This window comes from Sinohyriopsis cumingii, chromosome 19 (assembly GCF_028554795.1).
Source record: "Sinohyriopsis cumingii isolate HCF-2022 chromosome 19, ASM2855479v2, whole genome shotgun sequence".
Taxonomy (NCBI): domain Eukaryota; kingdom Metazoa; phylum Mollusca; class Bivalvia; order Unionida; family Unionidae; genus Sinohyriopsis; species Sinohyriopsis cumingii.
Window position 1 is genome coordinate 57,666,633 of NC_142979.1, and position 72,089 is coordinate 57,738,721.

Consider the following 72,089-nt stretch of genomic DNA (forward strand, 5'->3'; position numbering starts at 1 on the left):
TACAATAAAAATATTCGAAATGTCTTCAATTTTTATTTCATTCATAAAAAAGCACCTGAGAACAACAGACTACTTAAGGGTACACTTAAGTCTTTAGTTTGCAAATATATCTGTGCGAGAGAGAGAGAGAGAGAGAGAGAGACAGAGAGAGACAGAGAGTGAATTCTGAAATGGCATTTTGCCTGTAGCATTCTTTCAATAAATTAAAGTCTCCAGAGGAAAAATTTGTTTATTCATAAAAAGTAAGAATCAGTAAAAATGACGACACCTAAAAATTTTTAAAAATTGTTGAATGTAGACTGGAATGATCTATATCTGCTTGCATGACAATCATATATTGGCATATTTTTGGCATGTCTCTCTCTTTCATAATTAAGTAAAAATGCACTACAGTTTGTGCATATGTACCTTTAATAACTCTGAGAACCTCATTACACTGACAGAGTCAAAACTGTTAAAAGTGGATCTGACAGTATTTCAAAAAAGTGTATTTAACAGTATTTCAAAAAGGTGAATTGGACAGTAATTCAAAAAGTGGATTTTACAGTATGAATGGAGTTGTGTATTTAAAAAAACTTCTTCTATTATACCAAGATGAAAAAAATATGATGTACAGTGGATCTAGCAATACTGTCAAAATTGGAATAATTCATTAAAACAGCAAAACTTTAAATCACTGATTTCTTGACATTGTTTGTGAAAATAATGAATTAACATCCATTCCCATGTATGTACTGTGTTTTTTTTGCTGTGAATCATGAATTAAATTAGAATACCTTCCTCGTGCTACCCCCCCCCCCCCCATGCCTTCCCACAAAATTGGGAACTGTTGAAATTATCACTTCTGTTAACACATTAACCCCTAGCGACGACTTAACGGGGCAGGCGGTAGTAGCCTACTGCTGAGCTCTGTAGTGTCATGGTCGCTAGGGTGGTATTATAGAAAGGTAGACAGATGTAGCTCTACAATGATACAAAATAATCTGGAATATTTAGCTGCACTGCAAAATACTGATCAAAAAATCTCATTTTTTGAACCCAACCTTTTTGTTCCCAAAATTCGCACGTGGTCAGAATCCAATTTTGTGTCTGGATTTTAAATTTTTTGGTCTCAGATCTAAGGCAAACCGGTATGAACTGCAAACAGACAGATGAGCCTTTGCAAAAAGTAGGATAAGATGGGCATTTGGAATAAAATGTGATCTCGATACAAAAAAAAAGGCTCCGTTTAGCACCAAAAGAAAGAAATTTAAAAAATTCAACTTTTACCCTTCTGCTCATGCACTTGTCAAATAGCCAATGAAAAACGATTTCTAACACAACAAGGCAGTATGTTATTGAAAGATCACCGGAGATTTTGTGTTTTCGGATCTATTCAGAAATAGCTTTCAAAATGTGTTTCCTACTTGATTTTCAGGTGAAAATGACAAAATCCTCCAGGGGTTAATGTGTTAAAACCATAACTATGAAATAAAATAAAATAAAAGAATTTACAAGTTGTTTTCAAGCAATATAAAACTTGATTGGATCACCTTTAGTATTCAATTACTGGTTTTCAAAAGTTACTTGCTTATCCTCTAAGTCCAAACATCTTAAGATATATATTGTCGTACTGTCTACTATTTGACAGGTATGACAAGATCTACAGTATTTACCAACATCACTTTTGATTTTTGGTCAGTAGAAGTGAGTCAAGATCTTGTTTTATTAATCCCTAAATGACCAGCCAAAGGTGTGTCATGGGCCAGAATAAGTATTTCCTGTCTGTAAGGTTTTGGCTTTCTAGTGGTGGGCCTGAAATCCTAACTGACTGTGTATTGACACCAATCCAACTACTGTCATATACCACCAAGCAATGTGAAATTATATCAAGATTTTTTTTTCATAACAAACATGCCCAATCCTAGAGTTTCTGCATTATCAAGTCATAAGATGACTCAGAAATTCCCTGAATATCATGGAAAATGTAATACCAATAGGTATGACATTAATGCATGTTATTTCAATGGATAACATAACACTGATAGGTATGATATTGATGCATGTTATTTCATGGAAAACATAACACAGACAGGTATGACATAGATTAATATTATATCATGAAAAACATAACACCAATAGGTATTACACTGATGCATGTTATTTCAAGGAAAACAGGTATGACGATACATTATTTCATGGATAACATAACACTGATAGGTATGACACTGATGCATGTTATATATTACACAATAAGAGTGCTGTGAATAACACATTATATACCAACCCTTCTTTTAATAGTCCTTCATGAATGGAACTGGAACCACCCTCACAGTTTGGTCCAGGTCTGCGATGAAGAACATATGTAAGTATTTTCTTCCTTCAGTCAGTGATCTTGACCTTTGATATTCTGAACTCCAAAATCAATAGGTTTCTTCCCTGCCTCAAGTGCAAACTATCCACAGAGTTTAGTTCTGGTATGTGATATGGAGTTAATGTTATTGTGTGGAAACATAGCTGTTCTTTCAGTCACATATTTGATCTTTAGAACCCAAACATTTATAAGGCTCTTGCTTACTCCAAGTACAAGCTAAACACAAAGTTATATCTATGTATGTAGTGTAGAACTCATGTTACTGTGCAGAAACTTTTTTTCCTTTCTAGCTATAATAGTGACCTTGACCTTTTGACCCCAAAATCTATAGGGTTCTTCTTTATCACAAGTGCAAGCCATTTATAATGTTTGGAATCTGCAGATGATGAAGAACTTAAGCTATTGTGCCAAAAAGGAAAAGTTAACATACAAACAGATAGAGTCATAACATAATAACATACAAACAGGGTCATAACATAATAACATACAAACAGATAGCGTCATAACATAATAACATACAAACAGGTAGGGTTATCACATAACAACATACAAACAGATAGGGTCATAACATACAAACAGATAGAGTCATAACATAATAACATACAAACAGGTAGGGTCATAACATAATATGCTCAAGATGGGTGTATAAAAAGAAAAAGGTAATCAATTATTTCTGTGAGCAATTCCTAATAAACAGACTTTGCACATAGATTCTTTCTCGCATTATTCATGACAATGCACATATCATGGTCAGGCATTCTTAAATAGTAAAAGACTTAATCTTATCTGTTCTTATATATTTACAGCCTGTTTATAATTCTTATTTGACCTTTCTGTACTATGTCTTGAAAACAGAGACTCTGTGACCCATCTGAAGTACCTAAATACCTACTATTCTCATTTCCTGTTGTATCCCAACTTGGACAGAAGCAGTGTAATCTGGACTGACATACAATGTTAAAAGAACAAGTAAGTATTATTCTATTTTGGCTGATAAACAGTAAACGTGGCACAAATTTCCATGAAGAGATAACTTTCATTTTTCCTTTCAATGCCACTACCAAAAACTGTTCTGTACCCAGCAAAAGCATGACACAAACACTCTATGTAGCAAAAAAAAGTATCCATACTTCTTGCTGCAGAAGATAAAGTACTGACCCAAAATATGTTCCTATTGCTAGTTTTTATATTAGGCCAAATAAATATTCTTTGTCATTCAAAAACTGTGGTGTTTCAAGAATCACAAGTCTTTATCTATCCATCAGCAGGGTATATTGTACCACCACAAGTCTACATCTATCCATCAGCTGGCACATTGTATCAGCCCAGTTCTTCCTGAAATTTAAACAAAAATGTCACACAGTATAAACTTTCATGCTACAGGTATCAGCTGATCCTGTCTTTGCCTGTATTCAACATAAAAATATGCTTAAGTTATCTAGTTAACTCAAATTTAATTGACCTATTTACTGAAATCTGAACAATATTGTTGAAAAAGGAGTCTATTTAAAATCTATATAGTCCATATACTGTCCTAAAGTGACCACAAAATTCAATTTTCTATAAATTTTTAATGTACTGACAATTAAGATCCCACCTATTTTTGGACATATGTCTAATTTGTTTGGACATAACAAACTATATTACTTGGGCATACTCATGTCTAATTTTGTTTGGACATTGGACATACTCTTGTCTGATTTTACTTGGGCATACTCATGTCTAATTTTGTTTGGACATACTCTTGTCTGATTTTACTTGGACTAACTCAAGTCTGATTTTCCATAAAGTTTAAGGCTTTGTTAAAAACTTGCCCCCTACTTCAATAGTCTGAGGAATTACCACAATAGGTGTTACTAAGAAGATTTATGAACTCAAGGACAAGGAGTAACAGTAATGACATGTAAGGGATTTTAGTTCAATTTACCTTCAAAATGCATACGGTCACTAATATTAGGCTAGGCAATCCTTGTTACTGACTGTTCATTCCATATGATTACTATTATTATTATAAAAACAATGATAAAGGAGCAGAAATTCATTAAAAAAATAAAGAAGAGCAAGCATGCATACTTTTATCAAAACAATGTTTATACACGTGAGAAAAGACTATATATTTTCAAATATTTAGGGCTGTTCCAGTGAAAAAAACTTAGGATCCAGGAAAGTCACTTTTTAAGTGGAGTATTCACCCATCAATGCAGTTAAAGAGTTTCATGTTCTTTTCATCTGAACTCTGTCAATAATCATAGTACCCTATAATACCTACCTTTCCTGGGTACAATAACAGGGAGCAGAAATTCATTAAAAAAATAAAGGATGATAAACAGCTTAAATGGAACATCCTTTATGAAGAATTTTTTAAAATTGTAATACTCTGTTCTCTGTCTGGAGACGTTGGTTAAAGATGGTTCTAATTTCAAATACCAGCTATTATTTTTCTTTCTTCTTATTTTCTAATTACTTTGTTTACATAATATCTGCTCAAGCTTCCATATCATTGAAGATATCAACAACAGTGTATAGTACTCATTTTAAAAGACTGATCGTATTACCAGTACTCAATTTTATAACACCATTCATGGGAGCAGTACTCATTTTTATTATAACACTGTTCATTGGACCAGTACTCAAATTTTAAAAAATCATGTTGCCAGTGCTTTTTCTGTGCAAAGTTAACACTGGAGTGATGTTCTCACAAGATCATCTTCTTCAATGTAGCTAAAACTCCAAATGACGGAATTTAATGAAACCAAATTGTAATTGGTTTTCATAAGCCTAAAATATGAACGAAGTGGGGAAAAAGCTCAATGGCAATTAATGAACCAAACCGGACCATTTTACAGGGACCCATGACGATCCCTATATTGCAAGAGAGACAGCAGTGAAGTAAATGGCTGTACATTGCTGGACCACTGTATTATACTCCATGAAAATTTGTTAATTTAGGAAATACAAAAGTTCCCTTCAATAGAAGCATTTGATTTTTGTAGTCAACACATAAAACACACAAAAAACACCATTCACTCTCAGGAATATACCTAACTCAGAACTTCCAAGTTTCATAAAAAATCTGACAAAAAGTCTCCCGAGTTGAAACAAACTCGGCCATTCAGATGCAAAATCACCTGATTAATATGACTGGATCTCACTGAGTATTAAACCTGTGTGACAGCTTAATGAAAAAAGGCTACATTCTCAGACTGATTAAATTCTGATCAGAAATCAAGTCTCTAGAGTCGTAGCAGCACAACCAATAAAATGCAAGATCATCTAATTAATATGTGTACTTTTTGCTCACTCATCAAACATCATGATAATTTAAGCCTATTAAGTTTATCAAAACCAAATTCTTTGTTTGGTATTTTACAGCACATGAAAGCATAAAGGCTATACATGCCAAGGCAAACTAAATCAACTGCCTTTCCCAAGGAAACGCTGACAGGTAATGAATATGATACCTTCTGATTACATATCCAACACTCAACCACTTGATATACTTTGGTCAAACAAGTGGCCTTCAAACCAACAAGCTCAGCGAAACAGAAACAGGATCACTACATTAAAATGTAGAGATTTTGCTCATTTTCAAACTTATTCCAGATCATGATAATAGAAGCAGTTTCCTACAAGTTTTGAAGCAATAATTTCCACATCTCTTCCATTTTTGTTTGTCTGGATGAAACTGATTTTTTCCTGATTCGCTTCACCATTACTGAACAGAATTTATTGTAAAAATCTGGCACTTAAAAAACATGCATTTTTATAATAAATTTAAAACTCTCTCTCATAACATCTGAATTAGAAATTTGACCATATTCTAAACCAACACAATATGTATCACTAGACACAAGTATAGCTACTGAAATGAATATAAATTTTCAGGCAACTCATTTTAATGTACAGAATAAAAAATATTAACTTTACTTGGCTTAATGGCATATATTTGTTTGAAGAAGGGTTTTTAGTAAAGGACTGTTCCAGTTTTGACAATAAGCCCTTAAAAATGATATACCTTTGTACAAAAGAAAGGATTTTAAAAGATCAACTTATGTAGGTTTAGGTGAAAATGCTTCCAAGCATTCATCTTTGTACAGCACATACAAATCTCTGTCATCATTTTATTAAGTAGATGACACTTATCCCTACAATTATTATGCTCTTACTTAAAAAATTACATTTAGGGTAAGTTCTTCAATAATTTCAAAAAGATGTGTTTGGACACAAATTTTCAAACCTATTTCTATCGATGGAGTATTTTTTAAAAACTTAGTATTGTGCATCCATCTGAGGCATATGCTATATGGACAAACCTACCACTTCCTCCTCTCCCATGTAGAAATAGGTCTCTAGCAGGTGACTGGCTTTGGAAGCTAGGTCCTCGTTCCTGTGATATTCCAACCCCTCAAGTTGGGTCACCCCATCACACTGTTCCATCACCTGCACACCCTAAATACAATAAATGGACATGAGTAAACCAGACAGGCCAATCAACTGGACCAAAATCCATCAAGGTCTGACAAACATGGAGACATTAGAAATGTAATAAGTTTATTAGTAAATTGTGATTTTGTCTGCAAACCCAATCACAATTATTATGGAATAAATACTAAATACCTCTTGATCTAGCAATCTTGTAAAGACAACATATTTCATCTTTAGCATCTATATATTATATACATAAAGGGAAGAAACTCTTCCCCATTATCTCCCCTACCACTGCTTGGTGGCTACCCATTAACCAGAAACAGTTTAAGCTGAGCAATACTTGACTTATGATGCTTGCATTTTCAGGTAGTTGTGGAAGGGTTCATTAATTTACTACAAAACTGACTTCTGCAATTGAATACATTTCCAGATCACATTACTGTCAGATAAGGTAACAGGAAGAAGAAAATACATGAGCATCTAACCCTTTATCTTTGAGGGAAGAATAGCTAGTTTCCCTATTTAAAGGATAAACCTGTTCTCCTAACATAAGGACAGCACAACCAATGGTCAGATACCATCTGATGACAATATATGGATGAGAAGAAAAGAATGACTTTTCCATACCAAGAAATATCCAGGCAAATCTAGCAAAAGTGCTACACTCATGCCCATGAGGAAGCTGTGCTGACATCAATTTGATCCAGTGGTCATCTGAGCTGCACTGTTACCATGGGAGTAAACTGGGTAAAACTAGATCAGGTACATAAAAACCTAAGAAAGTTGACTGTCTGTGTTAGCTAACAGCTTCTGTTATGTCTCTGACTGACATGTCATATCTAAACACATGGTATGCAGGGAAAGCACTAATATAATAAGCTAAAATCTTCATTGGCATATACAGTTTTCTGCCTGAAAATATTGGAGATCAGGTAGTGGAAGGCTTTTTTATTGGAACTTTTTTTCCTCAAAAAGCCTTGGAATTTTTTTAGCCTAATGCAGGACTAAGGCAGTCATAGGGATGATGCCATAGACCTTAGTTTTTAAAAATCCACAATTACAGGTTTAAGTTCCTTTGTCTGCAATACTCTCCTGACAAGAGTCAAGGAGGGATGAAACACTTGCGACCATAGTAGTTTGAGCAGCTTGGGTCTTGCTGGGATTTCTTTGGGAGGTCTATCACTAGATCAAGCAGATTATTCACCTGGGATTTGTCTGCAAACCGAAGTGAAACATTCACAATTACTTTTGTAGTTCTAACCCTTTATTTTCTGTATTATCTTCAATAACAAAACAATGGAAAGGTATACATAACAATAAAATCACTTTTAACTGACTGACAGTGAGTCCATGGACCAGGCTTCTGGATCCTGGATAAGAGAGACAAAGGTTGGCAATTACTTATTCCACAACATCACACTAAGATCTATCACTGGATTGCCATAAAACAACTAAATCTGCTGCTATGAATGGACTACCAGCGTAAAATGTCTGAACAGTGTCAGCCTGGGCATTGAGGCTACTATGACTGTGTCTGATCTGTGATCTTTAGCAAGAAGCACCAGTGCTGATAGTCCTAAACCAGACTGCACAGTTCAGATGATTTTGTCCCCAGTTTGAGGAATGTCTCACCCACCAAAGTTTTCTGACATGATGAGAACTACCTTCCTATAGAGCTGATCTTGTCAGAAATCAAATGCATTTATTATAACACAGATTTACAAATCAACTAGCCAGACTCCCAGGACAAGCTCAAATTCGGTTCAGGCAAGCTCAAGTTTCAAAGTCACTTGCCCATAGGCAAATCCCAAAAAATTTAGTTGGGGAGTGTTTGAAATGCCAAAACTCATATTTTTATCTTGAAGTTAATATGAAGGTCACTCATATTTTCTCACACAGGTATGATAATGTAAATATTTATAAACTTAAGTCAGTTTTAACAAATCAGGAATAAATATTGATACTAGCATGATGATAATGTTGCCAACAGCTGGCTTTTCTAATAAGAAAATTTTTGAGTTCATCAGGTTCTTGATCTTTTAAGACATTGATACAAGATCTCACTGACTGAACAGTTACGGAAGGAGAGGTGTTGATCCTCATCTTTCAAGTCTGTTGAAGCCTGCACCTTATATGCTTGGCTCACACACAGCAGTGATGGGCACTTGGAAACTATCACAACCTGGGGAAAAAAAATTCCACTAGGTTTAATGCTGAACCCACTAGGTTTAATGCTCAACTCAGGATGCTCCATTGTTGGATCAGAGCATGCTAACTAATCAAGGATGCCCTCACATTCACTTTCAGAGTTGTCTTTTTGTTTCCAAGTTTACCCAGCAGCATGGATGAAGCAGTGTCATCATCCCTGTGTATGTCACATTATCTCACCAATGCATACACTATGAATAACTGGCCCACGATTTGGACTGGCAGCTTAACAAGTTCCATGGCTTGTCTTGCCGGTACAGACGGCCAGAGAGCATGCTCTAAAAGCAGATGGTTGGGTAGTTTGGTGGCAGGCTGGGTGGTCTGTAGGTGTGTTGGTTGGATTGTTGGCTCACGAACTGCCAGGGTAGAATGTTTGGCAAAACAAGATGGATCAACTCAACAGATCACTGAAACTATATACCACAGAACAGCGGGGTAATATGTGGCACAGTCTGCCAAAGTGACAGATATCAAAAGGTATGACCTGACAGATGGATGGAATGGCTGGTCACAGCTAGAGCAGCAGTGTATGGCATGGAAGTATACATCATCAATGTCAAAAAAATACCACACAGGCATATGCACTTACAGGCCTGATTACCATGCCTGGACATGCAGTTGAGATATAAAACCAACTTGGCTGCAAAAATATAGGACACTCTCCCAGTAACTCCATTCTACTACTGGAGATGTGTCAAAACAGGAACAATATTCCCAAAGTGAGCATCTGTGACATTGCTTCTTGGACCAGTCCATGCATCTGTGACTCCAGCTGCACCTGGAAAGGATGCACGGCTGGCATCTATGAAGTGGCTTGTTCCTCCATTTCAACCTGGCCAGGATTAACAGTTGCAGCAGGCATCATATACATCATTTTCGATGGTGGAAGGACCATCATGGGGTCCTCTATTGCTTGGGTGACTACTAAAGATGTTGCATTCTACTGATGGGAACTTCACCTATCTCTCTTTGCTCTTCAATCTTTTCCACAATATTGTGGACCAAACCTTTGTGCAAAAGAGACATGTGTTATGCATATTTTCATTGGCTTTAAATTTCTCATACAGGGAATATTCTGTTACCAACATTCCACTGAAAGGACGTGAATGACATAAATGTAAGAAAATAACAACCCAAAGTGTTTGGATATAAAAATAACTTGTTACTTAAACTAGCATAAAATACAGGCTGTGTGCATGATTAATCAACCAATAATGAAATGATATGACACTGGAGTACAAGGTCAGAATAAACAAAACCCACAATTGTAAAAAATCTCATACAAATATGAATAAAAAATAAAAAATAATGATTGCAACATTTAGCAAATACATGTAAGTGTCATATTAAACCAACTTTCTAGACGAATGAGTCAAAATAACAAAGACATCCTTGGATTTCATGATGCAGAAAAGTATGATGCAAATCATACCAAGCAGATACTTAAATTTATAAACATCTGGTTGATGGGCAGCTAACTAGTGGTTGTAAGGGAAGGTAATAGATAAGAGTTTCTTTCCTTGTCTATAAGCTACATAGAAAAGGAAGGGATGAAAGTTTCCAGGATTACTCTATTCGAGAGGCAGCGGAGTTTATTTCCTAATGCTAATGTGATCGGAGAATGTATTTGACAGACAAAATAATGATAAACTTACAATCTATGCTTTCTCATTGGATACTATAATCAAGAAGAAATGTTTAAAACTCTGTTAAGAAAACCAGTCAGAAAAAGCAGCAAGGAAAATTCCAAAATGTTATAAATACAATTTGTTTTCAGCAGTATTGTTCAAAAATGTTGATCAGGTTGTAAATTGTCTGCAAATGTGAAATGTCTTTGAATAAAACTGACTCAAAATAATCGAAGCTTTTAAAAATTGGAATATATTTTTACAGTGTTTTGAAACTTAACATTCTGCAATCAATTATTTTACATTTGTATCTATACTTTGCTAACAACAATAATATCTGCAAGGGATTTATATCTAATGTGCTAAATGAAATTCTGTATGGGGATCATGTCTTTACCATCACAGAAAGCTAAATTCTGTTTTAATTTCTTTTTAAAGTTTCCAAAGGCTTTCCTGTTGCAGACCAGACACTACATTCACAAAACACCTGTTTAAATATTACTTACATGTAAAATAATTTGAATTTTTGGCTTAGAATAGAACAGCTTTCAGAAATTTAAGGAAACAGGGGAGGGAGCAGTTGGAAGGCATTTAACAGGTCCTTAAACCAATACCTGCATGCATTATTCCAATATTTGTAGACTGTACTCAAATATATTTCAGCATTCATTTTTGTGATATAATTAACACATATTAAGCAGAAGAAGAATCAGAGTTTGTAATGATTACTGAAATATGCATTTCTTTCATGATAACAATCCAGTGGCTTAAAAAATGTTGTCACATTTTGCTAGGACATAAACAGCTGCTGTAATGTTATCAGCATCAAAACAGGTAGGTTACACTAATTCTAAATAAGTGTGGCCACCATCCACGTTTCATAAAACATACTTTGCTATAACACAAATTCAAATTAAACATTGTTATGTCAAGGTTCCTGAAATTTTTGTTCCTTTACTGATTGTACTAATACTCCAAATAATGCTGTAATGTTACCAGCATCACAAACAGGTAGGTTACACTAATTCTAAATAAGTATGGTCACCATCCAAGTTTGATATAAACACTTCAATAAAACATGAGTTCCAATTTAACACACTCAGAGATGCTGACAGGATTTTATCTAAAGGGGCGGAGCTCCCAACTTGTTACAAGAAGAGGGAAATAGAATTATAAGGAAGGCGAGGAAATGGCCATAGTTCAGTATTTACCTAACACTTCAATATCCAACTTTTGTCCTGTTCCGCTCTGTTAGAGCCTTATTGAAATCAAAATCTTTAAAAGGTGTCGCCTCTAGTTGTATAAGCATTAATCTCATTATCTTTTGATTGTTGCTGAGTCTAATCTGTTCTTTACGGGATTATGAATATTGTTCTTTGCTGCAAACCACCTTTCACAATCTGCTGTTTAAAGGGGCATACACATAACAAGCTTAGCCAATTGGAACAACTTTGAAAACTGTTCGTTATGGTTGTTACGAACAATTTTCCACAGCTTACATCTATTGTCTTTTGGACAGTTCTGCTTCAAAATAAAAATTTCACTAACATAAGCTCTGCCAAAGTTTCACTTTCTTGATTACTATGCAAGATTTACTGTCTGTTCCATAATGATGTATTAGGAATTTAATTCCATTATTGCCATAGTCAACCTGTTCAGGTATTTTGATCAAATAAATATTTTACTTCTTAGTTTCGTTATTAGATTATTATTTATTACATTTTTCCTAACCCTTATTCTACAGCTAAATGGCTTTGTTGCAGAAGATCCTGCAGGGCTAAATTGTTATGAGAAAGAAAATGAAAATTGCATTCTACTTTTAAATTGTCTGTATTTTAATTTGACTTCTTAGTCTGCATTTTCTACAATTAATTTTGAAATACTGCTGAAATGAGGAGATGACCAGCATGACACATATTTTCAGGTTCAAAATCACTTACTGGTATCACCATTATGTATTTTCATGTGCATGACTTGAAACTAACCTGCAGGAGTTTGTGTGCATCACTGGTCTCCAAGTGCATGAATTTGTACAAATTCTGCATGATTCAAATATCATGCACCCTGGCAGCATCTCTGCACACTTCAATATAACACATTCACTTTGGTATAACATGAATTCAGATATAACATGGTTATATCATGGTTCCTGATTTTGTCTGGAATTACTAACTGCACTAATATGCAAAACATCAACAATGCTGAAAAACAGTAAATATATAATTTGACAAACTATGAGTTTCTGTGTATGAAAATTGTGCCCAACATACTTACCTTGTGAAAGCAATTAAAAGGACTTTGCATCAAGCCACTTAACGTAGCAATATTAATTATCTGCACCGTTAGATCTGCTCTCAAGCAATTGTTTGAAATAGACTCAGAATGGTTCCCCATCCCTGGATAGTTTAGCCTATACTGAAACTTGATTAACCATGATAAAATTACCAGTAAAGCAAGTTAAGCTGAATTATTCTTCCACAAAACTACTCACTTTTAGCTATGCTTTCTGTGTTGTAGAAATCTCAAGTCAACCATACATAATCATCTTCAGTTAAAATAAAACCTATGCATTTGTCTCTTCAAAGAGAGTAAGTTATAACAAGCACCGCAAACTGCACTGACCAAGATCTACCATTGCATAATCTGCTAGCAAATCTGGGTCTATGCAGTTTATTATGGGTAATAAGTAGAACAAAAAACACAGACCATCATCTGCCAACACATAATACATAAACAGCAGATCAGGATCTATGTTATTTGTGGCTGGACTGCAATATAAGTAACTGCCACACTGGCAGTCGATTTGTACTACTTTGGATCACTTGCCAGGCAAATAACAGTTTTCTCTAAATTAATTTGATATTTGATCAAATTTGTTGCTCAGTGAAATTAAGTGCAATTAAAATGCAGTTCAACTGATAATTTATCGCCCTCTCCTCTCCCCTCATATCAATCATGAAATCTTATGTCTGCATATTACAATATCATTTCTAGATTCTAACCATTGCTATAATGAGGTTTACCTGTATAAAGGGCCACATCAAAATCTGAAAGTCACTAGGCAAATCGATTTTTGATACCTTCAGTATATACATGTACATGGTACAACAAATGAACATAATTTTCAATTTAAATATCTTTCCAAAAAGCATTCTTTGTCATGTATTGAAATACATTGGTTTGCATATTAGACATACCAACTGTCAAAGTTTTAATTAAGTTTAGCACATTCTTTTACTGAAGGAATTAAATAAACTGGCAAACACCCATAGAATATGCCTTCCAATGGTAAATACTGTTATTTCTACAATGACCCTTTGTTACTTGTTTACAACTAACCTCGGACACATTCTAAGAGCCATTTCACAAAATACCTTTATTTATGACTGACCTCATGACACATTCTAAGGGCTGTTCCATTAAAACAGGGAAGGCACATTTAAAATGGAGTATCACCAATAGATGCAATTTAGAATTTTCTTGTCATTTTAATATGAACTCTGTGAAACTGAACTACCCTGGCATATTATTTAAAAAAGTGCCTTCCCTGGGTACAATGTATGTTTAAATGGAACAGCCCTGAGAGCCATTTCACAGACTGCCATTATTTATGACTGACCTCAGGACACATTCTGAGAGCCATTTCACAGAATGCCATTATTTATGACTGACCTCAGGACACATTCTGAGAGCCATTTCACAGAATGCCAGACCAAGATTAAGCAGTTCCACATCAGACGATTTAAGGATGGGCACAATATGGTGTAGTACTCCTTGCTGAACCAGATGCCTTGTCATTTCCTCTCCATGCCAAGCAATATTACACAGAACATACAGCGCCTATGGAAATGAAATTCAAATGTTTGAGTTCATACAAACAAAAAGCCAGAAATAACTGTTTATAAAATACATATCTACAAGCTTCCCCATTTTGACCCCTACCAAAAGATCAAATGGGGAAGTTTAAGCCTCCTGGATAGATCTCTAGGGCAAGAACTGGCCTTTGGATAAATGTGTGTGCTTATTATTTTGTCATGGTCAGTATGTAAATGGATATAAATCAGGGATATTGACAATATTCAAGTTATGACCCAAAAGCCAAGTCTACTGTAGGATTAGCATTGATCCCAAGTCAATATCAGGCGTATGTATAAACTGTTTTTCATGCCAGGTAAGTGTACACATCTTTAGTGTCCATGTTTTTCCCCAGCTAAAGAATAAGTCCCTGGTGAAAGAAAAGACCCTGAAGCATCACCCTGGGATCCCAGTCTGAAAGGTGCTGATACTTTAGGCACTTATCACATACACCAATTCTCAGACATTCGAGACATTCAATGCTCCGGATTCATTTTAAATTTATGTAAAATTGCCTATACCTGCATGTGGGTTCAAATCCTAAAATTGGATCAGATTAGATCAGCAACCATGGTGTTTTCTTGGGCATGATGGTCTATTTCAGTTGCCCCTGATACTAAATCTGCTTGTGTTGCTGTACCATATAATACAAAAATTAAAACAAATTAATCTAGTCCCACCCACCCCATGGTTGTGATAAATATTCCAAATGGCAAAAGTGCTGGTATGATCTACACCAGTAGGCCTATTGCTTATTCAACTTAAATCTGTCTAATGCTCTATTTCCCACATACTGGAAACAAAATTTTCCAGGTTTTTTCTTGGAAATATTGACAATTTCAATGCTCACTTATGGCTCTTACTTAGAAAACATGCATTTTTAAAATCAAAAGCCATTTCTATTTTGAGACTCTCCTATTATATCTGAATTAGAAATATGACCATGTACTAAACCATTGATGTCTCATTAGATACAACAATAAAAAAATTCATAAAAATCTGCATGTAAATCTTTTAAATTTACAGATAAAATTATTAACTTTACTCCACTTAACTGCATATATTATGAAGAAAGTTTTCTTTGAAAAAGGTTGTGTCAAATTTGACAAAAAGCCTTTCAAAATTATACAAGGACAGAATTGACTAACATCTACTCTCAGTGTAATCTGACTATAGACTATATTTGAAACAGTCATTGTCATAAGTTGGAATCTGCATTAAAGATCACCCTAGTAGTCTAAAGATTAAATAAGGCCTGATGGTAAAACTCAATGCAATGGTGAATTGTGGGTGGCAGTCATGCCAAAGGTTACTACTTACAATAATACTTAATACATTGCTTCAAATGTTAGCTACAAAATAATGAGCCAAAATTGATCACAATACATTTTTGTTAATTTTACATATCAAAATTGGAACTCTGGAAATAAGCTTTAGTTTAGTTTCTTTTTGTAATGTACTGTGATCACGCATTGCACAAAGCAAGTTTGAACAATGTGACACTAGACTGGCCTTTATACCTTTCACATAAGAAATATACCAATATGGAACTGACTGTGAGTTAGCCAGTCTACTTGATTAATCTCATACTTGAGCACTTGGATGATACAGGCAAGCAACCAAATGATCCATAAGGCAACTGTACCTCAACTGATTGAAGAGTTCTGCAACCTCTAATAAAATAAATTTAATTTGTGATCAGTTCAATTACTAATCTTTCTGTGATCAGGTGGCAGATGACAAATCCTGGTTATTCCCAGATATGGATCAATATCTACAAAATTTAAGGGCTCTTCATTGTTATTGTTGTTGTTTTTAAGTTTACCACCATTTCTCAGTGCAAGATAGGCTGAACATGGTGGCCTGTATAACTGTTGGAGGAAAAACCCAGTAAGAACCACTGACCTATGGCAATCTACTGGTAAGCTTTCTTGCATACGTGAGACTCTGTAAAAGCAAGCATGTAGGCCACTCAGCCACCCAGGGCCCCTAAATTTTTTGTGATAAATCACATGTAAATGAATTTTTAAAAGTCATCTGAATTATCATCTGTAATTTCCATCGAATTTGTGTATGGCATAAACCTTAAAGCAAATAGTTCTGACATATCCACATAATAAAAAGTATTTACCTGTTCTGAGACAAGACCAGAACATTAAAATGAGCAAAAAAGCATAATATAGATTTTTTCTTCACATATAAAATGAGGTAATGATAATTCTGTAGGTCTGATTCCTATGCTGTTTGCAGTTTGGCATCCATAGATTTGGACAAAACTGATTATAAAAAAATGAAAGTTTAAATCTTGTCAACACTCTAAATATCCTGACCCTTTAATTTTCCAACAAACGATATTTTCCAATTAGTAATAATTTTCTAATTTTCCAACAAATGATATTTTCCAATTAGTAATAATTTTCCAAAGTACATACTTAAAGGAAAAAAAAGCTGGAATGTAAAGCATGGAAAACTTTATCCATAATCAAAAATGAAGACATTACTACTTTACACAATCATCAGAAAAGTTTACTGAAAACTATTGTTTACTGAATTTGTTCAAGTTGTCAATTTTGTCCTATTCAATGATTACGATCAGTGTGTAATGCCTGATAATAGTTTTGTCCTACTTAATGATTATCATTGGTGTGTAATGCCTGATAATAATTAAGTCCTTTTTAATGATTACCAAAAAGTGTGTAATGCCTGATAATAATTTTGTCCTATTTAATGATTATCATCAGCGTGTAAGGCCTGACAATAATTTTGTCATATTTAATAATTATCATCGGCATGTAATGCCTGATAATAATTTTGTCCTATTTAATGATTATTATCGGCGTGTAAGGCCTGATAATAATTTTGTCCTATTTAATGATTATCATCGGCATGTAATGCCTGATAATAATTTTGTCCTATTTAATGATTATCATCGGTGTGTAATGCCTGATAATAATTAAGTCCTTTTTATTATTATCATTAGTGTGTAATAACTGATAATAATTTTGTCCTATTTAATGATTACCAAAAAGTGTGTAATGCCTGGTAATAATTTTGTCCTACTTAATGATTATCATCAGTGTGTAATGCCTGATAATAATTTTGTCCTATTTAATGATTACCAAAAACTGTGTAATGCCTGATAATAATTTTGTCCTATTTAATGATTATCATTGGTGTGTAATGCCTGATAATAATTTTGTCCTATTTAATGATTATCATTGGTGTGTAATGCCTGATAATAATTTTGTCCTATTTAATGATTATCATCACTCATCAGTGTGTAATGGATTATAGTAATCTAGGGATCAAGATCTTGGTGGAGTCCTCTGACATTCTGTTTATAATGCAAACAATAGCCTGTCATCAAGCACTGCTCATCCCCATAATGCAGGTATTGAGAATGCAAAGATAAACCCCAACCCTTTATGAAAAAATGGAAAACAACAAAATCCTTATGCAATGATGGTTGTTGAGAGAGCACAACAAAATGCAGACAGGATATGACAATGATATATATTCCAGATCTTCTTTAATCATCCAGTCTGTTTGACCTACCTGTTATGTAATTTGCTTCATACTAGATAATAACCTCAATTTTACTAGCATCAGTCTTAGATTTATCCACTGATTTAAGAATTTGACTGTTCAGATATAAGGCATGCATTAATTTCAGTCAATTTTACCAACACTGGTCTCGGATTTAATCAAAGACTTGAGATGACTGTTCATTTTTAAGTCTTACATTAATTTCAGTCAATTTTGTTTCATGTCCAGATTAAAGTTTTTGTGGTAAAATCAAGACACTGTATAAATCTGAACTGTAAGACTTACCTCCTGCTTAATGTCAAAACCTAATGAGAGATTCTTTGTGATGAGGGATAACATTGGCTCACTTGCTATTGACTGACAAACATGTGGCTCTCCTGGAATCAATAGATTGTAAATTTACCAAGCTGGCCTGCTACAAATATGATTCATCAATTCTCCATACATGTGTACATTAAATATAAAATAGCTTTGAACTTATCGTGAACATTATTCCTTATTTTGTTCTCATTATGTGATTGGTGCTGTCACACGACCATACTGTTAGAAAGCACATGGTGTAAAGGACTAAATATTGTAATACCTATAGTATATACCTTGGAGCAATTACTCAATGAGTCCATTTCCATTTACGGGGCTTATGATTAGCAGGAAACATATTTACTGAGAAGCCAATCTGTGCAATTTACTGCACAAATGTTCAATACCCTCATTTGCCCCAACCCCCATTTAACCTGCTGACTTAACTGTTATAACCTCCAAGCTGTTGGACTGGAGTAGCCTTAGTCTGCACACCTGTATTTATTGTCCAACAAAGAAATAATTTCAGTGAGTCCACTGATTAACTCAGAAAAAATATTGGAATTTCAAGCTGAAATAAAAGGGAACTAAAGGAAAAATTTAATCAGTATGCATGAGGAAAATGTATAAATACTTACCTATTTTAGCTCATACTACAAACCATACCCATTTTAAACCCCTACAGAAGAGTGATCATCACCTGTCATCTGTATAGACTGTGCACCCGAAATCATACCATGTACCTGAAATTTTTGTATGCATCATCACAAAATTTGACAATATCATTAAAATTACATCGCATAAAATTCCTTTTAATAAAAGGTGAAATAAACTATATTTCAAACAAACTCTTACTGATAATTATTGCATATCCAATTACTGGTAAGCATGTTTCTATCAGTGAAATGAAATGTCAACATGACATTTTTGACAATACTAATGAAACACAAGTCCCTCAAAAGGACTGATAGTCTACTAGGCAAAATGGATTTCCATGAATCATTTTTTTCTTTTAACTGTCAAGCATTGAAACCTTCTATAATATTCTTTAGTGATAACAAGATTTCACAACTAGCTGCTGTGGTACACATACTGGATGCCAGATTGGCACCCTTTTCATTTGGGACAAGGCAGACCTCATTAGAAGTATTTTGGTGAACACCCCATGTCATCCATTCTGGGCTAGTAATGACAAGATGTTTAAGACAGTTGGTGTGGCAGGATTACTGGATTTGTGACTGGCACCATTTTCGTTTAGCACTTGGTGAAAATACCACCATAATGATCATTCATTCAAGGGGAGTAATGTGAACAAGATTTTTCAGACAGTCATCATGGCAGCCACATTTGATGTACGACTGGCAACAACTAACACCATTTTCATTTAAGACTAACTAAGCATTATGGGAAACTATTGGTGAAAATCCCATCTTGATCCATTTGGAGATGTGTAGAGATAACATCTCATCTTGATCCATTTTGAGATGTATAGAGATAACATCCCATCTTGATCCATTTGGTGATGTGCACAAACAAAATCCCATCTTTATCCATTTGGAAATGTGTATAGATAACATATTTTCAAGATATGACTTTCCATTCAGGAAGAGTAGCAATAACAAAATTTTCAATATGGCTGCCATGGGGGTCATATGACGTTGTATGTACCAGTACCATGTTCATTTATAACCAAGTGGACATTACAAGAAGCATTCTGCTGAAAACCCCATGTTGATATGACTAGAAATGCCTGCTGTTGCAGCCATATTAGACATATGATCAGAAAAATTTTCATTTAAGACCAACTGGATATCCAAAGAAGTCTTTCAGTATAAACCCAATGCTGATATGACCATCCATGATCAAGTAGCAAAAACAAGATTTTCAAGATGATCACTATGGTAGCAATATTGGAGCTCAGATCAGCACCATTTTCATTTATGGGTAGCTGGACATCATATCAAGTCTTTTAGTGAAAACTCCATATTGATATGACCATCCATTCAATAGTGAAAACTCCATATTGATATGAGCATCCATTAATAGTGAAAACTCCATATTGAAATTATCATACATTCAGTAATGAACTCCATATTGATATGACCATTCATTCAATAGCGAAAACCCATATTACTTTAAGCATATAGCTGTGACATGCACTACTATATATTATATCAAACTATGTTATATTCAGCATATAAGTGTAACATGCATTACTATTTATTATATTAGGCATACAACTGTGGCATATGCTAATTTCTAATACAGCATGAAATGCACTGCCACTTATTATATATAGCATACAGATGTGACACATGCTTTCAATCTCTTCTTAAAAACACTTTCTTTCAAGACTGGTCTCGTTGGCATTGTTCAAACTCTTTTTCCATTTTCCCATTCATGCTTCTGCACTGTTGATATTCCCTGGGCAAATTGCATTGCTACATCATGGTCTTTATTGCTTCACTCAACTTTGATGTTGCTTGACAAGTAGTTTTTGTGCACACTTATGGTTTTATTAAACTTTTCTTCCTTTTCACTTATATTTCTCTTGTCCACTTTGAACTTTTGCCGTTCTAATATTTTTTTTTAATACCTCTATTCTAAACCCAAGTTGCTGTTGTTTTTCTTTTTTCAATCCCCCTTTTTCATTTTTTCTCATATTTCATCTGAAGCTTCATTCTTTCCTGATGTCTGATATAAGTTTGTCTAGCTACCTTGCAATGGTTCCTTGAAATGTTTATCTTATGGTTCTCTCCTTCCTGACTTTTCACCTCATCTTTGGCCAAACTAAGGCCATTAATGGCCTCAATTTTTATACCTGTTCTGCCTCATGTAACCATGTGCTTATTTGGAGACAATGAGCATTCCACAGGCCAATGCCAACATGGTCTACACAAACTTGCATGGAATTCTGTACTTTGGTTGATCATTTTGGTACTTCTGAACCAGGACCTCTCACCAATAGCGGTCAACACACTTGTAAGTTGTTATGTCCGACTCCATATAGTGGTCACTTTGAATGTCAGGGTACATTTTGTACTCAAGCCATTCATCTGCCAAAGTATGTACCTCAAGTTTCTGCAGCACTAGTAAAATGAAGGGCTAGTCTGCATACTGCACTTGTGTCTCTGTCCTACTGCCTTAAAATCAGGTGAAGACAATTAAAATCCTTGAGTAGTTAATTTTTAGGAGGAAATTGCCCTGCAAAGTATTGAGTAACCATCATGTAAAAGCTCCTCATGTCCATGAGCAGTACAGCATGTACTTCTTTAGGTATGTTTACCAGTGTCTTTCATGCCGATGGGACAACTTACATTTGGGAATCAGTGAGATGCTTTGATGGGTCCATATGTCCACCAAGTTGTACCATGTCTTGTCACCTATTTCACTTGCTTTTAGGAGTCGTCCCATTACAGTATGCACCAAACTAGAACATTCAACCAAGAGCATATGGATAATTAATGTCCAGACAAATAACATGCTAAGACCCTACTCACAGGACTAGAGATTGATATCCAGACAAATAACGTGCTATGACCCTACTCAGAGGACTAGAGATTGATGTCCAGACAAATAACATGCTAAGAAACTACTTACAGGACTAGAGATTGATATCCAGACAAATAGCATACAGTGACCGTACTCACAGGACTAGAGATTGATGTCCAGGCAAATAACACGCTAAGACCCTAATCACTGGACTACAAACTGAGATCCAGAAAATTAGGCAGTAAAATGAATGGTTGTTCATCTGCTAACTTCTTCTCACAGCTAATGAATTCTTTTCTTCAGACAGTCACAACCCCAAGGAATGCTTTTTGTCTCTGACTCCACTATATCCTTTACATCGGAACTCCTGTCATTCTTTTTCATAGATTGCAAGCCAAACCAAGAACAGATGGCAAGTATCAGAACTGCACTTCTTTCTTTACTACCCAAATACCTGTATGAAACTCTTTCACTATATTTGTAGTGATGCATGCAGACTAACTCCTGATTAGTCTTCACTGAGACTAAATAGTATTTACTAGCATTCAAATAGTGAACTCACCAATAAGTAAAGATGATGAGGTGCATCACGAAGTGCATGGAGTGATTTCTAGGACAGCAACAGTTATACAGTTGTTTAAATGCTTTTAACTGGTGATCTGAGCCTTTCCTTCTGTAGGGTACAATCAATATCTGAAAGGTTAGTTAAGAACTACCAGCAGTAAGAATTCTTTTGTTACAATAATATCATATTTTGATGACAATTGCCAAATAAGGAATATACAAAAGTACAGGAGTATAGGGGCAATTTTAGAAATGTAGGACATATATGGAAAGCATTAAAAATATTGGTAAATGTAAAAATAAAGAGTGCACTGGACATACTAACATATGCAAACCTAATCACCCCTGAATTTACTTCATTATTACTACACAAAGACAATTTGATATAATGACATTATAGATCTCTCTCTCTCTCTCTATATATATATATATAAGACTTACGGAAGCAGGGATATAGATAAAACACACCAACCTGCCATGTTAGAGAGGACCCATAGGGTTTCTTTAATGATGTGCCTAATGGTGGAAGACAGATACAAGCTGAGGGCATGGAGAATTCTGGGATTGTCACATGCAGCTAGACTATATTCATCTGGTCCACTACAGATGTTACCGAGGCATCGCATTAATGGGGTAATTGCCTGTAAAGAAACAAGTAACCATATCATAAACTGAAATTAAGCACCTTCCAAATATATATATATATATATATATATATGCTGTATCAATATTATACCACAACATGTATAATTTTTCATTAAAAGAAAGCAAGGCTTGCCGAGTTTACTTTTAATGAAAAATTTATACAACAAATGATACAGTATACATACTATACATATATTTTATTTATATCACATACAAATACACATATTTGCCCTTGGAATGGAGTTAAGATATGCTTCAGGCAACTGTGTATTGACCAAGTGAATGAACTCCTCACATCCCTGCAAGTGTGTCTGCTACAAAATGTAGTTTTATGCCTTTTCTTGTTGTTCACAATCACATATGCAAATTAATAAGTTGTTTTCTTTTTAAGTTTCTATTTTTATTCACCTTAAATCAATATTAGACACACTTATGATTTAAACATGAAAGACTGTTTGTATGAAAGTACAGCACTACTAACTCGTTAGCTTCTGGTACACACTAAAGGCTTTGGCATTGATGTACATACTGGCATATGGAAATTAGCGTGGAATAGAAATTAATTGAAATGATGAACCTACAAGAGGTAATTAAAACATTTTAATATATTTACAGCTGATCTAAGTTATTATTCTGCTTTCTCTCTCTTTCTCTTTGGATAGTTTGTCTTAACTTTACCATCATTCATAGGTCCAGGGACATAGTTGTATGACACAAGCGAAAATCCCCAAAGCTCGTATTTTCATGGATTTTCGCCTGTATCTTGCTATGATAGTCCACAGAGAGAAAGAGAGAGGCCGGCCACTTGGACAATTTCATATTTAGTAAATAATAATCGATTTTTGGAACACTATAATAGGTTTAAGAAACAACAACAACAATAAAGCATTAAAAACATTACAGTATGTATGCCTCGTAACCAACAAATTTAACTTATAGTGTCAACTGTCTATTGCAACCATGTCTCATTGATATTATGAACACTGTAGATAGATCCCAAGGAAAGTGTAAACATACTGTTACGACTAACAATATTCCTGTACGTTACTTGGTGCAAGATCAGTTTTAAGGTTTTCATGTAACCCAAAATGTTTTTCTCTCTGACTCCATATTTCTGTGTATGTTGCCCTTTATTCATGATAAAGGAGAGGGTAATGGAAAAAAGAGATGATTGCAATGAAATTGTGTACCATTTTAAATTCATTTACAAAATGGGGACTATCAATACTTTTTATTGTTATTTTCATATGTCATTAATGATTAATGAGGTGAAATTCTTCATTGATTTATAGGCCTGCAGTTGAAAGAATGTTTATATATTCGTATCACTGCACCTTGGGTGGATCACATATTGATACACCATTAATACTGGTATATCAATTTGCTTTATACCAACACTTTAAATTCCATGATATTTTTAATATATATATATATATATATATATATATATATATATATATATATATATATATATATATATATACACACACACACACACACACAGTGTTCTCTTTATAACTGTTGAAAGGTGTAGTTGAAAATATGCATACATCCTAAACATGTATGATTTTTGCAACAAAAGTTTAATAAGTTAAAAACGTAAAAAAATAATAAAAATTGCTGTAATGTTCTGTTAAATACATATGGGTTTATACGCACTAATGCATAGGGCAACAACAATATACCCACCCCTTGATGACAAACAGGAATAAAACACTATGAGAAAAAAATACATATTTTGTATTCCTCAAGAATAAGATGTACAGTCAATGAATAATAACAATCACACAGCATGCAGTACCTGTCCATCCAGTGGCTGCTCTGACACCAGTTTCACCAAGAGATCTACAACAAGTCTCAGTATCCCAAAATGCACTAGGTTTTCTGTGTGTTCACCACTGCAAGAATCAAAGTTCTTTCATTTTTAAAACCAAACTGATTTAAACCCTTTTATCCAAATCAACATATAACTTCCAAGAACCAATGAGGAAATCTGTTCCAGATAACCCCCATTCAGGTTCCACAACATTAAAATAAATGAAGTCCAGATTATATGGCTGGAATATAATTAGCTCTTGCTAATAATCAAGCTCATCCAAGATCTTGGTAACATAAATCAATTTATAAAGTTTTATACAATTTGGATGAGAAATATAATCTCTAGAGAGGTAACAGCCTCAACCTGATTACCTCATTAATTTGCACACATATCAATTATTACAAGACCCGTTATAGACAATGATATCAGTTTATCTTCCAGGTTTGAGCTGAATCCAATTTAAATTTAATTTCCTGAGTGATAACATATTTAGCCTTTACGATACACAATTAAATCACAAATATATATATCTTGTTCATAATCAAACTCATTCACCATCTTGATGATACAAGATTATTTAACAAAATCACCTAATTAATAAGAATGGGTTTCACTCAAAGCTGTAATCATCCGATATCTTAGTGATTTAAGCCTATTTACAAAGTTTGATCAAAATCCTAAAAAGTAGTCTCAAGAGGGGTAACATGCTCAGAAAACTAGATGCAATATCACCTCTTTAACATGCAAAGTTCTTGCTCATAAATAAACATACCACACATCTTAACGAAATTAGCCCATTTGATAAATTTTTATCAAAATCAGGTCAGAAATACTGTTTAAAATAGTACTAAGTGAAAGCTTAAAACAGTTTCCACCAAGTGATGGTCAAAGGGAGGAAAAAAGGTAAGAGTTTCTTCCCTTGATCTACATGCTATGCAGATTTAAATGATTTTGTTTCAACTTTAAGGAAGGCTGTTGATTCGAAAGGTAGCAAGTTTATTTTCCAAATGTTAATGTGATCAGGGAATATATTCAAAGGAAAAATTTGAAACATGTAGCATCTTTCAGTTTAAAATCCACAAATTAAGGAGAGAATGTAAATTTGGGGGATGTGGGTACACATGGAATGGTTAGGTGAGTATCCAAATAGCTAGGCAACAAATATTAAATAGTAATTATGACATTTTCATTCAAGAGAAATCTTTTAAGTCCTATGTGGAAAAATTAAATTATTATATTAAATTCTACTTTGGAACAAGCTCTAAAAACATATACAGATGAGAATATCCTAATTTGTAGTCACTTTTGTATAGCAATAATCTTAAGTCTTAAACAGCCCTTAAACTACCATACTGAAATGAACCTTATTAAACAACCACCTGTTTTCTGAGGCCACTTTTCTCACTTCCATTTGATGGCCACTTAAGAAGGCTTCTACTGTCCAGCTGGAGTAGCACTACAAGTTTTTAGGTATTCCCCAACTTGTACAAATTACAACTTGTGAGTATTTCATGTTAGCATAATTTCATATAATATTTTTATTTAATTTTTTAAAGTATAGACCAAATAATAACTAAATAAATTGTCTACACAAAATTAATGATTCATACATCGCTAAAATGAATTTTATTAAAGTTAACCAAATTACATATTTTTGAATTAAACTTAAAGCAATGAAACCAAAACTTTAGAGTTAAGCGATTTCAGGTTATACAACCACTCTAGGGAATGCAGTTACCACACAAGTCAGGGGTCAGCTGTAAAGAGAATATCTACTGTATGTTATAACTTCATACTGCATTAGGGCAGAGACTGAACTATATGTAATTTAGCTGCCATCCCCTTCCCACCACTTGTATAAATTAAACATACCTTGTTGAGATGTATGTAAGTACCCATGCCACCTCTGACAAAATGTTCCTGCCCTCAGGTTTGGATGTCAGATACTGAGGTATGAGAGGTATCACACCACATTTTACAATGTCCCTGTAAAGTAATAAGAAACAATAAACAGATTTATAAAATGCTGGCATCTTTACCATGAAGACTTAAGTCTTATGAGAGGAAGAATTCATATTAACTGTTACCTAGTCATTGTATTCATAAGCCAGGCTACTGCACATTTTTGTTCTGACTGTTCGTGACGTAGGTCATATTGCCGAACATTTGTGTTCTTTAATGTTGGTGACATAAGTTCACTCTAGGTGCGAGAAAACATTCATTTCAAATGTTTAAGTGGTCTGCATTTCCTTCAACGTGGACTAAATATCAAGCTCTAAAAAAGTGAAATTTCAACATCTTCGAAATGTCACAGGTAGCATTCTAAAGTAGGTCTCCAAGATAATAACATCTAACATGTGCATGAAGCTCCACTGGAAATATTGACAATGATGCATGAATATTACAATCAACATTCAGATAAATCACTATATTCCTGGAATGCAAGGAAGAACAGAACCCACTGTTTCATGTATCCATGCAATAATATATTTCTCAATGTATATAACTTGCAAAAACTTTACCATGGCTGATGATGTCAACATGGCTGACAGTGAAAGTAAAATCCTTGTCTCACTTTGTTTATACAGGTGAGACAAAAAATCAGATTGAAGGCTGAATAAACCAAAACTCACAATAACCTCTTTATTTTGGAAGAAAATTTTTATGCAGTGAGTACACATTTTTTATGAAGTCTATCTATCAAACCTTTGTGAATAATACTTAGGGATAAAGTATGGTTATATTTTTTTTATAGTAGGACAAACATAGGGAAAAAAATGTTGGGAAAAAAAGTAATATTTTATGAAGAGATTTAGTATGAAATTTATATAAATCGGTGAAAAAAAGAAAACATTTACTTGACCTACCTTTGTAAATATGAACAAAAGCATGACTTGACACACTAGCTTTAGTCCAGGTTGCCTATCTTCTTAAACACCCAGATCCACATTACAGAGGCCTCTGATCTCTTTTTATTAGTCAATATCAGCAATATTTATAACAAAATCACTAAAAGTAGCAGTGCATAAAAAAAGAAAATGCTATCCTTTTACAATTTCTACTTAGTGCATTGACATGAAATTATTAATATAACAGCGTTCTAAGCAGCTTTGGAAGCACATACTCAAAGTTGGCCAACAAGCCCAATAGGCTCTTGTCATGAACATAGTCAAAGTTGGCCAACAAGCCCAATAGGCTCTTGCCATGATCTATATTCAAAGTTGGCCAACAACCCATTAGGCTCTTGTCATGAACATAGTCAAAGTTGGCCAACAAGCCCAATAGGCTCTTGTCATGAACATAGTCAAAGTTGGCCAACAAGCCCAATAGGCTCTTGTCATGAACATAGTCAAAGTTGGCCAACAAGCCCATTAGGCTCTTGTCATGATCTATATTCAAAGTTGGCCAACAAGCCCAATAGGCTCTTGTCATGAACATAGTCAAAGTTGGCCAACAAGCCCAATAGGCTCTTGCCACGATCTATATTCATTCCAATATAATATCTGAATGTGCCGGAAATCATTGAGTGATATCCTCCCTAAAAAGAGGAGAAAAAGTTAGCTAAGAGACTAAATCATTCAAAGGAACAATGTCGCTGTTCCTGCACCAGTCCTTGAAAACTGTCATTTACCTCATAAGACTTAATAGAGGAGGGTCTTTTGGTCATGAGCCTCATAAGCCTTTAAAGAGGAGGGTCTTTTTGGTCATGAGCCTCATAAAACTTCAAAGAGGAGGGTCTTTTTTGGTCATGAGCCTCATAAGACTTCAAAGAGGAGGGTCTTTTTGGTCATGAACCTCATAAGCCTTCAAAGAGGAGGTCTTTTTGGTCATGAGCCTCATAAGACTTCAAAGAGGAGGGTCTTTTTGGTCATGAGCCTCATAAGCCTTCAAAGAGGAGGGTCTTTTTGGTCATGAGCCTCAGAAGCCTTGAAAGAAGAGGGTCTTTTTGGTCATGAGCCTCATAAGCCTTCAAAGAGGAGGACCTTTTTGGTCATGAGCCTCATAAAACTTCAAAGAGGAGGGTCTTTTTGGTCATGAGCCTCATAAGCCTTGAAAGAAGAGGGTCTTTTTGGTCATGAGCCTCATAAGCCTTCAAAGAGGAGGGTCTTTTTGGTCATGAGCCTCATAAGCCTTCAAAGAGGAGGGTTTTTGGTCATGAGCCCCATAAGCCTTCAAAGAGGAGGGTCTTTTTGGTCATAAGCTTCTTTTTCATCATGACTTAAATTTGAACTCTTTTCTGCACAAGGCTTCCTTGACAAGAGTCAAACAATAAGAAACAAGTTCAGTCAGGAATGAAACGCCTTCAAGGTGGTGGGGTAATTATGGTAGTGGTGATGGAGTTTAAGAGGCTGAATTTCACTTGACTGGGTATGTCTATCAATATTCTGAACATATCATTTACCTAGGATGTATCCAATCTGAGAGGAAATATGAACACCACTTTGCAAGTCTGGTCATTGATTTAAAGAATGACTCTAACAATCAAAAGGTGAAAAGATGGTATAGCCCTAATTACTATCATATCCGACTACAAGCACATCCATGGCCCAAGCCCATGGATGTGGAACCTGACAGATGAAGGCTGGCATCCAGTGATTCCACCTTGCTGCAAAGAGAAATATCACTGAACACACCCAAAGTGTGCTAACCTTCTGAAAAATAAATGGGTAAAGGGACCACTTTGTGTTCGGAGTCTGGACCCTTCTTGACAAAGAACCAGCTAAAAGCAAAAGCCCACTTCATGCCAAAACACGAGTCTACCAGTAATGCATATATTCTGGACTGTTATCTTGCCTGAAGCACCTAACAAAATGGTGTTAGTATATACCATACCATCCAGTTCAAGCCTCTGCAGAGGAGTTCCTGGCTTTTAAAAAAAATTGCTTATCTTGGCACTGATGCAGGAATTATTTTATCTAGATGACTAATAAAGGGGGACTATTGAGCAAGCAGTGCTGTCTACAAAGGGTGAAAGAAAAGGCATTTAATATACAAGAGTTCCTGTTTGAGATCATTATTAAGATAATCCATGCATGAGGGAGATGAATGAGATGAGATATATCAGAAATTCCATACATAGATGGACAAAAGTGTTGACAGGGGATATTGAGGGGGAAATTAAATTTTGGAGAGGTAGCTAACTTTTTTCCCCAACAATAATGTGATCTGGGAACATATGTGACTTAGGTAGTTACAATAATCGCTGCAATTTTTTAATATCAAATGCTAAGTGTCCTCATTTACATTGGAAAAGGAATGAATGATGTTTGGTGGGGCAGATAAGGAGATTCCCATGCCAATGAAAAGCATTTCCAACTGACACTGACCCAGTCGGGGGGGGGGATAGCATTTCTAGCTAACAGTACCTCAGTTGGCCAGCATTTCCAACTAAGACTGATCCAGTTGGTCAAGGCCACCAACTTTTATGACAGGCCAGTAACCTTTTGTGGCTGCATGAGGAGAGGGCTAACATGTTTTCAGCCCTCCAGATGAAACATAACTTCTTATGTTTTGATCATTCATTAATGTAGACATGTAAACAAATGTAAAAAATGCACAATTTGGCATCATATTTAAATCTTGCATAGTTTGCAAGGTAAAATTGCCCAGAAAAATGAAAATTATTACAAAGAATGTTTATAGATTATAAGTGATTAAAGAAGCTTAAAAAGAACAAGGTCTGGAATGGTTTTTTTTCTGAATTTTATGATATTGTTCAGTATATGATAGGCTATACATGGCAGCCAGAATATTTAGTGGAGGATGAACCAAGAAAGAACCATGAACCCACAAGCTTTTCTTACATACCCTGTTAGTCTAGTTGAGACTTGAACTCATATGGACATAGGTAAGACATGCAAATGATCTATAAAGATGAGTGCTTTTTTATGAGCAACCCTTTCTAAAAGACAAAATTACTGAAAACACAAACATATTTATGACGCCTAATCTGGCTACTACTTGAGGAAAAACTTCACACCAAACCAGTAAAGCCACTTTAACTTTGATGTGTTGTGATGTGATTTGGATTTTTAACGTAGCTTTAAAAAAATTTCAGTCATATTGCTACGATGTCTGCAATGTGGCAGTTTATAGTGATGTCTAGCACTGTGGAATCATGCCGCAGAAATGTAGCATGATGTCCCACCCAGTCACATTATCCTGACACCAGGCCAACCAGTCCTAACACTAACCTCTTGATGCTGAGTGCCAAGCAAGGCAGCTGTTAGTACCATTTTTGTAAGTCTTTGGTATGACTCGGCCTGGGATCGAACCCACGACCTCCCACATCTGAGGCGGATGCTCTAACCACTACGCCACCAGAGCAGTGTTTTAACTTTGAAAAGATTACAATTAAAAATTAAGACAAAATGTAGCTAAGAAAACATTACAATTTAAAAAATACAATAAATGTAACTTTGAAACATTAGAAAAAAAAAAATTAGTAAAAAGATATGCAAAAATTGGCATGAGGAACAAATGATAAAAGAAAAGCAAGAAGTTGTTGTGTAGAAAAGACAAATCAATGATTTTTCAACAAAAAAGTGTTTTTTTTATGCCAACCGCTACAAGCTATGGTAAATATTCAAACAGACAACAACTACAAGTATAATAATGTCATTTTTTTTAAACAATACAAAACATTATATATGATTTTATTAAAAGCTTTGGTTGTCAGCAACTTTTCAGTTTGGTCAACACTTACTTTGGGAATTGCTGGCCCTATGTACCAGCAGGTCTTTGAGATAAGGTATAAAATAACTGCCTGTGCATGATAATTCTTAGGACCTAGCCTTATGGGAACATTCCTTATGCAGGTGTTTGAGATAAGGTATAAACACTGCTTGTGTATGATTATTGTTAGGACCAAGCCTTATGGGAACATATCCTCAGCATAAATGACCTAACTTACAAAGGAGGACACTTTTAAGGCTCAATGGAACTTCATTATAAAGAGGGACCAATGTAGTGTCAATGTTAACACTGACCACAAAAAATAATTTTCTATGCTTAAGATGGTCTTTATCATGGTCTATTAATGATAAAAGACTGAGAAAAAATCTCTAACTGTTTTATAATATATACATGCTTTTTAGTTTAGTCCAACTGCAAACATCATAGATACCAATCCGTAATCACATAATGAGCCTGCAGAACATGGTCTACATTATTGTTTATTTTACTTATTACTCCTCAAAGAAACTGCACAGACCCACATATTGCAGTGCATTATACAATAGATGATCTGGTATTTGAAGTTTGCAGCTGACTCGACTTATAAGTACAAAAGGTAACTGTTTTGTCCACGTATGTACAACTTATTTGTAAGCAAATGACGGACAAACTGTACTGAAAATATGCGGGCTTTATTTACCTTGTAATTTCCTGTGATTCTCTAGCAATGTTGGATATGGCAAAAGCTGATGACTGCACCACTGCAGGCATTGGGGACTGAAAAAAGGGCACAAAATGTAAAGCTAAACTGAAATTATGATATCTGAATAGCAGTTTTAATTGAAAGATTTTCTGTGACAAAAGATCAATGAAAGAGCTTTTCATTCATTATCAAAATATTTATCTTTCTATCTCTCAATTAATCAGTAGAGATCAGGACTTAATGCATTTATGCCAAGAAACATACAACTTTTAAATAATTTCACATCTTAAGCTGACTTGAGATCTGAAAGTTATCAATAAATCTTGAAAGATTTTAATCTTCCATGATAAATCTTTTCAAATAATAATGGTATATCAATACTGTGCAGGAATAAATATAAAACAATGAAAGTTTCATTTGTTCTTCTTGGCCAACACATTTTGTCCAATATAAGTTTGCACTCAATACAATTATTAGATTAGTAGATAAAATAACATTGCAGAAAATGCTAGACAAAATACCTGCATCAATACAAGTTTCATTTGTGGGATAATTATCAGCATAAATATAAAGGTAATTTGTAGGTAATTACCTGCAGCAACTTGACTAAAGGTGCCACCACTCCTTGAGCATGAAGAAAAGATCTACACTCTTTTCCATCTCCCGCTAAATTACCAATAGCCCAGGCACACTGATCCTGTGTAAATAAACATGTATGACTCCCTGATAATGATAATCCAGACACACTGATCCTGCATAAACATATATGACTCCCTGATAATGATATCCCAGAATAAATTGATCCTGTATAACTCCCAGATAAAGATATCCCAGACATATTGATCCTGTATAAACATATATGACTCTCCAATAATGATAACCCAGACACACTGATTGTGCATAAACATACATAACTCCCTGATAATGATAATCCAGGCAAACTGATCCTGTATAAACATATATGACTCCCTGATAATGATAATCCAGGCAAATTGATCCTGTATAAACATATATGACTCCCTGATAATGATAATCCAGGCAAACTGATCCTGTATAAACATATATGACTCCCTGATAATGATAATCCAGGCAAACTGATCCTGTATAAACACACATGACTCCCCTGATAATGATAATCCAGACACATTGATCCTGTATCAACATATATGACTCCCTGATAATGATAACCTAGACACACTGATCCTGTATAAAGATATGAGTCCTTGATAAATCCATTCCCAATAGCTAAACAATTTACTTTCTGCTGTTTAAATGTCAACATCTGGAGCAATTAAATCACACACATACAAATCTTCCTCCTTATAAGGCAGTTGTTAAGGTCTATAACAAGCGACTGCTTTATGCACCAAACTGCCATACAGAGAAATTGATAGAAAATTGGATCAATGCATGTATGTGTATTTACATAGGGCCTAGGAGTAGGGGTTAAACAAAATGCCAGTTAAATGCACAGTAATGTGCCTTCTTGTCAAATAATAAAGACATGCTACTAAGCTTCATATTATATCAATCTTTACTGTTGTACATCTGACAGATCACACTAATGGATGGATGGACGGAACAGCATATAATGGCAACACAGCAAATAAAAAGATACATGATGTCAATTAAAATTAAAGCTCTAAAAATGTAACAATTAAGAATTACACAAAACAATAGGAAGATTACCCCTTCCAAATAAATTAAACATTATAAGTATAAAAACTTAAAAGGTAATGATTTTAAAATTCTATAAAATATATCTAAATTAAAATATAAAGGTAACAAATATAAAATCATTTTTTTGTAACACTCATTACAAACAATACTGATGATTACTTATATCATTTACAAAAAGCAACAATTATCAAGTAACCTGTAACATGCTATTGTTACTGCTGAGGTATATGATGAGATATGGTGCTGCAGACTTGGTGATGGCCAGGGCATGTTCATGTGTTCCGGCAGAGATGTTGGTGATACACCAGGCTGCCTCCAGCTGAAGATCAACATCAGTCCCTGTCAGTAATCCCACCAGGCAATGAAGTGAGTTATCAACACTGTAATGAGTACAAGCAATCAATCACTTTCCACTAATAACCATCATTGAAAATACCATGTGGATCATAAACATATAAAATGTGGCATGTGCTACTGTATTGTCATTCTTATACAGTCAAACAATAAATTAAGAATTTATGTTTGTGCTCAAAATCTTGTACTGAAAACATGTTATGCCCTTACAAATCTGCAAAGTAAATAATAATTTAAAAAATATATTATATTTACACATAATTATAAGTACACCCCTACAGTAGTTGATATCAAGATTGCTGCAAACAGCATGACACACCACCAACATCAGGTTAGTCACTGGAATGTATCGTCTGCTACAATCTTTGATTAAACATGAAAAAACATTTACATACATCATTCCAATTGTACTCCTAGGTCAATCTTCATCTAGACTAGTATGGATTTGAACTGCAAGCTAACCAACCCCAAAATGACAGGGTCCTTTCTTGGTAAAAGAATTAAAAGCATTAAAATGCATTTAACCAGTTTCACTAAAAATTTATTGAAGAGAATTTAAGTTATAGTCCATAATGAAATGCAATGTCCAAATAGAATTTTAGCAAAAGCAACCTTGACCTTGAAGATATGAATATCCAAATTAATAATGGTCTTTTTTGGACCAGAAGGGAACACATGTACAAAGTTACATAATAATATATCATGTCAGGATGACATACTTTGGAAAAATCTGTTGTTAGTATCTTTGACCTTGGAGCAATTAATCCCAAGATCAGTAAGTATTCTTCCTGGAGCTGAGAGTAACAAATGTGTGTGTTTGTGTGTGTGGTTACCAAAGAATTTAAGTTATCATCCATGAAATGAAATGCATATGCAAATTCTGCTTTTTGGCAAACATGAATTTGACCTTTGAGTTGCTCTTGACCCCAGATAAATATGGGGCTTCCTTGGACAAACGGGAACATGTGGATCAAGTTGTTTTGAAATATGTTCATTAAAACTTCAGTTATCACTTGGAAACCTTCCCACTCATCTGTGCATCTGCCTGATAGACAACAGTAAACTTTCATATAAAACAACTTGGCTGGGTATAAAATGTGCAAGAAAAAAATGATAAGTGTCTTTAAGAATTCTAGATAAATGTAGAGGAATGCCAAATGGTCTTGTTTAGGACCGAGATTGAACTCCCTCATTTCATTTCTATTTAAATTGACGAGCTTTAAGATTAGACTCTGCATTAATGGAAACAAACAAGACATAGCACAAGAGTACAAGTTAATATTTTTTTCTACTAATCAGTACATAGAGACAATTTGCAAGGACTTTTGTTCCATTTTTTGATTGTGTAAACACTTTTGTCTAATAAAAGTAATCAATATTTTTTGACCAAATTTTGAATGAACATGGTGACAGTCTTCCTATTCTGAACAGGAATAGCAATTTAATTTCATAGAGGTCAGTTTGAACAGACAAGAAGGGTATTACAAAATAAACATGACACCGATGAACTTATGACTGTCCTCCTTCTATGGATTTTGAATTCCCATGAGACAGAAGAAACACACTTATCCAGTCTATGTGTGGTCCATATAAACACAATTTATTTCAATTCAACAAGAAACAAATGACATTTATGTATATTCTTATTCCCTCATGTACTTTTACATCATCGTCAAGGAGGATCTTCAAGTATCTATCCATCTGTCCATATATCAGTGCTTGTTCATTACAAGGTAGTTTATGAGAGCAATAGAGCTGAGCATTATAAATGTGGTTACCTTAAGTTCAGCTATGTCACAAGCAGTGTGTTGAATGATAAACCAGTTATCACAATAGTAAATTAGAAACATGATGAATTGATGATTAAGTCTGCAAAATGATTACCAGAATTATTATTTTCCCACCCATACACCCCCAAATTCTTTATTGTGAACATTTGTCTAAAATTATACTCAAACCATGTTCTAAAAGAATGAAAATGAAGACTTACATTTCATTAAGGCTTTTATTGTGCCATAAAAGGTATTATGTATCGTTAATATACATTTGTCTAGTGCAACAGTCAGATGTAGCCATAATTCTGAAGACAGTTGGACAGTACAACCTAGAATGCAAAGTTCAGATCAACGTAGAAAATTAACAGAACTGTAAGATCTGTAAGAATCCCATGGTAAGTAATTTTATTCAGTGTATAACCAAACTTATTTTGCACTTTGAGATCTGTACATGATGGAGCTGATTTTAGTTGTGGTAATTTGTTTGAATGCAGCTCAACACTAATTTTGACTTAAAGGTGCATTAATCTTCAAGACAAATCTAAATATCATGTTACATCACTGTGCTGGCAAAAGTAACAGAGAAACTAAGCTAAATGCAAAGGTTAATGTACATGTAGGTCAAAGTGATCTAGTTTTGGTTGAAGGTGTATGATGCATCTTTATCGCATGTTAAATGATTAGACAAGCCAGTTTCTGAGAAAATGAGCCAAATGTAAATCCTCATCTAACAGCTTCATGCTTTACTAAGGCCCTTGTCTAAAGAAAAAGAGCTAAACATTAAGGTTAAAAAAAATCACAGACCTATGAAATACAAATCACAATAAACTACGTTTCAACAATAGCAGTTGTCCTTCTCATCAGTTATATGATTTCAACGGCAACAGTACATGAGAAAATATTAAATACAAAGGTTAACCAAAATTATTGGACTGGAATATATGTCACGGTGACCTAATTTTAACAGAAAGTTATAGCACTCTAAGAGACACATCTGAACATCTGAATGGCAACTTCTGTGACTCTTTGGGTAAGTGTCTAGGTGTATAACAATAAACCAATGCAGATGTAACTGTAGCATATTTTACCGATTGCTACATCATAATACAAAAGCACTATTTAAATTTTTACAATATGTTGTTTTAAAATAATAAATTAAATCAATTTTTTAAGGTATAGTCCACTGATTGTACTAATGTCTTGTGTGTATTTAAGAGCTAATTGTTAAACTGAAGATGCTAGGAACATTTTTGGAGGAACAAAGATCCCACAAGAGTTAGTTATTTCTATTCTCAATGACATGATTACAACAGCTTAAAACCTAGAGATGTTAACATAAATAGTTAGAAGCCTATGTAAAAATATTTACTAATGAGTAATTAAGGTCAAAAGGTCAATTATATTCAGGGCCAAAAAGCAATTTTGAAAACCTGTAAAACTAAAACCAACGCTAAAAGATAGTTCTGTGGATTTTGCTCTAGCAAACCATTTGGATTGTCATCGATCACGAAAGATGAACACAAAGCTGAACTTATTGGCAACTCCCATGAAGCTTCTTTGGGCTCAAATATTACAAATGAAAACGTTGTAGCTATACCATCGAAAAAATTGAATGTGGCTCCTACAGTTTGCTCAAGTCAAAAACTAAATATCATTTGCACCAAGTGATAAGCCTTCGCAAATGAGAATTGCATAGTTAAGTTTGGAAAGTACCATATTTTCATCCGACATTAAAAGTTTTGGATTCATTGATCAAGCCATAATTCAAAAGTTTAGAAAATGTTATGACTCTATGGTCTTAAACTAAGTAAAAGAAAGGAGCAAAAACCAACAAGTTTTGTAAAATTCAAAATATAATTTACTTCCCTGAAATACAAAGAGAATAATTAAAAATAACTGACAGTATGGTGAATGAATTCCTAATTAGTCCTAAATGTTCTATCTAAAGTCCAAAAGTATTGAGTAATCCAAACGAGTTCCAGTGAAAATCTGAATGAAGTTCAATTTATTGTGCTAATGTGCCAATAGTATTGATGTATCTTAATAATGATATAATCCAAAATGTCTTTAAAAGACCTCAAAGCAATTCCAAAACAGCAACTAAATCTGAAAGCCAGAACACTTTGTAATTCCAATGAATAAATGAAATAAATACATACATCCTCTCAAATGATCGCAACTAAATTACTCCTCTGAGACTAATGATTATGCTAGGAATAAACAATTCTCAAGTAAATATCTCATACAAATATCTAGGACATAATTTCAGGACGAGAAAGAGGATCTTGTTCATTCTAGAACATTCAACCTCATAAGCAAGGTCATGTACTTTAGCAACTGGTCAATCACGAATTAGGTCAGTTTGGTTTTGCAAGAAAACCATGACCTGAACTCGAATCACATAAACATGTTTATGTCAATAAATGTTTATCTCACTGTCTTGGATGAATGTGTTTACAAGAATGACCTAATCTTCAAGTACAAACCCACGATCATAAAAAAATGAGTATTTAAAATGTTATTAGGTAAATGATACTTACAATGATCATGAAAATTAATACACACACAATACTGTATAAATATATATAACAAAAGTTGCACAAAACTTTATTAGGTTCACACTTAAAAATATTATAATACTTTCTAGTAGTTTTTGGAATGCTAAAATATCATGTACAATTATATTATTTAATTCTTCTTGAAATGCTACATAATTTTAATGCTCCGGAGTAACTGAACAATGTTCATTTCAGTAACTGGAAAATCTGAATCCCAATTAGTTCAGAAATATGGCCACAAATACAGGTACCCATATCCGATTCAACAAATCATTATCACAAGCAATTGCAACAAGGATTTATTAACTTCTGAAATACATATTCGCTCTATTCATTATATGATGTGACTCCATCATTACAGAGTCTGACTACATAACAGTTTTCAACAGTTTTGTTGTCCACTAAAGTAACTACATCCACTGTTGAGGAAAAGGTTATTTTAGTGGACAAGGAAACTAGCAAATCAAGTTTAACAACCACTCAAAGTATATAATGCTGGATCAGTGAACATGCATTACAGAAATAAGTAAATCCACAAACCAAGTGCTTCTGATCATTATCTGAACCTTCAGTGTCACTGGAATTCCTCAATCTGATTTGAATTCCTCATCTATGAGAATGCATACAGATAATTAGAGTCAATTTGTTTTCCTCTATGTACATTACTTTTTAAATGTAGCAGTGTTTCTGCTGAAAATATCTTCTCTTCTATCAATGATCACTAACAATGTGTTCTCAATTAGTGTTAAGCTAATCAAAATTAATAATATAATTCAATGAGCCAATGACCATCTTGTATTTCTTAGGCAATAAGCACACTCTATCCATTAGAACTGGGATGCCTTTAATTTAGTTAATAGTCTTTTATATATCATTTTCTTTTGTCATTTTTGTGCCCCATGGGTGCTAATGATGAAAAAGAGTCCCTTGAATGGACTGATGCTCTTCTAAGCAATAAGAATTTCCATGAATTAAAGATAAGACTATAACTTCACTTGAACTGCTGGCTATTGAAATTATCTCAGTGATAACATGATTCTCAAAATCAGTTGAAGTGACGCATGTACTGGATGTCAGATTGGCAGTACCGTTTTCGTTTTGAACAAAGCAGACATGACTTGAAATCTTTTGGTGAAACCCTCATGTCATAATGATCCCCCGTTTAGGCAGAATACTGACAGAGTATTAAGACAGTCATTGTAGCAGCCATATTGGATATATGACAGGCATCAGTTTCATCAAGGACCTACCACACATAATAAGTTTACCGGTGTCAACCCCATACTGATATAACCATCCATTTGGGATGAGTTGAGATAATGATATTGTCAAGATAGCCACCATGATGGCCATATTAAGGGTTAGTCATTAGGACCAACTACACACCATAAGAACTCTTCTGACAAAAACCTCATGTAATAAAAAAAATCCATTTTAATGAGGTAGTGAAAACAAGGTTTTCAATATGACCATATATGGATGTAAGATCAGCAAAATTTTAATTCATGATCAACAAAACATTATAAAACGTCTTTAAGTGAAAACCTGACCCTGATATAAGCATTAATTTCAGGAAAAGTAGTGACAACAAGATTTTATGCTGGCCACTATGACAGCCGTATTAGACATCAGAGTCAAACCAATTTTATCTAGGACTAACTGGAGACCACAAAACATCTACTGGTGAAAACATCACTTCAATATGACTTTCCATTCAGGAGAAGCAGTGATAACAGGATTTTCAAGATGGCCACTATGGCAGCTAAGGGTGTAAGGATGTAACAATATACAGGTAAACTGCAATACAAAATGCCCAATACAGTATATCATGATACAAGTACCGAAATACTGGTATAATGGGGATTTTTCAACTAGACTAGACTGTCTAGAACTAACTTTGAATTGGTCACTGTCTTCCATTAGGCTTAGTATCATTACAAACATGGCAACTTCTAAATAAGAATTCACAAAGAACCCAAGAGCAAATATTTCCATTTGGAATAATTTTTACTGAAAAGAGTTTGGCACCAATAAACTGTCGCTGTGTGTAATATGTGCAAAACTGAACTCAAACACAAGTGGAACAACAAATCTCTCAACTCACTCGTGTTAACACAATTACTGTGCAAAAATACAAGACAATCCCTGGCATAACAGCCATAGGTTCCAGAAAAGACATACTAAACATTTTCATGTTGGCAAACAATGATTGCGAGTACACTAGTTGCACAGACTAATTACAAATCTTCATAACCAAGAGCCTCGGCTATCACTTATATGGCCAGTTTCATTACTTGTACCCTTACAATGTTGTATCAAGAAAGGGATTCTTAAACATGCCATCGGTGCTTGATCCGCGATATGTTGTACCATCTAGACAATATCTCTGAAAAAATTATCCCAGATATGTATTTCAACATCAAAGAGGACACAAAATTATGCTTTCCCAGATATGTATTTCAACATCAAAGAGGACACAAAATCATGCTTGTCCCAGATATGTTTTTCAACATCAAAGAGGACACAAAATCATGCTTGTGCCTCACATCTAAAGTTGCATTAACAACTGACAGATGTCAGTCTCATGGGTTGAAACCAACAAAGGTTTGGAATCATTGATATTATTAATTTACTATATTATTCATTCATTTTTCAAGTCAAAGCAAGTCATTTGTCAATGTATTTTTTACTTATTTATGTTCCCTGTCATGATTTAACTGCAGTATAAGAACCTTTTAAAGTGGAATTGTGACAACAAGATTTTCAACATGACTGCTGTAGTGGCCATATTTGATGTCAGAATGTTATCGTTTTTATTTGGTATCAGCTAGACATTAATAAAAGTCTCATACTGAAAACCCTATCAAAGAATGGGGAATGGTAATAACAAGACTTTCAAATTGGCCACTGGGACAGTAATATAAGATACCCTTTCAATATCATTTTCATTTAAGACCAAACAGACATCATAATAGTCTTTGGTGTAAACCCAATGTTGATATGACCATCCATTCAGAAGAAGTAGTGAAAATGAGAAGAGTATCAAGATGGCTGCTATGGTGGCCATATTGGATGTCCAAACAGCACCATTTTCATTTAGGACCGACTAGACCATAGGGTGTGTGTGTAAAGTTTCAAGACAATCCTCCACATAGTCCAGGAAGAGCAGCAATAACAAACTTGTGCTGATGGAGATGCTGGATGACATACAAAAAAGAAAACACATAAACTTTTCAAATCTGTGACATGAAGAACTAAACATGAGTCACTGGCACAAGGGCAAGCTTAAAATGAACCCTGATTAAGTGACACTTCAAAATGCAAAGGCTTCTAGGATAACATCCAACAACAATTATTTAATTGTCTTTAACATTTTTAATTGTGAACTTCTCCTTTGAATATATTCCTCGATCATATTAACATTAGAAAAAAATCTCTGCTACCTTTTGAATCCAGCAATCATGAAACAAAAACTGTTGTCCTTCCTGTCTATATAATACACAGACATAAAAAAGAAATTCTTACTCATTGCCTCCCTCTAATTGCTAGATGGCTACAGGTAACTCAATTTTAAAATTAACTGAATACCATAAATATCATGTGCCTCTCAAATTTAGGAAACACCAAGAGGGATTTCAATCGACAATCAATATAATCAGTATTGAGAGTGTAGGTAATTTGAAATCATTACTTTTTAAAATTTGTTGATAATAATGTGAATTATTTTGGCAGTTACAGTTTGTTTGCTTTTAACCCTATACAAATATACGATAGCATTTGTACCAGTTGTTGTTTGTTGCCTGTATTTTCTCACGCAATTAAGTCACAAGCACTGATTATTTGTATATGAGAATGCTTTTGGGTTATATTTTATAAAATGTTTGTTGTTCTTGTATTTTTAGAAAGTTATTGATGATGATGATGATGATAAAATGCAATAATGCATGAGATTCAGTGGCATGGAGGACATGTACGCGATGTGCATCCATGTGTCTTCAATGCAGCATTCAGTGATCGTGCATCATGGTCAGAAGGAATCTGGTCCACAATGCTACAAAATGGTCTTCAAGAGCCAAGAGAGAGACATGGCAAGCCTAGAGCAATGAAATGTGATGTGCCAAGTGTGCATATTAAAGTGCCATCACTGGCCAGTGTGGTGGGGGATGTCATGAAGATCACTCCTCCCCACCAAAGGTGATGTGAACAATAAGGATGATGGAATTGACATTCACAGGCATTCATGGGTCAACAATGGGGTGACTAGTGCAAGAGGTAACAACACAATTGCTGACCTTGGGTGAATTTGTGCTGTCATTCTGCAAAATTCTTCACTTCAGGATAATATAAGACTTTCCTCATTTTATTTGGCAGCCCAGTAGGCATATATCCCCTTGCATGTTTGAGCTTGGCCATAGAGGCTTTAAGTCTGGACACATGCAGCATATTTCAGATTTAAACAATCTTTTTTGCCTTCATCCTTGATGTACACTGCTGTCCTGGTTGCCAACCATCCAAGCATGTTCAAAACTGACCCCGAATAAATATTTTGGAGAACCAGTAGTACCAAGGTATGCGAAGTTATGTGAGGATTTCATTAGCTCATCTGTCCATTCTGTGATATATATACCACCCAGGACATTACTAAGCTGACTGACCAGTCAAATACTCAACCAGCCAGTTGGTAACAGAGCATATTTTCGAGGATATGCCACAGCAATAAAAACAGGCAAGAAAATCTGTGGCACTTGCCTGGCCACTGATGCAAAAAAATATGGGATCCAGGTTTTCTCTCCCAAAAACCATCTACCAGGATCATTTCATCATACTGTTATCATCTGCATTCTTGACTTTAGCACTGAGCGACTATTAAAAAAGAGTATTGCTGTTGTGAATATAAACAATCTGCTGTTTTATAAGGTGGATAAAAATGCCTTAGATGCCATCTCCAAGTATGTGAAACATGGTTGCTACATCATCCATGCTAGACATGGCATCTCATCACACAGTGTTGATGCACAAAAGTTTATGTCTAGGACTGGTAAGATTATTAACATAGACATCAGACCTGGCAACAATGAAAATATCAAAATCGGGAAAATCACCATTAACAATCAGGAGGCAGGGTACAAAATCAGGAGGTACAAAGTAAGGCATATATATCATGATAAAGATGTCTACTTTTGTTCTTTCAGTCCACTGCATGTTGCAGATTTGCATTTCTGCAAAAGCTCATCAATAACTGTCCTTGGGTGCCAAATTTGCTAACAAGAATAGCTTCCAGGGTTGATGCTGACAGGCTAGCTCTTTGGCTAGTTGTTTTTTTTCTGACCATTGAGAATGCTCTCTCTCAGCATTGCTATTGCTGTGCGGTATTGAAAGTATTGATAGCATTACTCTCTCAAGGGTTGGAAACAACAGTTGGCCAGATCCATCCTTTATTTTCCTGACAGCAACCCACTGATGATCTGCTCTTTCCAAATTCAAGTGCATCCAAATTGTAGATTTGGTAAAGCTTAAACTATGCAGATCATCAGTGCCGATTCCTTCCATTCGACTGGAGAAAAAAGCCAGGTCCTTAAACAATAATAACATTTTTAGATACATCTAAAACACATCTGCAACTCTTGCACTGTGTTTATTAATGTCATTTAGACCACCACATCATATTGAGAGATGCTGTGAGCTACATTGGCAGAATGCATGATAGGCCCTCGACTCGAAGGACAAATGAAAGCAAGCTGCTTCTCCCAATCACTCCTATATTTTTTATCACATTTCTTTTTCTTTACTGGTAAAAATTTACCAGTTACTTCCTTTTCTTCTTCTTTTGCTTCTTGCTGAGAAACTTATCCATTATGTTGCTATGATTTGCTGATGGAGTCTGATAAAGTGAACCACACTGAGACAATCTCTTTGTATTGGCAGATGAAAATCTGAAATCAAGCTGGAAATGGTAAAGTACTAAGAAACATACCAGACACAGAAACACGGAAACGGAAAATGATGATTTTGTAAAACAAAATACATATTTATTTATCTTCTCGAGGATTTGAAAAATTTGGAGTTTTTCTTAAAAATCGGGGAATCGGGGGAAAGAACCTAAAATCAGGATTCTCCTGACTTTTTCAGTAGGGTTGGCAGGTCTGAGACATGCACCACATGATGATTAATGCCATGAGAGTTTCTACTACTCCAGATCAGATAAGACACCTGTCTGTGTTTATCCATGTTAAAGCTGCATCATTTCTTGGCTCTCCAGTCAACACCATTCAGCACAACAAAAGTGTTTGCCAGATACAGGAATCACAAGAACTGACTCTCCAGCCTGTCTTGCTACCTTTCCCATCTTTCAAGCCAAATCAGTCTCAACCACCAAAGGGAGATACTCATCACTGACAAGATATCAGGGTGAGTACTGATAGTTCACTGCAACTCTGGAGATATTAAAGAGGATAGGAGACAAGGTTTATCATTCCCCAGGCCTACTAAAACATTGCCATCAACCTGCCTGAGGAACAATACTCCTATATTTTCATGGCATATGGATCAATCTGTGGAAAAGCTGTTTTTGTCGGGGGAACAAATTTTGTTTATCCACACCCCTACCCTTTCAACTTACCTTTCCATTGCATTCTGGTTTGAGACTTTCTGTGCTGGTATGTTCAAATACAAATCTTCATCCAAATTAGACATATCCCTAAGAGATTCAATGTTCTGGTTGATATTCACTGTCAAGAAGGGGCCAGACCTTTCACACAAAATAGTCTGTTCAACCAGTTGATCTTATAGCAGATTTGTACAGATGCTTACAATAAGGTGGAATCATAAACTTCATTTCCCCAGTGCCAGATCCAGAACCATGGACTAAGGATGTACTTTCAGCAGTCAAGAATAGGGGCAGCTATCCCCTCACCCACATACAGTGTTCGGGTACCAAAAAATAATTAAGAAAATGAGGGGTCACCTATGCAAATTATTTCTGATTGCATTTCTAAGGTGGAACAAGTCTAAGTGAATGATTTCCTCAGTCTAGCAAAATACTAGGGGTGAAATGATTCATCGATATATTGATTCATCAGTACTTTTGCTGGAATGATTCACGTATCGATACAAGAGGAGAAAATCGATACAAAACAATACATACTGTATATAAGTTATTTTAGTCTTCAGCAATTATGAATAATTATTATTAGTTCGCCTTCTTATTATTTAAATATAGATTTCATCTGAAACAACATCTGCACATTTAGGCACTCATTTATATAAGTAAAAACAAAAAAGACTCGCTTGCCATCAGTTAATTTAAACAAAGTGACATGGTTCATAATCTGCCTCCACCCCAATTCCATGTTAATTATCTTAACCCAGCAGCATCTTCTGCATAAAGGATACATTCCAAATGTGTTCCACATTCATAAGGAATATAATGAAGTACTTTACTCATCATTTTATAACCAATTTTACGCGAAGTTTCTACATTGAAATTTTATTGGCAGTTACTGCTTGTTCCAGCTGAGGTTAAATCATAACTACCAATCAGCAATCAGTGTAGCTTATTCCCTGTGTGAAAGACAGGAAGTACTAGCAAAGCAACAGAAACTTCGCTCTAAAGTCACTGATATATAAAGTACTTAAACAGAGTTGCTGTCAGGGTGCATGATTGCAATATATGTACAAATTCGCATACTTGGAGAAGGTGATGCACAAGAACTTTTGCAAATTAATTGAAAGTCCCACATATGAAAATGTGCTTGATGAAGTATACCATTTTTATTTAACCATTCTTGTCGCAACATCTGTGTTTTCGAGTAGGCAACTGTGTACACATCTGGGGTCTTCAAGCATGATAAAATTGGTTTGTTAAACCAAACTGTATTGGCACATTGTGCCCTGGAACAAGTGTCATGACATAGTTTGAACCCTCCATGAAGGAAGTTTAACAAATGCAAGTATAAAATATGGGCAACCTAGAAAACCCAAAATGACTGATTCCCGGTGAGGTTCATTACATTTTCATTCGCCAAATACTGGCTGATGATAGTGATGATGACAATAATTTTCAAAGTTATGAAGTATATTGGATTACTGGAGCTGGGAAATTGTTAATGGAGAGAGCAGTGAGTGATTTTGAGCCTGAGAAGGACATTAAATAGGAGTCAGATGTACATGATGAATGGACAAAATAAATGGCATGACGGTCATTCTCCCTTTCAACGGTATTTCAAAATTAAATGTGGAAAGGGCAGGATACTGAGCCTAATTAAAATAAAGACAATTAAAGGTAGAATGAAATTTTCATTTTTTTATCAATCAACTTAGCCCTGTGAATGATATGCTACAAAACCATACATCCTTATCAGGTTAAGATAAACTGAATAAATAAAGATGAAAATAATGAAATTAAGACGATATTTATTTGGAATACCTCTGTCTGCACTAGCAGACTATGGCACTGATTGACTAAAAACCCCAATACAGCATTATGGAATAGACCATGGCATTGATTGACTAAAAACCCCAATACAGCATTATGGAATAGACCATGGCATTGATTGACTAAAATCCCTAATACAGCATCATGGAATAGACCATGACACTGATTGACTAAAAACCCTAATACAGCATCATGGAATAGACCATGGCATTGATTGACTAAAAACCCCAATACAGCATCATGGAATAGACCATGGCATTGATTGACTAAAAACCCTAATACAGCATTATGGAATAGACCATGGCATTGATTGACTAAAATCCCTAATACAGCATTATGGAATAGACCATGGCATTGATTGACTAAAAACCCCAATACAGCATCATGGAATAGACCATGGCATTGATTGACTAAAAACCCCAATACAGCATTATGGAATAGACCATGGCATTGATTGACTAAAAACTCTAATACAGCATTATGGAATAGACCATGGCATTGATTGACTAAAAACCCTAATACAGCATCATGGAATAGACCATGACACTGATTGACTAAAAACCCTAATACAGCATCATGGAATAGACCATGGCATTGATTGACTAAAAACCCTAATACAGCATCATGGAATAGACCATGGCATTGATTGACTAAAATCCCCAATACAGCGTTATGGAATAGACCATGACATTGATTGATTAAAAACCCCAATACAGCATCATGGAATAGACCATGGAATTGATTGACTAAAAACCCCAATACAGCATTATGGAATAGACCATGGCATTGATTGACTAAAAACCCTAATACAGCATCATGGAATAGACCATGACACTGATTGACTAAAAACCCCAATACAGCATCATGGAATAGACCATGGCATTGATTGACTAAAAACCCCAATACAGCATCATGGAATAGACCATGGCATTGATTGACTAAAAACCCTAATACAGCATTATGGAATAGACCATGGCATTGATTGACTAAAAACCCCAATACAGCATTATGGAATAGACCATGGCATTGATTGATTGAAAACCCCAATACAGCATTATGGAACAGACCATGGCATTGATTGACTAAAAACCCCAATACAGTATTATGGAACAGATAATGGCATTGATTGACTAAAAACCCCAATACAGCATTATGGAATAGACCATGGCATTGATTGACTAAAAACCCCAATACAGCATTATGGAATAGACCATGGCATTGATTGACTAAAAACCCTAATACAGCATCATGGAATAGACCATTGCATTGATTGACTAAAAACCCTAATACAACATTATGGAATAGACCATGGCATTGATTGACTAAAAACCCCAATACAGCATTATGGAATAGACCATGGCATTGATTGACTAAAAACCCTAATACAGCATCATGGAATAGACCATGGCATTGATTGACTAAAAACCCTAATATAGCATTATGGAATAGACCATGGCATTGATTGACTAAAAACCCTAATACAGCATTATGGAATAGACCATGGCATTGATTGACTAAAAACCCCAATACAGCATTATGGAATAGACCATGGCATTGATTGACTAAAAACCCTAATACAGCATCATGGAATAGACCATGGCATTGATTGACTAAAAACCCTAATATAGCATTATGGAATAGACCATGGCATTGATTGACTAAAAACCCTAATACAGCATTATGGAATAGACCATGGCATTGATTGACTAAAAACCCCAATACAGCATTATGGAACAGATAAGAAATCTGGCATAGTAGTAAGTCAACTACTGATTCAAGAAGTAAGTTTATGTTAGTGAAAAATCCTATTTTGGAGCAGATGTATCCAAAAGATAATATCTGTGAGCTCTGGAAAATTGTACATAACAGTCACAAAGATCAGTTTCCCAACATATTCAAGCTGACAAAGCTTGCTATGAATATGCCCTTTCAGAAGGAAGCACAGAAAAATATTCATATGCATATAAAGAACAGAGTATGCTCAGAAATAATCAACAGATTAATACTTATACAACTAGAGGTCACATCTTTTAAAGATTTTGATTTCAGCAGAGCTCTAAAAAAAAGTGGAGTATTGAAGTGTTATGTAAATACTGAACCAAGACTGTTTCCCCTTCTCTCTCCTTCTTGTCTACTTTTCCCTTCTTTCGATAACAAAGAGTGAAGTTCACTTTAAGATACAATCCTGGCAGCATCTCTCTTTAAATTGTGCATTTGGAATGAATTTGGAATTTCTCTTTTTATGCAGAGATATCTAACCAGTAAATGAAGGTTCTGATGGAATGGTGGAGAATAAATAAAATTACCACAGAATTAGCAAGGTGGCAGACTTCAAACAGCTTAAGATTTTCACCTTGTGTAAAACTTTTTAGAATAGGACTGGGTGTTGTCAATAGTTTTCCTTCTTCACTAATAAATACAAGTACCTTGTGGCCACAGCAGTCTTTTGCATATGCAGGAAGTACAATGTGATAGATTTTGTTGATATTCATCCTCATTCACATGCTCGGATTTGTTCTAGATGAGATTTTCTTTGCATGAGGAAACTGTTTTGAAGATAACATTGTAATGCCTTTCAAGTTTAAGTTAGACATGAAATTGGTAATAAGATGTTTTGAAAGCATTCACAGTGCAAACCATAGGGTCAGGTGGCTAAAGTGAGTTAAATGAAGCCATCATTAAGTAGCCTAAAACACTGAATAAAACGGACTGAAAACAACAAGTAGTCTGTTTGAAAGTATTTTTGTTTTCTTGTCATCAATGAGAATTGCACATAATTATATGATTACTATATCTCTATCTGTAATCTGCATACCTGAAATACAACCAGTATGTCAACATACATAATGGGGCACCACCTACCTTTCAAAGATGGAAAGACCAGCAAGTGTATCAATATGTTTCATATTGCAGGCTGTGTATCATGAATCATATCAATACGTGGCACAGGTGTATCATTTCACCCCTACAAAATACACCCTTTGGAAATGACCCTCCAAGACCCAACTAATTCAAACAAACAGATTGTATTGGTTTCATCAATGCCTGAACATTCTAATCCTTCATATCTCACTCCTGTCAGATCAGCCATGCAGCAGAAAAGAACTGAAGCCATTAGTGATGAAGAGTCTCTTATGTGCTGGAAACCCTTCCACTTTGAAGGTGTATGACAGAAAGTGATTGTCAGGGATTGGGCAATGTCAACTGCATCACCCTATTGAACACTTTAATCCTGCAATCAGTTAATTGTTTTCTCTGGATTTTTTTTAACAGAAAAAGTTAGTTCCAATTACTGCTCCATGATTACTGACACATTCAGTCATCATATTAAGGCTAATATTGGTCATGTTAAAGATTTAACAGACCTATTAGCTACTTTTGACTTGAACAAGTGATAACATGGCTCACTTCAGATCAGGTTAAACCTTTGGTCTGAACCTTATGGAAGCTGCTATCATACAAAATGTATTTTCTGATACTTCTTTGTGAGTAAGTTGCATACCCTTTCAGAGGACCCAAGCTACTTCCAGTTCAGATCAAATGGTTTTATGGTTCTAATGACACAACCAGGTTTTGCTGCAAAGTATATCAAAAGGCAATCGAAAAAGTCGAGATGAAGATCAGTTCCATACTCTAAAATGCATCTTGAAATAGATACAATTTGCTTTTCATCAGCAATATTCATCCCAAATAACATCTTAAAAATTACCCCTACCTTAGTGCTGATGCTAGAGTGATGGATGTACATACTCAATCCATCAATCCATAAGCAAGAGTCGCATTGCAACCTGACCAAAAAGTAAACTTGTAATGATATAATGTAAATAATGACAATACACGTAAACCATGTTAAACTGTCAATTGCAATGACCTGGCATGATATGACAGCCAATCATGGTCAATGTTGTCTATACTGGACCAATTTTAAGTACCATAATTGTTATACCTGAAGAAAGCATCAATAAAAACTGTTCCTTGAGAAAACGCTTGTCGTAAAGTTTGTAGAATGGTCAGTCTGTGTGGCCCATGTTTCTGCAGCTGCTTTGTAATGTTGATCACCTACAAAAATGTATATTACAATAAATCAACAGTCTTTTTTTTATTGAGGATGGCTTCTAAGATGTTGTGAGAATTTCATGAGTTATAAAACTGATATTATTACCTAGCTAAATGTTCAAGCAATCCAAAATCTGATATCAATTATTAGGCTGATGTGAATTTTTGGACCTATTTTTAACAGAATATGTATTCCCAGGTAAGGGTCATTACACAGAAAAAGTATGGTAAAAGTAACACTTAATTGCTCATAAAACTATTGCTGAATGAGTATTTATAACATTAACAAATGTGTACTGGCTAGAACTCATACACTCCTATCAAATATGGAAAGGAAAAAGGTATCTTGGTGAGAGAATTATTTCAGTACAACATAAGATTGCAATTCCAATGATGTTCCACAAACAGAAAGCTGCAAAGAATCTCTAAATATTCTCCAAGGTCCCACACACTTTTCATTTATTGTATCATTTTCTATCATTGGACTGTTATTGTGATAATTAAAATTATAAAAGCAGTTTCTTGATCATTATTTAACCAGAGACAAATATCACAATCAGAACAATGTATGAGTACTCTGTCCGTGAGTTCACAGATGCCACATCAATGATATGATAATGAAATGATGATAGTGGCAGATATCTCGATTTTCCAGAGAAGTCTTAATCAAAAGCCAGGTAAGATCTAAATATATATTGTGTACTTATTTTCAAAATATTAAAAAATGTCACCAGTCATGAGAAAATGTTCCAATAACCCTTTACCTCATGCAAGCATCTTTGGACACCTCTACTCCATTCGCATGGAAGCGCCTTTTGATGCCTCTATAAGATTCGCATGGAAGCGCTTTTTGACGCCTGCTGTAAACATCAGCCATTTTGAGCTGTTTTCATAGTGCCACCTTCAGGGACCCCCCCCCCCATTAAATACTACATTCATTTCTGCAAATGACAATTACGTCAGATCACATGGTCGATATTCATGTACCAGTTGATATCTGCTATTTAAAGTAACTGGGTCATAATCTCCACTCTCCTAAATGGCGGCCACGGATTCCATTCAGTACGTACAAAGTTTTCACGGTTAGAATCACAACCACGAAAGATTCAATAAATTTGGTAAAGTCTCTGATATTGATGTAGGCAGCAATTAGTTTTTATAAATGATCAAATTCAGATGACTTAGTGAGTGATGTAGATGCACATGAAAACCTTGTAAATTTCGAGTATCAGAAATGGCAGCTACAGTTGGTCACACGGCCTCACTGACATGACAGTGAATGATTTCTCTCTCGATTTTAAAGCAGATAAAAAATTCTTCCGTGACAAATAATTACACAGCTATAACAATCGGACTTTACTCTTAAATTTTTCCACATATAAGAGATGTGTACCAAAAATGTAAAATGGTTAAAATTGCTGTTAAACGTTACATACACTACATTGCTTAACAGTTCACAGGCAGGCCTATGCGTATGCTGTCGACTAGGTAACAGGTGTTCTATTTATAGCGTGCTGCAGTTTGTCACTTTGCTCTATGAGGTAAAGGGTTAAACTGATTATTTTGACAAGAATAAAGGTATTTCTGAATAAACTATAATGGAAAGTAGAGAGGCAGTATGGAAGGTCACTCTCTGTAACATAAATTATTTTGCAGCAATCAGTGAAACCTATGGAAGATACAATGAAACTCGAAACTTTTTTAATAGTCAATTCAATTTATTACTCTTTAACAGTCAGATGTAGAAAAGTACTGTAACTGCAAAAGAAGCTGCAATGGTAAAGGTGTGTTGTTGTTTCTAATAATGCACATGGAATTTTATTTCATGGGTAATACTGTTTTATTAAAATGCATTAGTCCAACAATTCTGGAAAATAGTTTTTATACTTTTTCAAACATTTTAGAAAGATTTTAGTTTTTGTTGAACATTATTTGTACACAAAAGTATTAATAAGATAATCTTAAAATCAAGGTATGACAAGACCACTAAGCACACAAAAGTACTAATAAAATAATCTTAAAATCAAGGTTTGACAAGACCGCTATGTACAGCATGGTTTAATGGATAAAGATACCTCCTCTGTTGTAATATCTTCATCCACTGGTTCATCTTTGCTAAATCGGAATCTCTTGGCACTAATCAGCTTGTCCCTTTTCTCTTTTCGGAGAACTGAACATATAAAAAAGGCATTTTTAAAAGATAAGGAAATATAATATAGCTCATTTCTACCTCAAGTCCCCGAACGATTAAAACGATACTTGTATCAAAACTTAGGATGTTTAAATGTAAATACTTTGAAATAAGTAAAAGAAAAGAAATTAAATATTTTGAAACAATATAGGCTGTATATATGCTGCTCAGTAATCTGCAACATTTCAATAGATATTTCAGTAAATAAACCCATATTTTCACAAAATCAATCACTTTTTAGTTAGCTTACTATTCCCTAAGTTTTGAGAGTCCATTTAAGTTTCAACTGCTATGTTGTTTACAAATTAACAGACAGATAATGCTGTATCCTCACTAGTACCATGTGAATTTGAGTATATGCTGTTTTTATGCTTGATGAAAGAGTGACAGAAGAAAAAAAATGCAAAGTAAAACCTTTAAGCAAGGAATGCAGAGTTTCTTCAAAAACTGAATTGTGTGGGCATTTTACCCCCATTCATAAAAAGCTGAATACTGGAAGTATTTAATGAAGAAATAATGGTTGGTGTTAAAAATGCAATGTATTGTTTGTAAGCATTCCATTTCTTGGCATGATTTGTCAGAAATCAGTTTGAACTTTAACAACTTGTAACCTAAAAGACCATTGTGTTAAAATACTGGATTGAAAAGAGACTAAAACTTTGTTTATATTTTTATAAAACTTACCAGTAATATTTTTTATAATACGTGCTTGAAAGTGATTTTAACAAAATATTTTCTAAAGCTGATGTGACTGAAACGAAAAGGGAGGTATACAATTACAAACTCAGTATTGTTTGTGTCTTTTTGCCACATTATATGCTCCTCCAAGAACATTTGCTGTGTTATATACTGGGCGCTTGTGACAAAAGACCTTTTTACATATCAGAAAAGCTATTTACAAAAAAAGTTGAGCTTATGGGTTGTAAACGGATTTTAAGTGGCATTGGCATTGGAATGGGGGGGGGGTGCTGTCCAAAATAAATATTTGTGCAAACAGAAATGAAGAGACATTACAGGATCATATTCGTATTTATTATGTCCATAAAAGGATGACGCATGAAATCATTCTAACTTTTGTTTCTTTGTCATTGTTAACAACAATACCATCCTCGAAATTACATGACCATTGTTAGCTTAAGCCTTTACAAACTTATATAACGATCAAAAGTACTTCATTATATATTTTTAATAATACTTTATATTATCTTACCAATATCTTCTTCTCGTCGTTTACTCCTAATTTCTTCCACATTTTCTACATGATGTTTGTACTTCACTTTCCTGTCCATGACTCCCGACCTAAGAAGAGAGTTACCTCCCGGATGTGTATAAAATACGACAAGGATTCCTTTTCGTGAAATGGACGTACCTTCTGCGAAAAGAGACTGGGGATGTTTTAACTAACACTTTCAATCAATACTTCTATATCACAAATTTAATTCGTTTTGTAATAACTCATTTTCCATGGCATTTTACATACCTTTTTATAATACAAAGTGTTAACAATTAGTCCTTTTAGCAAAAGGGTTCCTTTCCGTGAAAAGGACTCAACATCATCGAAAACGAGAGTCCTGTTTTCACTAACAGTATTGATATATACTTGTATTTCACAATGAAATTATTTTGTGTAGTAACTCATTTTACTTACCACTTAGTATATCTTTTTATATAAAGTGTTTTTTTTTTAAAAACAAAAATGGATCATTATTGGGAAATGGGTCCGTTTCTCAAAAGGGATCCACAGTCTAATAATAATAATAATGAGGATTTTGTATAGCGCCTAATCTTTAGAAGCTCTGAGCGCTTTACAACATTAGACAACACTTATAAGATAAAAAGCATATAATAATATTATTACAAAAACAAACACCATGAAATTAGAAAAACATTAAAAAATAAAAAACATGCTGTGAATATTTCAGGTAGGAAACATTATCGGTCTTTAAGTTTGTTCTTGCTGTCGAAATAAGTGAGTTTTGAGAGCCCTCTTGAATGGGATCACTGTGTCTTTGTGTCTAAGTTCAGTGGGCAATTCATTCCACGTTGCTGGGCCTTGGTATGCAAAAGAACGCTGTCCATATAACTTTGTTTTCATAGTGGGAATAATGAGTATACGATTGTCAGAAGAGGAGCGTATGTATCTTGCTGGTGTGTACACATCGGTGAGGTCGGATAGGTATGTTGGACAGTGAAACGTAGCACAGAGAACAAATTTTGTGTTTGATTCTGGATCGAATGGATAGCCAGTGTTGGGTACAGAGCAGCGGGGAGGTGTGCTCTGATCGTGGTACTCTAAGTATAATCCGAGCAGCTGTGTTTTGAACTTTTTGAAGTTTCTGGAGTAGATATTGAGATGAACCAGACAGAATTGAGTTACAATAGTCCAGTCTTGAAAGTACTAATGAACACACAAGTGTTTTAGTGGCATCAACTGAAAGATATTTGCGAATTGGGCAGATGCGTCTCAGCTCAAGATATGCAGCCTTGCATATGTTCATGACATGTTGGTGCAATGTGAGAGTACTGTCCAGAGTAACACCTAGGTTTCGTACTGATTGTGTGAATTTAATATTGGCGTTGCTGATATTTATTGTTTGAGGTAAAGGATGTGAATGAGAAAGTCTTTGTGTTGTGATCAGAATGGCCTCAGTTTTATCATCATTCATCTGCAGCTTGTTCCATGTCATCCATGATTTCACATCAGAAATGCACCTCTCTACACCTTGGATGGTAGCATCAACTTCAGTTGGGTGGCTAGATTTGTATATTTGGGTGTCATCAGCGTACAATTGGTGAGACACTGGATGATGATCTATGACACTTGAGAGCGGCTGAGTGTATCGAATGAAGAGAACAGGTCCAAGAACAGACCCCTGTGGAACACCACAACATAGATCAACTGGGCTGGAGTGTATTTAATTTGCAGATACAATTTGTGTCCTGTTGACCAAGTAGGACTTGAACCACAGTAGGGCTGTATCATGAATGCCAAATACATGCTGGAGACGGTGAAGCAATATATCATGGTCTATTGTGTCAAATGATGCAGACAAATCAAGGAGGGTGAGGACTGTAATCTTTCCGCTATCCAACGCAGAGAGAATGACATTAACTACTTTTAGAAGAGTAGTTTCAGTACTGTGGCAAGGGAGATATGCAGATTGTACATTGCTAAAAAGACTGTTTGAATTTAGATAAGATACAAGCTGGGATAGAACAACCTTTTCCAAGATTTTTTATATGAATGGGAGATTAGAAACTGGGCGGTAGTTCTTTAAATCGTTATGGTCTAGTGTTGGTTTCTTCAGCAGAGGCTTTGCAAAAGCAGATTTTAAAAAATGATGGGAATTTCCCGGATGAAAGAGAGGTATTAATAACATCAGTTAGTGAAGGCAATACTGGATCTAAGCACTCAAACAGCAGTGATGTTGGAATTGGATCAAGTTTACATGACTTTGGTGCACTCTTTTTCACGTTTGTACGTACAAAATCCATAGAGACAGGTTCAAATGCTGCTAATGGTTGATGCTCAAATTCTGTATCCCAACTGTACGGTGACGACGAGTCAATTGAAATTGTGGTGTCAAGCTTATCTCTAATGGTTTGTACTTTGTCACGGAAGAAATTTGCAAACATGTCCGGAAGGACGACTGAAGAGAAGGTAGTTGGAAGTGGTGTTGATTTGTTCCTTGACATTAGCTTGTTAGTAATCTCGAAGAGCTCTTTGCAGCTGGAACTTTCCATGATCTTAGTAGTGTAGTGGGCTGATTTCGCGGCATGGACTATATTTGTGACATTCTTCTTAGCGACTTCATAGATTTGCTTATGAATAGTGAGTCTGGTGGAAAGCCAAAGCCTCTCAGCTTTACGGCGGTCTCTTTTAGCAGTGCGAAGCTGGTCCCTAACACTGCTATACCATGGAGAACACTTTTGAATTGATACTCTGCACTTGGTAGCTGGGGCATGTTTGTCAAGCAATGGATGCAGACAGTTATCGAGTTGTGCTGCGGTAGGAGGTTAGCAAGTTGTTAGGTTAGCTTGGATGTCGTGCATTAGTTTGGTTCTATTTATCATACTGAGGTTTCTCTTAGTAGCAGATAAAGGTGGAGGGTTAGGGACTGATACGTCAAGATGGCATATAATGCAGAGGTGATCTGATGCAAGGTCATAGGATACCAGGGAGGACTGTAGAATGTTATCATCAGGTCTATGAAGAATCCAGTCTAAAATGTGACCATGTTTATGGGTGGGTTGGTTAACTGACTGTTTGAGGTTGAAAACATTAATGGAATCTATGAATTTTGATGTATTTGAGTTTCCGTGACAAAGTGAAAGTTGAAATCTCCAAGAATAAACAGGTTGCCACCTATCGAATTTCCATAGTCCAGGAGATTCGGAGACTGCTCCAAAAAGAGAGAGTCAGCCAGCTTGTATTTTCTACTAGGAGGAGGGCGGTATAGGCAGAAAAAATGGACTGACCTTTGCTCCAGTGTGAGTGTGGTTTGCACTAGTGCAAACGATGTGTGGTCGAAATTGAATGTTGTGGTGTAGTTAAGACGTTTTATCATTGAGTTCTTTGAGGTGACATCAATTCCACCTCGCGAGAATTACGGGGGAACGACCTGATGGAGTAACCATTGGTTGTTAGATCCGCACACTTGGGTTCATTGCCTGATCTTTTTAGCCATGTTTCTGTCAGGAAAAATATGTCAACATTTTGGTCGTTGATAAAATTAACTATGTCTGTGCGCCTTTCCTGTGGTCCTACTGACTGGGCATTTAATAATGCAATGCGTAGAGGTATTTCTTGGATAGCTGACACGAAGGTTGACGAATTAATAGGGGTTGAATTAGGTTATCTAAATTAACGGTAGAAATTTTTTTAAATTGTTGAGCCGAAATAAGGGAGGTAACTGGGATTCTTCTTCCTGTTCTACGCCGGCCAGCTTTGAAACAACGTTTCTTTTTTCGCTTCTGTTTACATTGAGGTAATGATGAATGTAGTCCCAGTTCGTTTAGTCTAGAGCACAATGTAGAGTGGAGAGCCAAGGAGTGATCATTTAAAGCAATTAATGAGGGTCCGTCGTAGCATAAATGAGTTGACTGGCGAGTATCACGTGATGGCGGTTTGTTCAAAAACAGTGGAGCAAGACAGCTGAGAAAAAGTCTAATTGTTTTCGTTTCCAAAACAAGGAGATGAAGAAACACATACAAATTTAACAGCCAATACATAATGAACACAATATCGAAGATGAAAACAGGCAACAAGCACAAATATCATGAAAACGGCACTAAACCACGAAACAGCTGCTTCAAGCCGGTTAAGCGATAGCGGCCATCTTGTAACAACTTCAAGTCTGCAAAAAGGACTATAGGCTTTCATTAACATTTTCACTCTATGTTTATAATTCACGAATGACAATAATTTGTATATGAACTCGTTTTACATAGCACTTAATATTTCTTTTTAATATAAAGTGAACATATAAAAACATCTCGGGGGAAAATAAAAGGACGTGTACAAGAATAGAAAGGAACCATAGCACCGTTCCGGGTACACTTGAAAGCAGAGGCAAATAGAAAGAAAAAAAAAAAAAAAAACACAACAAAAAACATTGAATTTTGAATTCAAATATAAGTTACAGACTTTGGCTTGGAGATACTGATCCCCAACTGATAACGGGTTATTAGTTTTGGAGTATCAATCCGTTCCGCAATGGCAAACACGTCCACGGACGATACGGATTCAGTAGCACACCGCTCCAATTCTCCAGGCGCATAACAAAAACCGAACAAGCGTGTGTCTCAGTGCTGACTGTAAAATAATTTTCTGAGCAATCGTGACTGCTTTCTGTCGTATAGCATTGGCCGGTTTTAATCCCGCCGTGCGTGTGACTTCATTGTATAAGACTACTATGAAGAACGAAAGTCAGGTTACCCATTTCTAGCACCACTCTGGTCTGATAAGCACTTAATCTGCGACACTGGCATAATCTGCTCATCTTTTTATCGGTTAGCCACATCGATAATGGGGATAGCGTATTTGTAGCTGCATAACTTACTTTGTCGATCACAGACACGGTCGTGTGGAAGAAATAACAAATCAGCTTGATTGACTTCATTCTGTGTTTAGATATCAAACCTTCCGCGCACAATCTATCTTGGTACGGGTAAAAAAATTTGCCACAGGGCTTGTTTGGCAAGCCATGCTCGGGACATCCCATGAGTGACTTTGTCCACAATGGCTAACTGTTTCACGGCGACATCATCTCTCCATAACCTACGCGGATTGTCGTATATTTGGATAAGGTACGGAGCTTTGTGTCCATTGTTTATACTGGTTTATTTTTTGCTTTAACGTCCCGTACTTCTATTCGTTCTCCCAATATTGGATTAATCTCATTCAGGTCTTTGCTCAACAAAATCACAAACCCAGTAATCGCCTCTCGTCCATTACATGACTTGAGTTGGATTTGAGTTACGTGTTCTTGCGCGAAATCGCACGCAGAATGAAGACATGACTGTATTATAACGACAGGCAGTTAATCAATGGCATCACGCAAAATAAAATGTTCAGATTATTTCAACGTCATCAATTTCGGCGTACAAGCAACGCCTAAATCGGCCAAGCATAGCGATGGAACCGTGTTTCCAAACTCAGTTCGGGCACTCATCATTTGCCCTGCAGGATCTGGCAAATGTCGGCTGTTGTTCAATATGGTTTTACGATGATTAACCTGAGATCTGTTGCACGTGATTGCACCATCGGCCGATGATCAACAGTGTTATAATGTGCTCAAAGATGTTTAAAATGTGTTAAGATGTGGAAACAATGCTTACATCGATTTCTTTTCCATCATCGACAACGACCTTACTATCGACCTCGGTAATGCCAGCAAAAATAAGTTGGTTGTGTGTGACGATGTGATGCTCGAGAATCAAGTCAATTCCGCACGAACATGTCTGACGCGGACGCGTCAATTTAGCAAACCATCCTACAAAAATGAAATGTCAGGCATCGATACCATAGAATCGTACGATAAACGACGCCGTGAAGCCGCTCGTGAACAACGAGAATTAATTCAGGAAGTAATAGAAGGCTGCAGAAATGTCAAAAATGTGTTACAGTCGCGACATACCGCGTGAGAACAAACATTTCCGCCACTGAGTAAGACCCCCAAAGAAATTGCTGAACGTGTCGAGGATATTAAAATGTCTGCAAAGGTCACAGCGGAACAAGTGTCTGCACTTACCGGCACAGAAGAAGCACATGTTCCAGTTTGTAATATAGCTTATCTCACCAAATCTATATACATAAAAGCGACACAAGCAATTCCAGAGGTTATTTTACGTTTGCCAGAGATGGCATGTGAAGACAAAGAAAAAGAAGACTTTGGAGAACCTAAAGAACAACCACCACCCATTTATCAGTCAATGCTGGGAACACCAGTAGAATAGTTTAATGCATAAGGCCGCAAGTGGATCTTGGAAGAACCGGTCCGTGCAGGTTTATCTCCACCACACCACTCCTAATGAAAAGATAAAGTGATAATAAACCCCATCTAAAGACATAAAAAGATATGGACCTTTTGGTTATTTAGGAAATTTACTAGGTTTAAACCAGCTTCTGGTGAGCCTTTTGAGTGTTGTAATAGCATATTTAATCTGGCTAAAGTTGTATATATAAAAAACTCGTTAAGCAGTGTACGAGGTGAATCATTTTATGAAAGTCTGAACGGGGAAGAAACAACCTCTGGTGTTTATACAACTGAAACTGTGACAGAAGAATGTTCGGATCAAGCAGCCGCACCTCAACTAAAACGTGTACCTCCACAAGTAATGATTAAACGGAAAAAAGCTTGCAAAAGCAAGAACAATCCGCACTTGAATCTCATACGTTGGAAAAACAGTGAGGTGAAAAGGCGGTTGGCACTTTCTTTGTCAGCACGATTCGTCAGATATCCTCGGGCAGAGGTCTTCGACTGGCCAGTCACAAAAGATTAAGCGCCCTTTCACCAGTATTGATTTACACAATCGATCAAACATTTTCGTGGTGTTTTTATGGGAGATGAACTTGCAACAATTATACCAGGCAAACGCGAAACCAATATCATCAATCTGGATTCATCCACAGGCCGTGGCACTCATTTGGTCGCATACGTAGTGATACCTAAACATGACTTGTATTTTGTATTAGCACGACACGCCAAATTTGGATCCAGTTATGGGAGAGAAAAAGAGAAAAACCTTTAATTTGGATTAATTTCATTAATGGAAAATATAGTAAATATAAAAACGTTCCATGCAACATTTCATTCGACTTATGTTTATTTTGCAGAAATAGTCAAGGTGGTCCGAATGACGTTATGTTCTCATCCTGATCGGAACATCATCAGAATGTACTATCAAATCAAGAAGAAAACCTCGGATGTAATTCGTCGCCGGCGAGAATTATGTTCTGAACTATTTTCATTCACATGGAACAACATTGTAGTAGAAGGGGACAAAGTCACAATCAGAAAATCCTTTGCCTTTGCTGTTGTAACAGAAGTAGTATGACGGGTTACTATAGGGACAATGGAAAATCCAGTCAAAAATGTCGTGGGACGATATAGGGACAAGATGTATAGGGACAATGGAAATCCCAATCAAATAAGTCTTGGGACTGTATAGGGACAATGAGACTTACCACAAATATAGGGACAATAGGAATGAAGCAGGTGAGGTGACGTCAGGGTGTTGAATATTGTTAACAGTGTAGCAAGAGGCTGACCTCAATTTGACCAAACAGCGGAAAAAACATAGAACGCCTGCCGGAACGGGACTGTCGGGACATAGACATATATAATACATGCAACACACAGACATAGATTAATGAATATCAAACACATATATGGCAAAGAGAATAAATATCTTTTCGAGGCATATGAGTGGCCCTGAAAAGGGCCTTTGTTTTTTTTAAACATAATTACATTAATGTAGAGGTAATCGCATAGGTCTTCTTCTCTTCCTCAAACTTATTCTGACTTCTATACCGTAGATGAGAACTCTCTTCAGACAGCTTTGTCTCTCCACATAAATTCTTGTTTTCCAAACGCTCGTATAGGTGATCCGATGATGATTTGACATACATGGGTAAGTCCAGGTTGAACAGCATCGACGATATGAGAGTAGATGATTCATTGTTTGTCCACATCTTGTGATGAGAACAGGTGAATTGAATCCAGTGAACCACTGTTATTTATAGTGGAAGAGCGGATCGAAACGGAATGAGTATTTTCACCAATCAAAACACGCGTTACAACATGAAGTCACAGTGCAGAGTCTGTCTTCCAATCCGAAGAGAGCTGCCTGTAACGTCTCATTTCTTATATAGATTCGCCAGCGTCTGTGCGCAGTGAACCCATGCGACATAATCTTCAAACATTGCGGAAACTAAGAATTGGGGTGCACAGGATGTGGAGACGAGAAGCGATGACATAGCGGCTTCCAAAGTCAACACAGTCTTACTTCTGATTTTATATGGGATTTAGTCGATTTTCTCTCTTCTTCGCAATAATTAATTCCGGTACCAGCACCATCGCCAATTTCTCCTTCCTTACCACACGTCGATGATTTTAAACAGAGACAGAAAGAAGAATTGGAGACATTTTTACTGCAGCAGAAAGAAGCAGAACAAGCTTTTCTCCTTCAACAGCAACAAAGAGAAGAAGAGACAAGCAGGAAATGACAGGAAGAAGAAGAAGCAGAGCAGAAACAAGGTCTACGAGAGAAGGAGGACATTGAAAGTCAAACGGTGACGGTACTCTTAGATATTTTAGCAGCGTTAAGGCGTCTGAAACAAATGTATCAGGCTTCTTTAATATGACCCAAGAGAAAGAGACCTTCCCGAGCCAAGTAGCCCAACCCTGTTACTACGCCTGAGATACCCACCCTAGTGATTTCTACCAAATTATCGACAGAAGCCAATCCAGAAGTAGGCCTTGGCCTCCAAAGCAAAAGCTTAAGGCGTTAAAGCTGATTACGTTCCGTTCCTGAGTTTAAAATAAAAATAAAAACAACAAACACCCAATGGTCCTTTTAAGGGTCACTCACTTCTCTCGAAAACTGATACTTCTTATTTTGCCAAAATCAATTAAAACTCAAAATCCCTTTTTTGCCCATGATGTATGTGTGTGAATGTGTGAGGGTAGGTCCTTATTCTACAAAATCAAAACGAAGAGACACGTTTTCTGTCTGATCTATTCTGGTATAAATTTTACAATCCACAACACAACACTTTAAAAAGTTTATAGATTTCTTCTGTATATTTGTTCGCTCTCTTTGTTTTTCTAAAATTATTTCTTCACCTCCTCCTCTTTCTCACTTTCTCCTCGTCTTCTTTTCTCCTTTTTTCTCTTTCTGAGCATGTCTAGGTTCTTCCGATTGGGAGGGTATCTCTTCTTCTTCCTGTTCGGATCCCCTCTCTTCCGCTTGCTCCTGTTATTTGCTAGAGCATTCTGAAGGCCAATGTCCTTTTTCTTGACAATGATAACTGGTATATTTTGTCTCTTCTGGCACCTGTCTTGCTTTTTTGACGGACTGGACACTCTGTAGCCCAATGCCCTTTTCTTCTCACAGATATAGCAAGTATCTTGACTTTTATCTCGAAAGGAGGGGGAGTAGTCCGTCTGCATGTCTGAAGAAAACTTTCGTATGACACCTCGCAAAGCTCTGATCAGAAGATTGATATATGTGGTCTCTTCCATCGTTCTGGTCGATTTGAGAGTAAAATGAATACTGAGAGGGAAATCACAGACCCTTTATGTAGGGAAGACACTGGTCTGACATGGATATAGGAACCAATGGCGTTTAACATGTAGTCATTTGACTTTTTGCAGTCAAGATGAAACGATCGCATCATTTTGGGGAGAAAGGAGAAGAAAGTAAAGAGGCAGAAACGTGATTTACCGCGCAGTAGCTGAAGTAATGGCTCATATTCGTGCCAGCGATTTTGAAGATGACATGAATGATCCAGAATTCAGACCCATAGAGTCTACATCCAACAAAAGTCCACCATTAACTCCTCAAAATACTAGCACACTCGAGAGATGGAAAGCGCTTCTCTAGAACATTTAGAACGACGACCTATATGTACACGGTCAGGTGTAACTATTTCAAGTCCGACGAAACGCTGAAGAAAAACAGAATGGTTCATCACCGAGCTGCAGGATTCTATTCATCACGACAGCCTGAAGTCCATCGTTTGAATCGAGTTTAACAGCCCAGCTTAATTGACACCTTCGAAAGTCATCGACAAGATTCAACACGTGCAACAATCCAACGACAACTTTCACATAACCGATGATGGAAAAGCCACACTGTTCATGACCCACGTTTCTCTTCCCCAAGGGACCGTTCGCAAAAAGATGTTATTGGTGGACCTTCGTAACATCAAGCGTAGCCTCGTCCAAATTAACAACCCTCAAGACCAGAACCTTTCGACTTTCAGGAAGAAATGTTAAAGTATTGTCGTTCCAATGTGGACATTTTACGGCGTTGCTGTGGAAAAGTTCGAGAACTGTTCATGGAACACGAAGGGGTCGATCCTTTGAAAGAAGCCTGCACCATTGCCAAAACGTGTTCCTTAGTGTACCGCTTACGATTCATGCCTGAAAACACCCTGGCTGTCATCAGTCCTCAAACGACCAACTTTGTCAAAAGTCAATACTCGGTCAAAGCCCTACACTGGTTACATTACTTGTGGGACAAGGAAGACAAATCGATCCAACATGCTCGCAACGGAGGAGGCGAAAAGACCGTCGGAACGTATTCGGTGGATGGCTGGGACTTAGAAAACCCCAAGATCGTGTACGAGTTTAACGGTTGCTTATTTCACGGATGTCCCCTCTGCTACCCTGAACGTAACACTAAAAATCAGTTGTTCCAACGAACCATGGAAGACTTGTACGAGACCACTTGCCAACGTCGCTTGAAGTTAGAACAGCAAGGATACCAAGTGGTGGAAATGTTGGAACACGGGTACGATCACCGTTTGAAAACCGATCCCGAGTTTAAACTCATCGTAGAAAGTTACAAGTTGATGGACCCACTGAACCCGAGGGACAGTTTGTACGGAGAAAGGACAGCCACCTATTTGTTGTACCAAGCCGACGAGGAGAACGGAGAAGAAATCAAATACTTGGACGTGTGTTCGCTGTATCCTTACGTGTGCAAATATTATCGCTTTCCTACAGGGCACCCGCAATTGTTGACGGAACACATTGACCTGGGCAACATTCGACAATATGAAGGCTTGATCAAGTGCAAAGTCTTGCCTCCCACCGACTTGTACCATCCCGTGTTACCTCACCATTGCCAAGGCAAACTGATGTTTCCCTTGTGCCGTACTTGTGACGAAATGTGCAGTCAAGATCAGCCTTGTCAGCACACCCAGGAAGAACGCGCCTCGACGGGAACGTGAGTGAGCGTGGAATTGTTCAAAGCTTTGGACATGGGATACCAACTGTTAGAAGTGTACGAAATTTACCACTTTCCCAAGACACAAAATACCACAAGGGTGACCAAACTCAGAAAGGCATTTTCGCAGACTACTACGTGGATGCCTTTTTGAAACTGAAACAAGAAGACAGCGGCTATCCTTCCTGGTGTCACACTCCCGAAGACCAAAAGAGAAATACCGGGAGCAAGAAGGCATCACTTTAGACCACATCAAGAAAAACGAAGGCAGGCGATCGTTTGCCAAAGTGATGTTAAATTGCTTGTGGGGTAAAATGGCACAACCACCGTGTTTCCTCAAGACAGAGTATTTAATAGAACCTTTCAGATGATTCACGACAAAACCAAATATATGAAACACGTGGACGTCATTCGTGAGGATTTGATCTTAGTCAATTACGAAGAAGATCTGGACTTTGCAGAAGCCGACTAATTTGGAAATGTCATCATTGCGGCTTACATGACAGCCCATGCTCGCTTAAAATTGTGCGAAACTTTAGAACTGTTAGGGGATCGTGTCCTGTACTTTGACACGGACAGTTGCATCTACATCGATCGCCCGGGTCAGCAACACCCTGACATCGAAGTAGACCGTTTAGGAGCCTGGACAGACGAACACCCCGACGACAAGATTCTAAGTTTCGTTAGTGGCGGTCCTAAAAATTACGGCTACGAATACCGGGACCCACAAGGAGAAGTTACAGGATTGACTCTCAATTATCGCACCAGTCAAGTGGTGAACTTTGGGGTATTGAAAGAAGCCTTGCAGTCTGGAGAGGATGGAAACTTTAAAGTGACCACCCGTGAACCGCATAAGATTGTACGTTTGCCCGCTCACCAAATCGTCAGTCGATCCTTGGAAAAGCTGTATCAAATCGTGTACCAGAAGCGAGTGCGGCTTCCGAACCACTTCATTTTGCCGTACGGTCACGTCGATATTGGTCAGCATATAAAAAGGGACAATATGCAAGACCGATAGTTCATTGTCACTACCAACGTCAATCGAGAAAGATGAATCCTTTCAAACAGCAAGTATCAAGCGTAAGACTCAAGTCGAACGAAAAACTCTGGTGTGATTATATGCCTAACAATCACATCGCCAATGCAGTACCACATCTTAGTTGTTTATGTACTAATACCATGACAAACTACGTGCAACTAGTGCAACCTTCAGACCACAAAACTTTACCTTATGGACATGATGATATCACCCAGTATAAAAAGGGACGACTTCCAAGAACGACACTTCTTTGCGAGGACAAGCGTCGAGAAAGATGAATCACTCTACTCAGATAAAAAAAAAGAGAAGAAACAAACATCATTGCCCTCTTTCACCACCATACCGTCATAGCAAAGTGCGTCCAAGAAGGGAAAAGATTCAGTAGACCTAAAGGAGTATTTTAGTATCGAAAGGACTCAGACAGCGACCTCGAGAAAATCTATGACGACAACTTACACCTACACGGTGAAATTTAAAGACTTTGCGTCTGACGTTTCAGCAGATTAAGAAGCAGGTTTCATTATGGACCTACTTGACTCACTGTTAAAGGAACTCAAATGTTATTGCCAAGTCAAAGATCGAGGTCATTTGAGCCTATCTATGTATCACGACCATTTGAAATCCCCTGTATGTCTTGGGTTTAGCACTCCTGCAGAACTAACTTCTTCCAAACTTTTGAGGGTTATAGAAGACGTGCAGACGATGAGAGAAATTTTTTGACATCACCGATGAAAAAGTAACCCATCGTATGGCATACGTTGTACCTCCATGGGAAGAAGGCGATGACTGCACTTGATCTGCTTACGGATAAGTGTACCTAGCACGATGCATATAACAGCAGATTTACGAATGAAAGGGAGTAAGTGATGGGAAACAACTGCGCTGGGACATAAGTGCTAGCTGACCAGATTTTTAACAACGTGTGAGACGAATATAGAGAAAAACATGAACTTTGTCCTATTTGATTGCATGCTACTTGTTTTATTTTAGCTTTTTCTTATAAATGAACATTAAATGTAAATAAGTTTACTAGAGCCAAGAACTAAATAACTAGCAAATAGGTCTGTTTGATGTAGAAATGTTTATGTATTAAATGGATAGTGCTTAGACCAAAGCACAGGCCAGAGAGCCCATGTATATACTTGAATAAATGTTTTGAACCCATACAACCGACTTTTCTTTTATGAGTCTCTATTCTATCTGTGAGTCTTTCTTTAGAACAATTTTGTCCTCTTTTCTGTGTGTTTGGATGTGTATTTGTTTGTTTCTGTATGTCTACGTTTGTCCCTATCAACCCTTTGTCCCTGCAAATAAATCTCACCCTATAAAAAGTTTTGACCCTATAAACCCCACAACGTCACCAATATTCAATTCCTACTGACCCCCAGGTGACATTCCCATGTTAAATTCCCCTTAACGCCAAAGTGCCGGGACCATGTTTTCCATTGACGCCAAAGTGTCCCCATTTACTACTTTCGTGTGATAGTTTGAACCCCCATTTATCTGCCCATCTCTCTATTTTGTTTAAACTATTTGGAATTTCACTGATGATTTTGTGGCTTTCGGGATTTCATGATCTCCAGAGTCCACTGTCGTCCGAAAAGTGTGACATTTCTATTCGGTTTTAGGTTAGATTTTGATAGAGGTCATTTATCATGATGTTAAAGAATGTGGGGATGAGTACGCTCCTTTGCGGAGTACCGTTAGTGAGCATAGTTCAGAGCAAGTGTCCTCCACTCTAGTTATTATTTTGCGGTCGGTTAGAAAGTTTTCGATAAAGTTGAACATTTTTCTGGTGATTCCAAAATGGTTTAGATTTGCTATTAGTCCTTTCGTCCAGACGAGGTTGCAAGCTTTTTCAAGATCTAGGAATACTGCTATTAAATTTCTGTCCGCTTTGCGGTTGCAGTTTAGTGCTACTTTGCCGCTTCTGATCGAATAAGTTGCTCCGTAGTGGACCTTCTATTTCTAAAGCCACATTGATTTTCAGATAATAGACTGTTACTTTCAAAGTGGTAGTTAAGGCGATTAGCTATCACTGTCTCTATAATTTTGCAGATATTGTTAGTTAGGGAGATGGCTCTATAAGAATTTATATCGTTTGAGTCTTTTCCTTGTTTAGGGATTGGGATTACTATGGCGTGTTTCCATTTATCAGGTGGTTTACCCACAGCCCACATTTTGTTAAATAGCTTTAGTACAGAGTTGGTAATGTTTTCAGGCAGGTGTCTATATATAATATAACCTATTTGATTTTCCCCTGGCGATGTTTCCTTTTTAGAACTAAAGGCTATTTCCCACTCATATAAGGATATTTCACAATTTAGGTTGGATTCTTTTATACCTAGATCTTTAAATAGATGTGAATGGGTTTCTTCCACTTTATCCCTATGCTATTGGAAGGCCGGGGTGTGGTTTAGGTCACTACTCATTGCAGTAAAATGGTTAGCATGTTTGTCCGCTTTTTCCTTGTTTGTGATGGTACCAGCTATTTTTAGGGAGATGTTTACTGTTTTTTTCCCCTAACTGATTTGAATTTATCCTATACTTTTTTGGAGCTGGCTTTAATATTGATTTTAGAGCAGAAATTTTGCCAAGATCTTTCCTTTGCTTGCTTAATTGTTAGTTTTGGGTTTTTTTCCCTTTCATTATAAGTTGAGAAGTCTAAAGATTTGACTGACCTCTTAAAATTTTTAAGTGTCTTTCTTTTTTCCTTATGCTCCTGCTTGCATAGATTATTCCACCATGGTACTGTTTGTTTGGTTTGTGTACCACTTGTTTTAGGAATGTTGGAGGTGGCAGCTGCTTGAATTGTATTAATTATGGTGTCATAAAATATATTTACATCCTCATATTCTAGGTTATCTGTGTACATTTTTGTTAAATGTATCCTCAATGATTCTCAATCGGCGTAGTCATATTTCCATCTAGTGTGTTTGTTGATGGAGTTACACTGGACCACCATCTGCAGAGTGATGATGATTGGAAATTTGTCACTACCTAGCGAGTTAGTTTGATCCACTCTATAGTCTATCATCTGAGCTAGTTTAGGAAAGCATATGGTTAGGTTGATGGCAGACAGAGATCCATTCTCCGGGTTTTATCGAGTTTTCGTCCCGTCATTTGGCAGCCCATGCCTCAACAACTTGCCTCTCTTGTCTGTCCTACCACCTCCCCACAGCCTGTTGTGCGCATTGAAATCTCCGCAGATGACGATGCTATCCTCTATTTTATTGTTAGTTATTTGCCTAAGGGTTGCGAAATTAGAAACGTTAGTGTTTCCGCCCGGATCGTATATATTAAAACTTGGAAAACTATCCCTCCCCGTTTGGATAATTAGGGATTGTAATTCAAGGTTATCGTTACTGCCTGGTGTGGATATTATGTTGACCGGGTTAATATTTGGTAGGCTATTTAAGATAAAAATGGCTAGGCCCCCTCCATGCTCATAGCTACGATTTTTAAAGTATCCTGGGGTGTAATCTGGGAGTTTGGGTAGTTGATTGGTTTTTCTGTGATTTTACTTTCCTGTATACAAATGATATCTGGCTTTGGAACTTGGTGTTTAGTGTGTGCTTCCTACATAATGTTATTTATAAGTTTTTTTTATATTGCCTCTTTATATTATTTATTAATTAATGCTTTTAGAGATTGAATGTTATTTATACTTTATTTAGCAAGAGACTGGAGTCCTAGCCGATTACACGGTTCGTTAAGGACATCCTGGACCGGAGTCCTAGCTGGTTACTCGGTTCGTTAAGGACATCTAGGACATTCGATTTTGCGGTTTCCTTAGTTTTTTATATGTGTTTCGTAAGTGAATTATTTATTAATACTTTTATAAAATTGAATGATATGTTATGGGTTTTTATGTGGTGGCTTCTAAATTTATTTAGTTAGTTACTGGGTCTTTTGGTTTTGTGGGGATAGTAATTATATTTTGTTCCTAAGTCCTGCTGAGTCTATGAATTGATTTATATTTTTATATGCTGATTGTTTATTTTGATTAGAGTCCATAAGTAACCCTGGGTATGTGTGTGGTGATCCAATCTCTTTTTGGTTTTTGATAAATATTTTCCGAGCGGGTTGATATTTTGGGCATATCTTGAGTACGTGATGTAGATCTTCGGTGGTGTGGCAGCTAAAGCAGTGCTTTTTACCTTTTGTGGAGGAGTTCCAAAAATTTTGCCATGTTTGGTCTTTATATGTTTGTGCGAAGCTTAGTGCTTCTGTAGAGCTATAGTTAAGCTTGATAGAGTTTTGATCTCCAAGTTTGGTTTTTGCAACTTTGTCTGCTGTTTCGTTGCCAGAGATTCCAATGTGCGACGGTATCCACATGAGCTCGACTAATTGATGTGCTGAATAATCGTCGATTAATTGGCATGCTCTGTCGAGGAATTCTTCCCTAGAGTATGTATTGCGATTTTGGATCGATTTGATAACGCTTAGGGAATTGCTTATAATGACTGCTTTAGGTATTTGGTTGTCTTTGATCCATTGTAGTGATTCAAGTATAGCCCAGAATTCAGTGGTGTAAATGGAGCAATAGTCAGGTAATATGGATCCCGTTTGTATATTGAATTCAGGGATGACTATTGCTGCTGCTGTTCTTGGTGGGTTGTTTGTTTTTGATCCATCGGTATATATCTTAACATAGTCCGGGTGTTTTTGGTTGATTTCGTTTACCAGTACAGGTTTAGTAAGTTTTCTTGTCCTTCTTTATTGCCTAATTTGGTAGCTTCAGTGTTAATCCTTGGTGGTTTTTGTAACCATGGTGATTTGTTCTGGTCTGTATTGTTTGTTACCTGTTTTTTTAGTAGAGGTATCTTTTCTCTTAGTTCAAGGATTACTTTGCCACTTGGTGTGTGGGTATGATTTTGGGTTTGAAGACAACTTTACACTTATTTATAGCTATTTTGGTGGGATGGTTGTCTGGGTGGGTACCTAATCGAATGGAGTATCGGAGGAGCAGTTCTTGCCTACGTAATTGTAAGGGTAGTTCTCCTGTTAGTGTTTGTAGTTCTTCTAATGATGTTGAGGGGAGTGTTCCTGTGCATAATAGTAAGGCTTTTCTCTGGATAGTGTCAAGTTTTTGTAGTACAGGTTGCTTAGCCGAGTTATATGCTTGGCAACCGTAATCCAGTTTGATCTAATTAGGGTTTTATATATCGTGAGGAGGGTTTCCTGGTTGGATCCCCAGTCAGTCCCTGTGATGTTCCTGAGTAAATTGAGATCTTTGTTACAATTCTGAGTGAGTTGTTCAATGTGCTGTTTCCATGTGAGGTGGTTGTCAAAGAACATTCCGAGGAATTTTACTACTGTTACGT

General features: G+C 36.0%; 1 protein-coding gene across 2 annotated transcripts; it reads right to left on the minus strand.

Moving 5' to 3' along the window:
• Positions 1–213: 213 nt before the first annotated feature.
• On the minus strand, positions 214–54,586 carry LOC149775761 (uncharacterized). 2 transcript variants are annotated; one of them, XM_089944397.1, is made up of 13 exons: positions 54,475–54,586; positions 53,149–53,243; positions 50,964–51,076; positions 34,093–34,276; positions 32,809–32,913; positions 32,214–32,290; positions 26,711–26,824; positions 24,821–24,917; positions 22,847–23,015; positions 18,304–18,395; positions 14,290–14,457; positions 6,671–6,802; positions 214–3,688 (listed from the first exon to the last, which is right to left on the minus strand). In XM_089944397.1, exons 1-13 carry the CDS (start codon positions 54,551–54,553, stop codon positions 3,674–3,676), a joined length of 1,440 nt encoding a protein of 479 aa, XP_089800523.1. In that variant the 5' UTR covers positions 54,554–54,586; the 3' UTR covers positions 214–3,673. The 2 variants fall into 2 exon arrangements, with proteins under 2 accessions (XP_089800523.1, XP_089800524.1); XM_089944398.1 differs by lacking the exon at positions 214–3,688 and having other exon boundaries at positions 14,237–14,457.
• Positions 54,587–72,089: the final 17,503 nt, after the last annotated feature.

What these genes read in the sequence shown, in the direction of transcription:
- LOC149775761 (XM_089944397.1), bottom strand. Translation starts at nt 54,553, where the DNA reads ATGGACAGGAAAGTGAAGTACAAACATCATGTAGAAAATGTGGAAGAA. An exon ending in GGTCCTCTCTAACATGGCAG is followed by an intron (nt 18,396 to 22,846) that starts GTTGGTGTGTTT and finishes TATTGATTCCAG; the next exon opens with GAGAGCCACATGTTTGTCAG. An exon ending in CTCTCAGAATGTGTCCTGAG is followed by an intron (nt 6,803 to 14,289) that starts GTCAGTCATAAA and finishes TATTGTATTTAG; the next exon opens with GGTGTGCAGGTGATGGAACA.